The sequence below is a fragment of the Oryza brachyantha genome, chromosome 6, assembly GCF_000231095.2.
Source record: "Oryza brachyantha chromosome 6, ObraRS2, whole genome shotgun sequence".
Taxonomy (NCBI): Eukaryota; Viridiplantae; Streptophyta; class Magnoliopsida; order Poales; family Poaceae; genus Oryza; species Oryza brachyantha.
This window is the reverse complement of record NC_023168.2, coordinates 7194260-7266348: the sequence shown is the minus strand read 5'-3', so window position 1 is coordinate 7266348 and position 72089 is coordinate 7194260. Positions and strand designations below refer to the sequence as shown.

Here is a 72089-nt window from a genome sequence, read left to right as displayed (position 1 = left end):
GCACACCCCTCTTCTGGGATCAAACAGGAGAACGTCAAGTTTTTGGGACTGAAGTTCTAAGCCAGGCCGAAGAGAAGGTCAGAATAATCCGCGAGAGGTTGAAAACGGCCCAAACCAGACAGAAGAGTTATGCAGATAATCGTCGAAGGGACTTAGCCTTCGAAGCAGGAGACTATGTGTACCTCCGCGTCACACCTTTGCGAGGAGTGCACCGGTTTCAAACCAAAGGAAAATTGGCACCACGTTTCGTGGGACCATACCGGATAGTGGAACGCAGGGGAGAAGTTGCGTATCAGTTGGAACTCCCCACTAACATGGCCGGAATCCATGACGTGTTCCATGTGTCGCAGCTCAAGAAGTGTCTCCGTGTGCCTGAGGAACAGACCAACTCCGAGCACATCGATCTGCAGGAAGATCTAACTTATGTGGAGAAGCCAGCACGGATTCTAGAAACTAGTGAAAGGAAGACTCGGAACCGTGTGATCAGATTCTGCAGAGTTCAGTGGAGTCACCACTCAGAAGAAGAAGCAACATGGGAAAGAGAAGATGAGCTGAAAGCCGCCCATCCGCACCTCTTCGCCAGTGCCTCTGAATCTCGGGGTCGAGATTCCGTTTAAGGGGGGTAGGTTTGTCACACCCGGAGTTTCGTCCTAAGCCTAAATCGTAAAAAGAAATCCGTAAATAATAATTGGCTTAATTAACTCAGGAAAAATCCCTCTAAAAGGAATTAATTCACTTAAATCGAGGCTCGCAAATCGACTAACAGGATTTAAATTCAAATTGCAGAAGTATAAAATTTGGCCAAACAAATTAATTTAAAACTCGGCAAAAGTGGGGTTTTCCTTTTTCCCTCCTTTTTCCTTTCTTTTTCCCTTCCTTCTCAAATTGGGCCGAAGTCCAATTTTCCTCCCTCTCTCTTTTTCCTTTTCTTTTTCTTTTTCTTTTTCCTTCCTGGGCCGGCCCAGCCGAGCCGGCCCGTCTTCCCGCTCGGCCGGCCCAGCCGCGCCGGCCGTTTCCCTCCGCGCGCGCTCCCGCCCGGGCCGCGGCTCCGGCCCAGCTCGCCCGTCGCCCGTCGCCCGCGCCGCGAAGTCCATCGCCGCTCCCTCCCCTCTCGCGCCACTGACAGGTGGGGCCCACCTGTCAGTGACTGCTCCGCCGCTCGCCCGCGCCGCGCCGCGTCCGAGCCGGACTCTGCGCCGCCGCGCCGCAACCGCCGCCGCCGCAACGGCCGCCGCCGAGACCGCGTCGTCGCCGACTCGGTCTCCAACCTCCGCCCGCCCTAGCCGGTCGCCGCCACCCTATAAATCCCCCTCCGCCGCGCGCCGTCGCTCGTTTTCCATCGTCGCTCGAGTCGCCGCCGCGCTGCCGCCGTTCGCCGCCGCCGCGCAATCTCGCCGCCAGTCACCGTTCGTCGCCGCCTAGCCGCGTCACCACCTCCGTCCCTCTGTCGCCGACTTGTTGCCGCCCTCGCCGTCACCAGGGAGCCTCCTCGGCGCCGCGCGTTCCCTCGTCGCCCGGCCGCCGCCGCGTCTCGCCCGTCGCCGCCGCCGATCGATCTCCACCGCCACCGCCGATCTCCCGCACCCGCCCGCGTCGCCACCTTCGCCTCGCTCTCGCTGACCCGTCCGCGCTCTCGCCGCCGCCGGTGAGCCTCCGCACCCTCCTCCCCTCTTTCTCCCCCTTTCCGGCCGACCGCCGCCGAGTCGCGCGCCGTCGCCGGACGAGGCCGAAGCCCGCCGCTCCCGTCGGCCACCGTGGTCGTCGTCGCCTCCGCGCCGCCGACGTCTGGCCACCGTCTCTTGCGCCCGCGCGTGCCGCGCTGCCGCCGCTCGCCAGTCGCCGTCGCCGCTGTTCTGCCGGGTTGCGCCCGTGCGTCGCCGCCCCGGCCGTTGTCGCCGTCGCGCCGTCGCCGCTCGCCGGTCATCGCCGTCGCGCCGTCGCCGTCGCGTCGCCGTCGCCGTGCGCCGCCGCCGCCGCGTCGCCCGCCGCTCCCGCCGGTCGCCGCCGTCCGCCTGACCGCGCGTTCGGTCCCCATCTCTCTGTTCCCTCTCGCTGACGAGTGGGTCCCACTCGTCAGTCGCTCCCTGCGCCCGACTTCTCTCTCCCCTCCCGGGCCCAGCTGTCAGCGCCTCTCTCCCCCTCTCTCTCACCGACAGGTGGTCCCCACCTGTCAGCCGTCAGTACCCTCTCTCCTTGCTGACGTCAGCAGCCCCATTAATTGCGCAATAATTGATTTAGGACTTTTCTGTTTAGTTAAAAAACCCAGAAAACTTCTAAAATTCATAAGTAATTCATCTAGTCTCCGTTTAGGTCCATTCAAATTTCATTAAATTCATAAAATTATCAAGAATCCATTAAAAATAGTTTCTTTTGTTGTTTCAGTAGAGTTTGTGCCTGTTTTATTTATTTTTGTGCTTTGTCGCTTAGATTCGGACCCCGCCGAAGAGCCGGTTTACTTCGAGATCGTCGCCGAAGTTCCCCAAGGGCCAGAGCAAGGCAAGTGACACTCATCCTTGAACATATTGAACCTATTATTGCAAATTCCCCGCTTATTTATTTCAAATATGCATTGTTTTAATTAAAGTACTTACTTTATGCTATTTTCGGGTAAACCTTATTAGTATGCCGTTGTTTATCCAACTTTGTTCATTGCTGGACCAGGGGTAACTTGATTAGAGTCAGGCCTAGGTTAATGCTTAGCCATGCTTAGAACAAGTAGCTCATGGGATCACATTTAATTATGCTTAGTTCTGAATAGCTGAGATAATGATTCACTACCCGGTTCGGGTTAATGTCAACTAAAATATTGATAATGGTGGGCTATGGGTGCATGGTTTTGAGAGTCGCACCCATGGCGATTAAGGACCGGTTCACGGGAAACCCTGGAAGTCGTTAAGTGCTAACCACATGCCGAAATGGGTAAGGTGGGATTTGGAGCATGACTTTGAACTATTTGACGTACCCAGGCAAGGGTAGGCGTGATGGAGTATGGACGGGCAATCGTGGTGTAACGAAAGCTTCTCCTGCTTCCGGATCTACCGAGGCACAAGAGGGGACTGCCCGACTTGGTGAAAAGGAGGGGGTGAAACCTGAAGTGTGGTACGATTAAATAGGGAGGGTTGTGTAACGGGTCCTATCACGGTCTCCTTTCCGGTATGCCGTGGTGGTATGTCGGCGCACGTTCAAGTGTAGTGGAGTCGTGTCTTGTGGGTACAGTAGTACACCTCTGATCAGAGTATAAACTATTCGAATAGCCGTGCCCACGGTTACGGGCGAACTCCCAGCTTCACTGTGATTAGTGAACCCTAATAACTTGAGAAGAATCTGTTATCACTTGGGACTACTGCAACGTGGTGTAACGTTGAGTAGTGTTTGGGCCTGTTGCAACGTGGTGTAACGTTGGACAGTGTTGTGGTACTTTACAACTGTTTATTTATTTATGCTTTACTGTATTTAAATTACCTTTATTCTTTCAATCTCTGTTATTTATTTAAATTGCTGCTTTGTCGCAACTAACCCGAGCCTGTCCTTGTTAATCCCTATGCATCATTTACTTTTTCCCCCTTGTCCGTGTTACTTGTTGAGTACGGTGGTTTGTACTCAGCGTTGCTTAACTTTCCCAACCCAGAGCTAGAAGCAGAGTCCGATGGAGGTGCCTCTCAGGAGTGAGCTGTTCCGCCGTCGAAGTGTTGCCTGTGGACTGGAGCCGTACCCGCTGGAGCTAGTCTACCCCTTTGTTTTTCTTTCCGCTGCATTTCCGCTAGAATAAGTGTAATTTTCAGTTGTTTCTAGGAACGACGGTTATGTAATCAACATTGTCTTGTTGTGTACCCTAGCTGGTCCTGGACAGGGGTTTAATATACAATTAAGTTCAGAAATTCAGGTGAGGAATTTCTGGGCGTGACAATCAACACCTTTGATGGGCTGAAATGTATGTACCCGTCAGAGGTGGGAATCACTTCTGACGGCTTTCCACCCGTCAGAGGTGACTCTACTCACTAGTTACCACTGATCACTGACCATGGCCAAGGTGAGGGTTTAGGCCCATTACAGGTGACCATGTCCAGTGTAGTGAATGTTCTTTAAGTTATTAAAATTTTACACTAAAATTTTTGATACATCAAGATTTCTTTTAAGGATAATAAAAAAACATGCTACCGTATAGCAGTGCAATGCCTTGTTGACGTGCCATGGTTGTGTCTAATTAACCAGAGTCCCGCCACCACCTATATTGCGCATAGAGGAAGATAGAATAAGGAAAGAAGGTGAGAATGAAGGAGTGGGTCCCATCACTCTATATGTCTAAACATTCCATCGATTTGATAAGTCCAAGACTATGCCATGTCATCAGTACAAAACCACTCAAAACTACTTTGAAGGATACTTTCTAAATGATTGAATAGTTTTTTTTTTTAGCAAATGGCTGAATAGTTAAGATGGTTTCTAAAAGCTTTAGAGTGGAGGTGGAAAAATAGAGTTCACTACAAAGGAATACCCCTTTAGCAACACATGTATGTGTTGTTAGAAGCTCAAATAAATACTGCTAGAGTTTACAACAAAGCATTTAGAGGGTGATTCTGTGGGTGTTTTATGGACGATATATTTACAAACGGAAAATAATTTGTGAATAAAAATTAAAAAACCATGGCCGGAAAATAAACCTTGGTTGAAAAACCCAAAATCAACTCCAAATATAAAGTTGAAAATTTAAATTTTAATTTATAAGCACAATTATAAGCGAAAAGATAGGGATCTTAGTATGGGTTGCTTTTGTTGGCGCTGGATGAGTAGCAATAGATTATTATGTGTTGGTACAAGAAATAGTGTTGCAAGGTTGAACGCATAAGTTAGGTTGGACTAGCACTGTACTATAGGTTAATTGCTATCATCACTAAGAATACAAGGAAGCGTATCTTGGAAGAGGCCGGCTCTGGATAATTTGAAGATTAATATTGATGGAGCCTACAGATGCAATACCAATAAGGAAGGATGTGGTTATGTGATCAGGGAATGATCTGGAATAGTCATTTAGGGAGGAGCAGGAGCGGCTTTTCATGCTGAAGTAGTGAAGTTCTTGCCTGTGCAGTACCAATCAGGCATAGTTAGAAAATACATTTTGTTTATGTTTCCATTCATGCCTGCACCCAACAGAAATCCATACTTTGAGATACTCCCTGCGTTTCGTAATATAAGATATTTGATTTTTTTTCTTGCAAAGTTTGATCATTCGTCTTATTTAAAAAATTATGAAAATATTATTTATTTTGCTAGTGACTTATTTTATTATCAAAATAACTTTAAGCATGACTTGTTATTTTTTATATTTGTACTAGATTTTTAAATAAAATGAATGGTCAAACGTTTCAGTTAAAAAAATCAAACATCTTACATTATGAAACAGAGGTAGCAGAGGTAGTAAAAAAAAAGACTTACATATGGATTTACCTGAAGTCGGAGCACCCTTTGAGTTTTGACAAAACATCCTAATTAATCTGAATGCAAAACACATACACATATAAACTACACCATTTTATGAACTTAGTACGCAGTAAAAGTACGCAGTAAAAGACTTGAGAAAATGACGCACAATGTAATGAGCCTATGCTTAATAGAAACATATGTACAAATTAACTACTACGTAGAAGATAAATTCAGCTTTAATTTACCAATGTTTTTCATATCAAAATAATCGAACATGCTCCCAATCAATAAATTTGACTATCCAATAATGTCTCGACAGACCTGTTCAGATGCGGCTAGAGTGGACCTGCGCAAGTGCCGTCACAGGTGAAGCTGCTACAGAAACGGACCTGGGCGGGCCAGCCAGCTGCAGCCGCAGCCAGCAGCAATCGAGGGGCGAGGATTTTTTTAAAAAATAACATTATTTCAATGAAAAATTATAAAATTTATATGTTATGTAAGAAAAATTATGAAAATTGAAACCTGTGGATCTTTGCATGATTAATAGGGTCTATATTCAAAGCATTAAGAACAATAGACTCCTATCGAATTGAGCTACACTAGGTCTAAGGACGTGTTCGTTTGGTTGTTATTTAATCGACACGAAAAACATAGTAATAAATTAGTATATGATTAATTAATTATTACTTATAAAAATTAAGAGATAGCTTAATATGATATTTTAAAGCAATTTTTCTATAGAAAATTTTCACAAAAATTTCACCATTTATCAACTCGTATGAAAAACAAAAAAATTTAGGTAAATTAGAGGGTGCCGAACGCAGCCAGTCGTGTTGAAATCACCAAGTTCCACGGCATTACTCCATACTAAACTTATTGAACACGAGTTGTTTCATCACCTTGCATGGTGGGAGGTCGTCTACGTCAAACTTAGCCTTATCAATAAGCATGTATTCATTGAGCTTTATTTTTATGATTTTTGATATTTAAAAGTTATTTTTGTGTTTTTGCATTAAATGGTACTATTTATTTTTTTAAAAAAAACTGATGGGCCAGGCCTCTGCGTGTGAGAATTCGCTGGTGCAACGTCTTCCTGCTAAGAAACCGTTCGTGAAAATGGGGAGATCGTGGAACCTTTGAGAACGACATAATTCTTAAGCAAAGTCTAACCTTTGGACTGAACCTTACATATATATATATATATATATATATATATATATATATATATATATATATATATATATATATAATATTAATTACAGTAAAACTTCCACCCACCTACCAGCCAACGTGCAAAGGCTAGCGCTGTGCATATAATGTATGTAGGAAATGGACTTCCATCTTTATTTGCTGTAACTGTAGTCAGATTTATTATGTTTATTTCTCCACGTAGAGTAAACCTGTTCTAGAATATACATTTGCTGATAATGTAAAATCATCTACCGTTTTCTTCTCTTTTTTTTTGAAAAATTCTACCCTCCGTTCCATATACATTGTAGTTTAGCTTTTTCCTAAATCAAATTTCATTAAACTTTGATCAAGTTATAGAGCTTAATTTCACTTATGATAAAACTAAAACACACTCCCTCCTAATTTTTCAATTAACATGCTTGACTTTTCAATCTACATTTGACCCTTCTATTTGTGCAAATATGCAAAATTATAAATCATGCCTAGAGTTATTTTAGTGATAAATCAAATCATAAAAAAATAATTAATAATTATATTTTTAAATAAAATAGATGGTTAAACGTAGATTCGAAAGCCAATAATGACAATTAAAAGAAGTATTATATTATGAAGGGAAATTTTACGGTGATTGAGAAACTAGCTCGAGGTAATTTTTCCGGTATCTACATATTTTGGTATCTTAGGTACCATTCCAAAGATGACAAAAAAGAGAGGGTAAATGTTTTCTAAACTAGATAGGTGGTATGCAAGAAATGAAGATATATGCTCTCAAGGGCTCAAAATAGTTCAACATATATATTTCTCTCTCAAGTTCACATGTACTACATGAAAGCTAAGCGACAGCAAAGTGGTGAACATGCTCTACTGGCACAAACATTTGATATTTGACCCTGGGTTGGATTAAGAGTTTGACACAGCCATATTGTTTATGGTTTCGAATTAATGGAAGGTCGACAAGATGCATGCCAACGAGCTGGAGCCAAATTAAGTATCTGGCACTTATATTAAGCTTCTCGACGACGACCGTGCTGAGTAAGCAAGCTGGTCAAGTCTATGATGCAGTGATAGAATAATGAGATTTACTCCCATCCTACTTTTGTACCGCGAGGTACAATTACCAAGATAATGGGAAGGTATTCTAAACTCTCGAGGGAATATCCCCTCGCCTATTGCATGTTATCTAAATAGTCATAAAAAAATTTAAAAAAATTATGAAGATAGATTAATATAATATATATCACTACACAAATATGCAAGTTCAAATATAACTTCTATAATTCATAACAAAAAAACAAATTGAACTCTAAATAGTATACGTATACTCACAGTCATATTTATTATTTTTATTATGTATTGTAGAAGTCATATTTGAACTTGCATGTATGTGTAGTGATATATTTTATATTAATCTATCTTCATATTTTTTTTTAATTTTTTCAATAACTATTTAGATAGCATGCAATAAACGAGAGGACATCTCCTCGAGGGTTTAAAATCCACTCCCTCAAGGGTTTAAAATCCACTCCCTTGAGGGTTTAAAATCCACTGTTAGGACTAACACATCAAGCGTTCGTCCTATAACCATGGATATGACTATTTGAATAGTACTTATTATGAATAGAGGTATGTGTCTTTACCCAAATGATATTATAGAAGCCAAACAACTATATCCATACCCGTCAGAACCCACACTCTACACGTTGAGTGTGCGGACGAGAGGTCCCTTTCCCACGTTTAGCGCCAATCACCTAAACCATGGGCCATCGATGACTTAGCCACACACACAAGTGACTAAGAAATAAATGAATAGAATTTGAATGGAACAAATTCAAATAAATGATGTTAGAATTTTTATACATTGGTATAACTTTGAATAGAAATATTTATAAACATTGGAATTTTGTGGCTATGACTTGATAACGGATAATTATGAAAGAAATTGGATCGGTGCATGGTGGACTCTTGGATCAATGACGGGGATGAGGTAATAGTTAATTGTGGATTAAGTTGAATTGATGACGGATATTTGAATAGGTAGTGATGGTAACAAAAGAGAAAGAGAGGAGGATAGGAGGGGGTTTAAGAGGCTCCAACTCGACGAAAACAACAAATAATGAGAACTTAAAACTTTTTTGCAAAAAAGTTATGCTAAAATCTCTAGTATAATTATATATATATATTAGCTACACCTGGTAGTAGGATAGATGCTTCATATATATATATATATATATATATATATATATATATATATATACATACATATATATACATATACATATATATATACATACATATATATACATATATATATATACATATACATATATATATATATATATATATATATATATACATATATATATATAGTGTGTACACACCCCTCGATTAGACCTGCCACTGGAAGGGTATTGGGTAACCCATATCCATACACGTATTAAAGAAAATTACACATACCCAAACTAAATGGGTATTACCCAATAGGTATGGGTAACCAACGGATAAGCTAAGTGACATGTGTGGGTCCCAGAAATTGATTAAAATTTGCATAAAGTTGCTTTTATACATAATAAATGATTCCACCAAATTTTAGTCAAATTTGATAAAATCTTATAGTGTGAATACGAGTTTAAAAATTTTAGGTACAAGTTTATACATACTAAATGTGTACGAATAAAGCGGGTAAAATGGATAAATACCCTCCCCATACCCAAAATCTTAATGGGTAGTTATTCTTTACCCAAATAACATGGGTATGTGTATGGAGGTGGATAACGAATAACCGGTGACCGGTCTAATTGTGGCATTATGCAAGTTTTGTCAAGAGCTAAATTAGGAACAAATGAAACGCCTAGTTTGACAATTAACCAAGTAAACGGTACTCCTTTCTCTCGAGAAGCGTGCGAGAAAAACGTGCTCCCCTCAGTCCCCTGCATATATGTACTCCCCTGCGTATAACTACTTTATATGGATATGATAGTGACAAGAGGGCAATGAACGTGCATGGCCCTGTGTCACAAATATTTGAGTAGCATTTGACCTTTGGGTTGGATCAATACAGCCATATTCTTTATGGTTTTGAATGGAAGATCGATCAAGATGAGCTCCTCGACGACGATGAGGGCTGACCTGATCGATCGAGTGACTGAGTCAAGCACGCGGCGCAGTGATAAACTACTCTACATATGGATCTTGGCTTGCATCTGGAGCTAGCTCTCACTGGGATCTTGGACGACAATGGCGCAAGGGGACAGTGGTGCTGCTGATGAGCAGCAGCCATGGGAGTACACGCTGCGGAAGTACCTGCTGCTGCTGGCCTCGCTGGTGGCGACGGTGGCGTACGGCGCGGGGTTCAGCCCGCCGGGGGGCGCCTGGCAGGACAGTGTCGCCGGCGAGCACACCGCCGGCGACCCCATACTCCGGAGCCTCCACTACGGCCGGTACCTCGTCTTCTTCTACTGCAACGCCACCGCGTTCGCGTCGTCGCTGCTCGTCATCGTGCTCATCCTCCTCTTCGCCGTGCTGCACGAGAAGAAGGACATGTGGATCACGGTCATGCCGCTGCGTATGGTCATGGTGCTCGACCTGCTCAGCCTCATGGGCGCCTACGCCGCCGGGACGTGCCGGGACGCGGTCACGGCCAGGTACACCTTGGCGCTCGTGGCCACCGTCTTCGTCTACCTCGTGGTGCAGATGGTGCTGGCCTCGCTGCCCGTCGGCGAGCACGACTACGACCACGAGATCAAGGAGCGGCCCCGCAAGGTCCTCCTGCTGCTGGCCACGTTCGCCACGAGCCTCACGTACGTGGCCGGGCTGAGCACGCCCGGCGGCTTCTGGCCGGACAGCACCGGCGGCCACCGCGCCGGCGAGGCCGTCATGGGGGAGCGCCACCCGGCCCGCCTGACGGCGTTCCTCCTCTTCAACACCACCGCCTTCGTCGCGTCGCTGCTCATCATCGTGCTGCTCCTCGACAGGAAGCTCCGGGACTGGTCGCGGCAGTCGTGGGAGCTGTACGGCTGCGTCGTCGTCTCGCTGATCGGGCTCGTCGGGGCGTACGCCGCCGGCAGCTCCAGGGTGGAGCACACCACCGTGTACGTGGTCGCGCTCGCCGGCGCCGTCCTCGTGTACATTGCGTTCCAGGCGACCGTCGTGCCGCGTGCGATGCTTGCACTCAGGCAGACCAAACTCGCACGGATTTACTCTTCCATGTCAAAACGGCGACATCGTCCCAAGCAACAATACCCAGACCTAACGCAGGCCACTATTGACAGGTACGTACTCCGTACTCCCTCCAATTTTATTATATTACTGCTTCCGTTTCGTAATATAAGTTACTTGATATTTTTTGTTGCAACGTTTGGTCATTCGTCTTATTTAAAAATTTAGCACAAATAATAAGTCATGTTTAAAGTTCTTTTGATAATAAAGTAAGTCACAAACAAAATAAATGATATTTTTATAATTTTTTGAATAAGACGAATGATTTGACATTAAAAACAAAAAAGTCAAACATCTTACATTATAAAACGGAGGGAATACAAATTAGCAAAATTTTACCGTGCACTTCCCAGTACCAAATTTCTTAGCACAAAATTTTGACAGTTTAAGGTATTTTTCAACCCATATGGTAATGACATATCCGAGTTTGCTACTTTGCTACAACATAAGCTTTCACTATACTATACACTAGTATAACCTTTTATTGATTTATGTAAAAAAACTGAGTTAAAATTGTATAATATTGACTTTCATAACTCGAAACTAACTTGTTTTGGTGCACAAAGGCAATGATTTGATACTACGGTACGAACATCTTAATTTAGAATTGTGATGTTACCATTCTCAACTCGTGTTGCCTGGTAGCTACATGTATCTTAATATTACATAGGCAAAAGAAAGGTGATAATTTTTTTATTAAAAATACATTAATTTCACTCTTAACAATTTGTTGAAAGTAAATCATTAATTTGGCTTCATCTTACTGCAATTGTTAGGGAGGCCGAACTTGAGCGAGCTATGGAGAAGGCTCGCTCGCTTGTTCTACTGCTCGCTACTCTCGCGGCCACGGTCACCTACCAAGCGGCACTAGACCCACCCGGCGGCTATTGGCAGGACAACGGCCAAGGGCACAAGGCCGGTGACCCGATCCTCCTCACGACTAACCCTAGGCGGTACAAGACATTCTTCTACTGCAACTCGACCGCCTTCCTGGCGTCCCTGCTCGCCATCATCCTGGTGCAGAGCAGGTCCCTGCTCGAGCGCCACGCCCTGGAGGCGGCCATGATCCTCGACCTGTTCGGGCTCATGGGCGCCTACGCGGCGGGCAGCTGCAGGGACGCGAGCACCTCCATCTACGTCCTGGCCATCGCCGGCGCCGTGCTGGTGTACGTGGTGATCCACGTCGTCTTCTTCACGCTCGACCACACGGTGGCGGGGCACAGCGAGGACGTGCTGCTCGAGAAGAGGCGCAAGAGGTTGCTCCTTTTCGCGATCTTGTCCGCGACCATCACCTACCAGGCCGGGCTAACCCCGCCGAGCGGCTTCTGGCAGGCCGGCGACCTCGCCGGCATGCCGGTGCTCTTCAGCAACAACCCGCACCGCTACAGAGCCTTCTTCTACTGCAACACCACGAGCTTCATGTCGTCCGTCGCCCTCATCATACTCTTGGTGAACCCAAACTTGTACCGGCCGGCCATTCGGAGCTACGCGCTCTCGGTTTGCATGGTGGCCGGCATGCTTGGTCTCATGGGTGCCTACGCCGCCGGAAGCTCGCAGCATCTGCGGACGTCTGTCTACGTCTTCGTCCTGGTGGTAACTTTCGTGGTCTTGCTTCTCGTGGTGTTCGTCGTGCGCCAGAAGAGAAACCCCGACGAGGAGGATGTAAGCCAGAGATCACAGGGCAACCTGCAGCAACAGCAGAACCTGCCAAGAACTGACGAAATGCAAGTGCTTGACGACGGTGCTGCTGCTGCTGCTACCCTTCGTGACGCCGAGCGCGAGCAGCACACCAAGCGCAAGTACCTGATGCTGCTCGGGATCCTGGCGGCGAGCATCACCTACCAGGCCGGCCTGCATCCGCCGGGCGGCGTGTGGCAGAGCGACGGCGACGGCGGCGACCATGGCTACGCGGCAGGTGACCCCGTCATGCGCTACAACCGCATACGGCGGTACCGCGCCTTCTTCTACAGCAACTCCACTTCCTTCATGGCGTCCGTCGTCGTCGTCGTGCTGCTGCTGGTGCCGCTGCCGGACCGGGCGCCGGTGCTGCGGCAGGTCGTCGGCGGCGGCGGGTGGCTGCTGCAGGCGATGAACGCGACGGTCGTGCTCGACATGGTCGGCCTCCTGGTGGCCTACGGGGCAGGATCCAGCAGGGAGTGGGAGACGTCCGGGTACGTCATCGCCATGGCCATCGTCGTTCTCGGCTACTTCGCGATCCACGCGACGCTGTCGACCTTCAGCCAGGGTGACAGGCGAAGTAGCGCCGCTAGCCAACGGGTTGTTCCTCGGAGTGGTGAGTCCCCAGAAGCAGGCAATGGCTGGAGAGAGGCACAGGGAAGTTCTGTGTGATTCTATGTTGTCCATTCTGGAGTGCTGTGCATGCAGTGTGTGCACTGCGATCTGTGTTTCAGCCTGGCAATTCTGCAGGCTAGCAGCTGGGGTGTAAAGAAGACAGGCAAAAGGCTTGTGCTATCCTTGGTTTTCCCAAGTTGTTGTATGTACTTTATTTAAGATTTGTAGTTTTCTTGCTGAAATTGAATCATCCTAATTAATCCCAGTCACCTATCCCATAATATCCCATAATGTGGAAGAACACTGGCAGAGAAAAATCCAGGCTTTGCTGCTGACTTTAATTTTTTTAGAGCAATTTTACAGTACTGAGAAGGTACCACTTTTTTCTATATAAATTTTGGTACCTCTGAGTACCTTAGGTACTAGAAGGTATTAAATTTGGAGCTTTTTTATCATTCTTGAAAAAGTATCTCAAGGTACCACACTTTTTAATGTAAAAGGTATGATATTTTAAGGTACATTTTACCTTGAGGTACCAAAAATTTGTACTAAAATTCTTGATATCTTGAGATACTTTTCAAGAATGGTAAAAAGTCCTTAAATTTAAGCTTTTTTACCATCCTTGAAAAAGTACCTCAAGGTACCACACTTTTTAGTGTAAAAAGTGTAGTACCTTGAGATACATTATACCTTAAAATACTAAAAATTTATACTAAAATTTTTGGTACGTTGAGTTACTTTTCAAGGATGGTAAAAAAGCTCATTAAATTTTGAAGTTTTACTCACATCCTTTTTTTTACCTTGAGATACTGGTACCTCGTGGTACCAAATCGTTTCTGATCGTTGGATCCAACAGTGCACATCCTACTTAGCTAGATCTAATGGTGAGAAATGATTTGGTACCTCGAGATACCGGTACCTCGAGGTACAAAAGAAAGGATGGGAGTAAAACTCTAAATTTTGAGATTTGCTTCGGTCTAACAAAAAGTATCAAATCATTTCCCACCATTTGATCTAGCTGAGTAGAATGTGCACTGTTTGATCCAACGATCATAAGCGATTTGGTACCGCGAGGTACCAGTACCTCAAGTTACTTTTTCTTTGACTGAAATAAATCTCTTAAATTTTACATTAAAATTTTAATATCTCTTGGTACTTATCGAAGAACTATAAAAGGTCAAGTCCAATCAATTGTGGTGGGTCCGCACACAAAATAGTGAAATACTGTTCACAATATTACAACGTAAATGCCCAATGTCTACTTGCTCATTCTCTTTCTTCGGTTGTTTTCTGTAGTACCTGATTTGTATATAAATCTTGTAAAAAAAAAAGAATAGTTTTACTGTACTGAGAAGATACCAGGAGGTACCTGTACCTCTACTAAAATTTTTCTCTTAGTATCTGCTCAAGTACTATAAAATTGTTTAAGAAAAAAAAGACCGTGCATGGAGATCTGCTTGCTCTAGCCTATTTATCAGGCACACAAATGTGTTTCCCCTAATTTCCTTTTGCATTTTTTTCACGCGTTGCATCTTTGCTCTTCTCCATCCTTCTATCTCGGTTTACATCGATTCGAGGTATGATTTTGGGGGTGTTGGGGATATATTCCTATGTTATTCTAGGGATTAAACTTGCAGGATTAATTTTGTAACCTCGTTGAGTTAGCCGTGGCTCTATAATAATATTTTGGAACTTGATTCCCGGTTGCTAACTTCATATCTGAAGTTGTTGATCATCTGATGCCTTCGATCAGCGCAGTATCATTTACGCAACAAATGGCATCGCTCACACCATAATCAGCTTGTGCAGCTACTCGGATTGTGCATTTGTGCTGTGGAGCATCCGGGGGTTCGTATCTAGCTTGAATTGGCTGGACAGATAGGTACTTTTGCTGCCTTTAATCTGGATATATACTTTGTGTGTCGCTATTGATTTGCAGAAGTTGCTGAAAATACGAGAAGATTTTAGCATCTGATCCTGTAAACTGGAGTGACCCTGAAATGCAAAAGTAGTATGTCATCTGCTCTGCTCATTTGGGTCAGGGGACCCAAACTGTAAGCAAATAAAGCTCTTCTGTTTTGTCTCCATCCCTCAAGCATACCTCTGTAAGCAATCTGAACTGTGGAGAAATCACAAATAACAGCAGAAGTGAAAGCACAGAATGCCCACAGCTTTGTACATGCTGCTTCTTGCATGACAGATGCATAACAAGTCATCAGAAGTGATATGCAACATGCATAGTGCAGACCTATGGAAGGAGGGGTTCGCCATTGCTGACACATTGCTTCAGAAATGAATTTACCTTAAGACCCTGAGGAGTTAATTACCTAAAGACACATTGATCAATTCTTGGGCATTGCTACAGAAACAGGAGGAAATTAAGACGAGAAAGAATCCAATGCGGGATTGGTTTTGGTTAGATGGTCTGTACTCCTCAGCATCTGAACTGATTTTCAGTTTTTAGTTTAGACCAGCAATTTTCTCCGTTAACCGATGGTCTGTTTGCCTGGTTGTAGGATGGCACCATTGTAATAGGCACATTAATTAAGAGCAGTTTAGGCACAGTGGCTGGACTAACCAAGGAGGCAAGGAAGCAGGAGTATTGTGATCAGCTAATAAACTCGACATACATATGCTAGCAGACACACATTTTCAAATTAATAAGTACCTATTTCAACATTCGACAGTTTTTGCGATGAAAAACTTTCAAATACAACTATAGTGTTTTTGGAGTGTAATTATATTGTAGCTTGCATGTAACTAGTATTATACTAGCAAAACTCACGTGCTAATGCAGTGGTAGTACACTCTGTGCGAAGTTGAGGGCATGGGATTGAGTCCTCTTGCCCGTGCGCACGAATTGATTTTTTTCCATCCCCATTTCCACAAATGTTGGAGCAAATATGATGATAAAAAAAATAAATCAAAAGTTACCATCTCAAGAAAACTATTGACAGTAATACAGCAACTTTGATTAATAACTGAAATATTGCACATAATCACATGGATACTTATCTTGATTAGTCTCGATTTTTTTTCTTGAGGAAGCTGTTGTAGATATCCAATGAAGTTTAGCTGTCTCAGCAGACTTGTTCTTAACCTTCAGAGATCATTCATTTCTTTCTGGACAAGAGAACACATTGTGTGAATGTGTGAAAGGGCACGTAGCCTAGTGGTTACAGTCACTGAGTAACACCCAAGGTGCTGATTTCAAATCTCCATAGGAACATGAATTTCAGATTGATATTTGAGGAGCTTGGCCACATATATCTGAGTGGATACCCTACTTGGGCTAAGTTCTCAGAGTTTCTGAAATAAAAAAAAAATGGCCACATATATCTGAGTGTCTCAGAGTTTCTGAAATAAAAAAATAGCCACATATATCTGAGTGGATATAGAGGCCGGGTAAAAATACCCTTCTCTTAAAAAAAAAGAGTTGTAGTATCCGGATGCCTTTTAGTAAGATGAAAACAACTCAGACCAAGAAACGCACTCATCTTTCTTGTATAGAACCGAACCACATAAAAGTAAGTAGCTGAGTAGAATGTAATACCTCTTGCTAACTTCTCAATGCAAAAAAATCACATGGTAAGTTCGGGCCCTCGACATGCCATGTCTGGTGCTGATACATGTAAAGAAGCAAGATCCTTCATGTAAAACAAAGCAATGGTCAGCTCAAATTTGTAACTCTCACAAAAGCTCAGAGTCTGGTAGTGACACCATCTGTGTGACAAAATCATGGGCATATTTGGGACTATCTTTGGCGAAAGAAAATACTTTGGGGCTATGCTTCAATCATACAGCTTTAAAAGGAATTGACAGAAATATATTTGCTGCTGGCTTATCAGGGCATCAAGCGGTCCAACCTTAAAAAGGTAAAGTTGAAAGGAGTTGATGGACAAGCTCAGGATCTTCCAGCTCAAAAAATACATATTACATGGAGGTGAACAGATTGAGAAAGCAAGAAAGGCATGTTGTCTAGGTCCCACTGCAGGATTGTAACTCTATTCAGCCTCCTGTGACTTGCGAGATTTTTTTACGGTTCTTGAGAACATGATAAAATATACTCCCTCCGTTACATGTTGTAAAGCCTTTTAATTTTGCCTAAATTTATCTATTGATCAATATATATGTTTTATATAATTATATGCATCCATATAAATCTAACAAAGACTAGAGAGTCTTACATTATGAAACAGATGGACTATCATATTTATAAATTTTGATCTCTCTCTTCCCTTAGTAAGTTAGTATAGATACAAGGAGATAACACAAATTAACACTAAAAGCCGAGGTACTTCTTGGTATCACCTTTACCTATAAGAGCATTAATATTTACAACTAGTTTCTATCCTGACCTCTAGCACATCTTTTGTTAGTGGGAAGAGGACTTGGCGAGGTGCCTCTCTTTTGGATGCATAGTTGCATGTACAGGTTGACCTAAAATTTATATATCTACTATGCTCTTCAGTATTCAACTGCTACATGTTTGGATATCACAGTAATATATTTGCTAGAATTTTCTGTGCAACTCCTTGTTTTACTAGCTTTGTAAACCGGGTTTGGCATCTGAGTTTTGTACTAATATCTGAACAAACGATTTTCATTCTATATCATGCAACATAAAACCAAGTTTTGTTAACACGCATAGTAGATGTTTAGGTGCTGGTGGGACCGTGGGAGGGACAAGTCCAAATAATTTCATTTTATACAAAAAGAACAACTGTTTAAATATCTCTGAATAGTGCAGATATTGTTCATATGCTGGATATGTACTCTCTAATATGAGTGCCAAGTGTTTATATTTGATGTTTTGTGGGGATGGTATATCTCTGGTATATAAATCTTATCAGACACTATTGAGATATTTTTCATAATTCCTTCTATGGTATTTAATGAAATGAGAGGATTTCCCATTGATGAATTAGAAAAACTTCCCATCATACTTACACATTGTTCTGAAAATGAGATGTGTGCCGAGGGATAGATCCGCTCCCGTGATTCGCATGATGACTGATCTCCATCAAGCATCAACCACGCACCCTGCAATATTTTGAGTGTTGACACTTCCTATCAGATTGTGAAAGCCTCTGTCATGCTAAGGGAACCTAATCCTATGCCTATGTACCTTCAGATTCTGAAAGAAAATGATAGAATGGACAAGCATTACAGCTTCAAGTATACGAGTAGAAATATTTGCTGAAATATGAGCAAATTACGTCGTAGTCAATTGAAACCTGATTGTCTGAACTGAACATTGGTTACTTCATGCCTTCCACTACCAAGATAGAAACCATGTATATTACCACAGCTTTCGAAGTCCGCATTTGCCTAGCTTTTCCAAGGAGTGGAATTGTGGATTTAAGGAGTTGGCATGTTGCACCATATGCACAGAACTAAATACAGCATTGATGCCTCATGTCTTTTCTGTTGCAATACAAGCTGAAAAAGGGCAATGGAATAAGCTTTAGGTGTGTCTTCAGAAAAAAGCTTTAGATAGGGTTACTTGATGGAGCAGTGCAAATATGCCATGATTAGCAGACACGCAGATCCATGGGGAGAAGTGTGCCAATCAAGGCGCAGTGCTGCTATGTGCACCTGACCATCTATATAACCTGAGTAGCTGCAGCAAGCAGAGATTGTCATCTCCTCAAGGGCATTCTTTCTGTTATTTCAACCACCAATAGATATGTCAAACAAGAACGAAGTAGGTGCCCACAACCAAAATGGATCAAGCAAAAAGAAAACTTCAGGTTCATCAGAGTACCAGCTGAAGAATTACCTTCTGCTGCTGGCCACCCTGGTTGCCACGGTGACATACGCCGCAGGGCTCAACATGCCAGGAGGGTTCTAGCAGGACACAGAGAAAGGCCATTTCGCAAGTGACCCAATCCTACCAGGCAACCACTATCAGCAATACATCACGTTCTACTACTGCAACGCAACCGCGTTCGCTGCGTCCCTCGTGGTCTGCCTCCTCCTCCTCGTCCTGGAGGAGGAGTGCCCACGCTGCGCGACTGCGCTGCGAGTAGTCATGGTGTTCGACTTGCTTGGTCTCATGGGGGCCTATGCTGCCGGAAGCTGCAGAGATGCGTTCACTGCCATCTACTCCCTGGTGATCATGTCCATGGTGTTTGGCCATATATTGCCTTTTGTAAAATACATGTGCTAGGGGTATCCGTAGACTACATGTATACATACAGTCGTAGGGGTATTGAATAGGAAGGAGATTATATCTGTATGGTATCAACCGGAATTTGGTTACGGCTGGATTGCATGCCGCCTATACCGGATCCAAGTTGTAACCGAATTAGGATAGATCTTAGTCTCAACAGATTAGGACTCTATCTGTAAGCCCTATCCCCCACTATATAAGAGGATAGGGGCACCCCTCAGGGGACAAGGGCGAGACAGACGGCATATTCAGATCGGCTATCTTCTAGTTGATGTGCCCACGATCCAATACAATCACCAAGTAGGAGTAGGGTATTATCTCGCTAGTCGAAAGCCCGAACCTGGGTAACCCTGTGTCTTCATCCTAACCATCGATCTTTACGCCTCGCTAACCACTCCATATATATTGCCGACATTCAAATCGTCGACAGTTGGCGCGCCAGGTAGGGGAAGCTATTCCGAGGTCCTCGACGAGATCGATGGACCCAAACTCGAAGATCATGAAGACAAAGTTTGTCCCGGAGCAAACCTTCAAGTTTGGCGGCATCAACTTCCTCGCCGATCAGGGTGGTGCGCTCTCCTGCACGTGTTCAGATTCATCTGGGCCTAAGGAGGAGGTGTGCCGCTTTGAACCAGACAACTCGGCCACACCCAACTTCATCCTCGCTGAGTGGTGATCCCATCACCACACCGAATGGATGCACCGCCACCGTGTTGGACGCATCAACTTCGTCGTAGCCAAGTGGTAATCTATTTACCATGTCGGCCACGTCTCTTTTCAACATCAGGATCGTCACCACCAAATCGTGATCGCACCCGTATGTCGACCGTCATCATCGCCATCAACGAGAGAACTTATGGAAATATCAAACAGCTAAGTCCCTTTCATACTTAGTACATTTTCTGTAAAAGTTTATTCTTTCTCCATCCTTCGACTGTCCACGCCGAGTGGTTTTCACCCTCAGCAAGCCAGTCGGGGGCTACACTATACCATGTCATACTTCATCCTCGCCGAGTGGTGATCCCATCACCACACCAAATGGATGCACCGCCACCGTGTTGGACGCATCAACTTCGTCGCAGCCAAGTGGTAATCTATTTACCATGTCGGCCACGTCTCTTTTCAACATCAGGATCGTCACCACCAAATCGTGATCGCACCCGTATGTCGACCGTCATCATCGCCATCAACGAGAGAACTTATGGAAATATCAAACAGCTAAGTCCCTTTCATACTTAGTACATTTTCTGTAAAAGTTTATTCTTTCTCCATCCTTCGACTGTCCACGCCGAGTGGTTTTCACCCTCAGCAAGCCAGTCGGGGGCTACACTATACCATGTCATACGATTTTTCTAATAAAGTATGTTGTTTAAAAGCTCTTTTTCTCGAACACGAGATCAATACCTGAATAAAGCTAAACAAACTTCACGGCTACGCCCTACTTACCGTACCAAACCGAGCAATACGCTACGCTCCGCACTGGCTAAATCTACTCAGGGGCTATCGGGATGGGTACACAGCACAAGTTTACACAGCTCATTTCAGATTGCGAGATCTAAATCAGAATAAAGACTTAAAGCAATAGCAAAACAATTTACATTATAGACAAACAAATGTCTTGCAAAAGACAGGTTACTGCTAATGGCCATATTTCCTATTTGCAGGTAAAAGGTCCGAACTATGGAGTCGGCACCGGCTTCAGCCTCCTCCACTAGTGCCAACACCTTCTCCGAGTTGCAATCGGCTATAAAATCTTCGACGGTGGCTAAAAAGACTACCTAGGGGCAAAGGGACTTCATTATGGCGAAGGCTTGACGAGCTGCAATCATCGCCATGTCCCTCACCTCCTCGGCCACACGCTCGGGTACCTCTTTAAAGCCTCTCAAGGATTTTATTGGGTGGCATGGAGCTGAAGCTGGTCGCCATAGTCTCGAACGACCCAAAGATCGCCAAGGCTGCAGAAGCAAATCGGTCCCGAGTAGCTTTGACTACATTAAGTCGAGCCTCGAGATCGGCTACTGTGGCACGGCTGCTCTATCGCACCAAATCTCCAAAATTGTCGAACTAAAACAATTCAACGGCTCCAAATCTCCAAAATTGACAAAGTGTTACTATGTCCCTCCGTGGGCCTAGCGGACCGATGCGTAAAACTCGGTGCTAGCATAGTTGATATCATTTCGACGAGAACGTTGCGAGTTTATGGTTCGCCCAAACGGTGACATAAAATTCGCGATTTCTCACATTTCGGGAATCGATGGTACGCCCATGTTATGGGTCCAAGGCCATACTCGGGAAGGCGTCGGTCGATATCGCTCATGGCACTTAATTGCGCTTTTTAGCCTGTGCCTAAACTTTGAGTAAACCCGAATATACTCGGTACTAACTACTCGGCTGTAATGGTTAAGCCAGTTGGCATAACCTACCCCCCACGGGCAGAACGTAGCCGAAGGCTGTATGTCTGGGGAGACACAGCACAAAAACCATCTCCAAACCACTTGGGTTCAAATCGCTCGAAGAGAGCAACCAGAGCTGGGTACCACTCGGGTCCGAAAGCACTCAGAATAGTGTTGCTCGAGTCGGAAAACTCAAAACTTCGAGAAACATCTCTTCGGTAACAGTTCATAGAAGACTATATGTTTAATTGTTATGCATTTAAACATAGAGTCGGGGGCTAAGCATTTTTTATACAGTCTTCAAAAGACTCTATGTTTAATTGTTACGCATTTAAGCATAGAGTCGGGGGCTACACCTGATAGGTGCATCTTCGATGCACCTATTCCTTACTTCCATTCGGAGTCATCCACAGCCTCTACAATCATCACAAAGTACTCAGGATCACTCGGGGAGCACTCAGGGAGCGTCCGGGAAGCACTCGGATAACGTCAAGCATATTGTGTGAAGATACGTCTGATGATCAATAATCTACACGGACTATTTGCGCGGCTATGTACGACTCCGGAGGCTGCTGTGGAATACCTGTACTAGAGGTATCCATAAACTACATGTATACATACAATCGTAGGGGTACCGAATAGGAAGGAGATTATATCTGTATGGTATCAACCAGAGTTTGGTTACGGCTGGATTGCATGCCGCCTATACCGGATCCGAGTTGTAACCGAATTAGGATAGATCTTAGTCTCATTAGATTAGGACTCTATCTGTAAGCCCTATCCCCCACTATATAAGGGGATAGGGGCACCCCTCAGGGGACAAGGGCGAGACAGACAGCATATTCAGATCGGCTATCTTCTAGTTGATCTGCCCATGATCCAATACAATCACCAAGTAGGAGTAGGGTATTATCTCGCTAGTCGAGAGCCCAAACCTAGGTAACCCTGTGTCTTCATCCTAACCATCGATCTTTACGTATCGCTAGCCACCCCATATATATTGCCGACATCTAAATCGTCGACACCTTCTTTCATCACTTATGCAGTGTCCAAGTTGAAGAAGAGAGACAAAGATCCTACGAAGCAAAACAAGGATCCTGAGAAGGATATTGTCAGTGAAGACAGGTCTCTTGACGAAAGGAAGCATGAAGAACTACATGAGGTCTTGTTGCTGCTAGCAACCTTTGCCGTGGTCATCACCTACATGGCCGGGCTGAACCCACTAGGTGGCTTCTGGGGCAGCACCCAGGATGGCCACCGGGTTAGTAACCCGGTCCTGCAGGATGTCAACTCCAGACGCTACAAAGCATTCTTCGTCTGCAACACCACTGCGTTCGTCGCGTCCCTGCTCATCATCATGCTGCTTCTAGACAAGAAGGTCAACAGCATAAAAATGTCATTCCAATTTCGTGAACTCTATGGGTGCATTGTTGTGGCTCTCTTCGGCCTCGTTGGAGCCTACGCTGCTGGGAGCTGCAGGGAGGCTGATGACACCGTGTATGTCATCTGTCTGATTGCTGCAATTCTTGCATACATCTTCCTCCAGGTGGCTTGTACAAAAGCCTTAGATAGTCATAGTCACAAGAATTGTCTTGGCCCTGGGCCAAAACGAAGTACATCGGCCAAAACGAAGTACATCATCTGTAAAGTCACCGATCCATAATGAACAAGACCTCGATGGAAGCAGGTATGTAATTAAAACTCCTCCACTTCCTTCTCCTTCCAAAACTGCAATCTCACTCTGAACATGTTTCCAATCACCAGGAACAAAAGACACAACGTTGCAATGGAAAAAGCCTGCTCCCTTGTCATGCTGCTTGCTACTCTTGCTGCAAGCATCACATACCAAGCAGGGCTAGATCCACCAGGTGGTCTCTGGCCAGACGACCAGGAAGGGCACAAGGGAGGTTACCCAATACTTCTCACAACACACCCAACACGGTACAGGGTGTTTTTCTATAGCAACTCAGTTGCCTTCGTGACATCCTTAGTGGCCATCATAATGGTCCAGAGTAGTTATGTACTGAGGAACCACACGCTGGAGGCAGCCATGCTACTGGATCTGTTCGCCCTCATTTGTGTATATGCTGCAGGGAGTTGCAGGGAGGTAAGCACATCCATCTATGTTGTTGCTCTGGCAGGTGGTGTCCTCGTCTATGTGGTGATCCACATAATCTTCTTCATACTAGATAGCATGGACAACAGCACCATGATCCTCATGAGGAAGATAACCGCGAGGTTTTGCTGCTCCTTGCAATATTGGTTGCGACACTCACTTATCAAGCTGGGCTGACACCCCCTGGCGGCTTCAGGACAGAGGATGACAGCCATGGGCACCAACCAGGCAATCCAGTCCTGCTTGAAAACTACCCGTCGCGTTACGAGGCATTCTTCTATTGCAACGCAACCAGCTTCATGGCATCCATATCTCTCATTATTCTCCTTGTGAACCCAAACCTATACAGGCCTGGCACAAAGTGTTATGCACTGTCTCGGTTGAGTCCAATCTTCTATGATTATTCTTAGCAATCTGGGCTAGGTATTTTATAAATCTTGGTTGTTTGTCCGCCGTCTATAGCCGATGATTTTTGCCAATCTACATACTTATCATATTTACATCAATAAAGTAGTCGATTGCTTTACTGCATTATTTCTATATCAATCGGCTTGATTTAGTTAGATCGACAGTTATTTATGTTCCATCGGCCTATGAGAATTACATGTAAACTGGTGTTAGCCGATTGTAACATATGATTCATTGTTTATTCCAAGTAGTTCGTCGGTTTATTTATTAGCATTATTGATTTTCATGTTTCCTATAATCATATCGTGCTTGACTGCATATTGTCTTGGTTAAGTCCAATCTCTGTATGTCTAGTTCGATCTAATTATAGGGGCTCGTCCGATCGACTAAGATTAATAGGTAACTTGACGGATCGCATTGGTCTAATATTTACTTTAAGTCTATTTCTAGTGAGTTTCTAGCTGATCCAAGCTTTTATGGCCGATCGTTCGTCCTATCGGCTAAACGCTGTTGCATCAGTATCTGATCGGCTGGATATTTAGTCACCTATCGGCTCGATAGCCGATCGGCTTGCTTTACTGTTCATCTTGTCAGTTGCAGGATCAAACTGACTGGCACGCCAACGCATCATTTTAAGAATTTAGGTCCTGCACTAGAGCTGTTTAAGATTGACTCCCAGACCTTCATGTGTGACACGTCTGATCACGTTTTTGACGTCAACACTATTACAATGCACCAGCTTCATGGCATCCATCTCTCTCATTATTCTCCTTGTGAACCCAAACCTATACAGGCCTGGCATAAAGTGCTATGCACTCTATGTGTACATGGTGGCAGGAATGTTTGCTCTCATGGGTGCCTACGCTGCCGGAAGCTCTCGCCATCTTCGCCCCTCCATCTATGTGTTAACATTGGTTGGTGCAGTGTTTGCTTTGGTAGCTTTGCAGGTAGCCATGGTTTGGAATAAGCGGTCCAAGACGAATGATCAATCTATTAGGTTAGATTGACCAATAGTTCTGAAAAATTTTAGTAAGAACTATTAAACCATGACAAACGTATAGTTCAGGTTGACTGCAAACTAAGGAAGGAAAAATCACATTAAGACTATGGCAGGAAAAATCCATCTCTTTATTAGCTCTAAATATCTATAATCTATTACTATTATAAAACCTAAGAGCAAGTTTAATATTATAGTCAATTACGCTCCAAATCATTTATAATCAATCTAATAGTCAATTCATACAATAGTTACATACAAAATATTAATATATGATCTCATATATCAACTGTATGTTGGAGCCCGTGTTGTAACTAACTATAAATTAAATTAGTAAATTTAGTCCCACTGCTCTCTTGCCTATCTTATCTCTTTAAAATATGTTTATAATTAGCTTATAGTCTGCTATTATACCTGTTCTAAGGGCACCTCCAATCTCTTTAAAATATGTTTATAATTAACTTATAGTCTGCTATTATACATATTCTAAGGGCACCTCCAATACAGGGTGCTCAGTGAGATGTTTAACGATATAACTCATTGGAGGTGCCCTAATAGTGCTTCTGTCATACGTGCTATCCGAATCCGTTCGTCCGTTCTGTCCCAAGCCATTTGTTGAAGGAAGTTGGACTTATTAATTGTACACAAAAGCAGATTGGATCCCTTGGTTCCCGGTTCAAGGCGTTGTCAAGATAACAGAAGAGAATATTATTCTTCTCACCTTCTAATTGCTTTTGTTCTGAAAATTTTTGTATTTTTTACACGTTCATTCTCACTTTTAAGATTTTTTTAGTATTTAGTTACACTTTCTTAATTTTTTTCTACACCATCTCAAATTTATTTGTTCTGTTTTTTCTCTACGCACAATAGCTTTTCCTAGACATTTCTTAAAATTATTTTTGTACTTTTCTACACAATCTCAAATCTTTTCTATTGCTACGATCTTAAATCTCTCTTTTTATGTTTTTCTACATTCTCAAATTTATTTTTAATTGCTAAAATTTATGTTATTTATCTTTGCATTTCTAGGTTTATAAAACATATTATGAATTTATAGGTTTTTTTGTTAATACATTTTCAAATTTGAAACATACTAGGAATTCTTTTTCAAGTTTTTGATGGCCATATGCCATGTCACCTAAAACGTTCCCGCACTATTTTAAAAATGCCATCCCTAGGGGGTTAGGTACAGTTTTGTATAACTTCATAAAAATATATTTATGTGTACATAGTAATATTATAAAAATATAACTTTATGCTATTTAAATGGATAGGGCACTTGTCTATCATACTAGAGATTCTCGGTTCGATCCCAGTAGATTGGGTTTTTTTTTTTTTTTTTGCCTTTTACCAGGTAATTTACCTTCATTATTTTTAATAAAGTGCAAGTAGAAATATAATTAACAACAAAAAAACAAAGGAAGTGTGCCTATATATTTCTTCGTTGTCGAAGTACCACATATCTTATTTAACTAGCAAATTATCCATACGTTACAACAGAATTTTATATTTTAAAAATATTATTAATATGTGACCCAAAAAACATATTACAAATAAAAAAGAGAAGGCATTATAAACTTTAAAACCGATATATGGCTCAATAAAAATAAAAGCCCACTATGACCTTTCTAGAAAAAGCCCATTTGAAAAATTCTAACCCCCTCTCATTCTCTCTCCCCTCATGTGGCGGCGACGGCGACACGGGGGCGTGGCGTCCAGGAGGGGTACCCAGCGGCGAGATAGGGGCCGCGTGGCAAGCTAGCAGCGGTCGGCGAGGCTCACGGCGACGCACCTCCTTCCACCACCACCCATCCATCGGCGCTACGCTTCCTCCGCCGGCACCGGCATCGCACCCCGGTCCACCTCCTTCATCGGCGTCGGCGTCGCGCCCCCATCCGCCGCCTCCGCCTCCTCCGACGTCGACATCGGCACCGGGCCGGGCGAGGAGCTCGGCGGACATCGGACGACGGTTGCTCTGCTCCTCCAGATCTGGGGTGGCGCGGGTCGATGCGGCAAATCGACGCGGTGGCCGGCAATGCTTGGGGCGGCGGGTCGACGCGGTGGTCGGTGAGGCTCGGGGCAGCACGCCTCTGTCCGCCGACGCCGTCCTCCCTCAGCCAGCATTGTGCCTACCTCCACCGACGACACACCCTTCTGCCTCCCTCTACCGGCGACACCCCGTCCCCTAACTGGGCCCATCATCAGGTACGTGGTGGTGGGCACACTCACTTCCACCACCACTAGCATTTTTTAATGTAGTATAGATTATTCTATGACATTGAGCATAATTTAGACAATTAAAATTAACTTGTCCCGGTGACGCACCAGCATTTTTCTAAGTATACATATCTATACTATTATAAAAAGCGCTAACGATTCTGCCATGTTTTTCATCCGTCGTGGGCCCCACACAACATTATTGTGGCCCCACGCGGCAGCCTCCGTATTTTACGTGTCCCGCGTAGAACCAGACTAAGTCGAGTCCTTGGTCCAACGGATAAGATGATCTCTTTTAAGGCCGGATGTCTCCAGTTCGATCCCGCCAGCTCCTGCGTTTATATTTTGACTTATAAATATAAGCACAAGTGAAAAGAGAAGGACTTAGATTTGTTTCATTTTTTTTTCTTGAACTTGATCGTCATTGCCTCATTGGGTGGCTGATCCCCTTGGTTGGCCGTTCAAGGTCAATCAAACAGTACAACAAATGTCGTTTTATATTTAGTTGTATGAATCATCGATTGATCTAGCTAACACAGTAACATGTATCGACTGAGTTAGGGGATGACTTTATCGAAGTCTTTCTTAGTAGGTTAAACTCTCGATCAAGCTAAATCAGGCTAGGGTGTTACAGTGTAACACCGCTAGTTTTTGTTGAGAGCCATCAGTATTCGACTTTTTATTGTCTATTTTAGATGAATCAACGATGATAGAAGGGCTATGGTAGGTGTTTCTGTATTGATTATTGTTCAAAAGAAAATAATGTTCAACTTAAAAAAACATAGGTGAATCCTTAAAATATGCAAAAATCAGAATATATAGGGAACAACAGAAACATATATGTGTAGGTGAAACCATGGAATTATGAGACAAAGCAAAGTAAAAGTTATGCACATTATTTGCTTATAATTTCTTGCACAAATGTCATATATTAGCTGTTGGAAAATTCTCCAAACTCCTCCACGTACAAATGCAACAAAGGCCAGAATCACCAGTAGTCTGAATGGATTATATATGTTATTTTTTTTTGTGAAATTACGCCCCAAGTGCCCAACACACCTCCTACTTTCTTGCCAATTAAAGGTCAAACAAATGCAGCTTGTGCCTAATTATATGAAGAATGATTGATCTACCTAATTATCTCTCCACAGAGTTAAATAAGATGACTTGACCAAGCAATAAGTCTCCTTAACCTAAATATGTTGCCAGGTCATTCTCAACAGTCCCTGTCTTCCAATGGCAGTTGCTGTTGATAGGCCAGAAATGGTCGGAAGGAAATTGTCCAATATTACCACATGTCCAATCACTCCCATTTCATTGGCCTTTCAAGGTCAATCAAACAGTACAACAAATGTCGTTTTATATTTATATGTACGAATCATCGATTGATCTAGCTAACATGTATCGATTGAGTTAGGGGATGACTTTAACGAAGTCTTTCTTAGTAGGTTAAGCTCTCGATCAAGCTAAATTACTAAACAAGATGACCTATAATGGTCTTTCTTATGCTCTTAATTACAGGCTCTTATGTGGTGTGGTGGCAGAGTACTAAGAGCAAGGTCAATATATATGTTCCATACGTATATTTATGAGAAATTTTGTGGATCTTATGAAAGCTTATCAAGTAACCAATATTTTTAAAAGCTAAAATTTCAATTATCAACTTTAAATTTATATTTTATTTTGAGATTTTTTTCATCGTGGTTTATCTATCAGCACCTCTATGAGCACCTCCAAAGCCTGGTCGGTATATCCTGGAGAGATTGACGAAGTCACCACAGGTGTCTCGCCCGTTGCCTACCACTAAAAGCACAGAGCCGTTAAAATGGGTATGGGTAGCCACTGCCTATGACCAGTTTATCCATTTACCTGAATCAACAATGATAACGGGTTAGAATAGGTTTTTCTGTATTGGTGATTGTTGAAAAGAAAATAATGTTCAACTTAAAAAATAAAAAAAACATTGGTGAATCCGCATAAATATGCAAAAAAGTATATACAATATATATGTGTGTGTGCGCGTGCTAGTTGGCACCGTGCGCCTTGCCGTGGGTTTTGTAATTTTATCGTCAAACAAATGAAAGTTTTAAATAGTTAGATGCAACTCTATGTATATACAAAATATATAATAATGTGATTTCGATTATACCCTATGTTATTACAATGCAATTCATGTTTTATTTTTCAAAGTGACATTGTGTAGTGTTATAATATATTTTATGCGTAATATGGGTATATTTGCAGTTGGATAGTTTGCACTTGGGTATCTCTCTGCTTCACTCAAGCTTGCTCTGAAAACAGGTTTAGGTAACGATACTAATAATTATATGCTATCTAATTATCCATAATGAAACAAAGCTCACATATTAAACAATAATCTTAGTTTTTCAGAAAAAGTTAGCATTATTTTTTAGGACTTAAAAAGGAAAAAAAGATGGTGTTATATGCAAAATAGGTAATAGTATTATGTGTGATTATGAGGGGCAAAGGGATGTGAATGGATGACTAATAAATGATTAAATTAGATGGATTAAATAGCTTCTTGATCTAACGGTTGTTATCTTTGTACTAATATGATTTGATGGTTTAAAATTGTTGACGAAGTGCCTTCTTGCATGTCTTGCTTTATAGAAATAAATGTCTCTTACTGGGTAACAACTATATAGTAAGATAGGATATGTATGTATGTATATATAGGAAACAACAATAACATATGTAGGTGAACCCATGAAAACACAAGACAAAGCAAAGAAAAAGTTCTGCACATTATTTGTTCATTATTCCTTGCACAAGTGTCATATATGTTGGAAAATTCTACAAAATCCTCCGTGTACAAATGCAACAGATTAAGGCCAAGATCACCAGTAGTCTGAATGAATTATGTTTTTTTTTTTTTGCAAAATTAAAGACTGAATGCATTCCACCTGTGTCTGATCAAGTTGTCTGCACACGCCCAAGCGCCCAACATGTAGACTTCTTGCTTTTCTTGCCAGTTAAAGGTCAAATTATTGCAGTTTTATGCCTGTTTGTATCAAGAATTATTTAATTAAGACGACTTGACGAAGCTACAAGCCTCTTGATTAAACTTAAACATGTTGTCCGTACGTCGAGGACCAGCTGATTAAGTCATTCTCATCAGTCTCTGTCCTCCAATGACAGTGGTATATACGTACTACGTGTTGATAGGGCAGAGCCGCAGAAAGTCGACAAAGGAAGTGCAGTTACCTCGTCCAATAATCACTCCCTGCAGGCACTTCAAGCTCAGTCAACCAAAGAAACAAAAATGTCGTTTTTCGTCTTGTTATAGTACGAATCATCGATTGATCGATCTGGCTAGCATGCCTCTGTTAGTAACTTTGGGGTTACAAAAGTAATCAGTCATTACACAGTGTATATGATATATTGCCATGAGTCTGGGCCAATATGAACCTAGACAGTACGTATGGCTGTAACAGTCTCGATCGACTTACCTAATGACTTTAAAAATTTTTCTCCAAGCAAAAATATTTATTATTTAGAATAAGATTTGGTCAAATCTTTAAAATTCTGTTGATAAATAGATTAGTGAATGGTTAGTTTTAATCCAAAACAAATAATATACATAGATTGGCCTCGAAAAGTAATATCATTTAACTTATCGTATCTTATAAATTTATTCTAATGTAAGGTTATCAGAATTTTAAAAGTTTAATTAAGGCCATGTTTAATTTAGGTTAGGATTATTATCATTTGGCTTATTAAAGTAGGTTCAAATAAATATATAAAATATTGTAACATATTATTATAATTTAGAGTTCAGATTACTAGAATTTGATAAGCTCGTCCAAATATGTTTTTTTAATTATTGGGTGGCTAAAAACCCATTATCTTTGGATACTTTTAAATATTTATCCATATTTGACATTTCTTTCTGCTTTGACTTATAAAATCCAACTTACTGCAATTTAGCTTAATAATCTAGATTATCATAATGAAACAAATGTGGCCTCATATTGTTCCTATAAATATTTTGGACTGGAGGACAGGTTAAACTCTCCGATCATAAGAGGACCTGAAAAGGACTTCCCTAGTCTTTTAATTATTACATGCTCTTATGTTTAGCAATGGCAATTGGACCTACCGATCCAAAGCCCTAGCGGGTTTTGTATCCGGTGGGTGCCGGTATAGGTGGAGATTTACATCCATGGATTTGTGAGTCGGTCATGTGAAGTTATGAATTGGATACGGGTTTTAGATTTAATTCGTGCATGGGTGCTCATTGGGGCCCTAAAAATCTAGCGATAGGGAGTATGTTTATTGTCCAGAATTGTAAACCAAGAGCCCGACTCTATTGCTGATGCATAATTGACTACTTGCATCGATATTATCGGATTACTGAACGTTAGAATTTGACAAGTTTAGTTTTACTTGCTTGATATTGTACCTTTTTCATTTCCTTGTAGCTATATTAACCACTCGACTATGTTTATTTGCTTGTTGTCTGCAATTGAATATTGGAAAACCTTAGAATGTTCATGTAAATGTGTAGATTAGAATGTTTTTTTTGTGACCCAGTGGGTATAGCTACAGGTTTAGTTTGGTATCCATAAAGATTTATAGGTATGAATTTAGCTTACCGTTACGGATTTTGTGACTGACGGGTAGGTTTCTATAAAACCTGACCCATTGGCATCCATACTTATATTCTGTGGTGGCGGAGTACTAATTCGCGCCACCATAAGACGCATTTACTTGCTTTGTGTGCGCGCGTGTTGAGAAGCTTCAAGAATGGCGGCATCCGACGAAGGAAAGCCGGCGGTGGAGGCAGCAGCGGCGCAGGCGCCGGCGGCTAGCCATCCATGGGAGTACCAGCTGCGGGAGTACCTCCTGCTGCTGAGCTCGGTGGTGGCCATCTCGACGTACGCCGCCGGGCTGGCCCCGCCGGGGGGCCTGCGGGAGGAGGACGGCGCGGGGCGCAAGGCCGGCGACCCGGTGCTCGAGGACACCGGGAGCGCTCGGTACCTCGCGTTCTACTACTGCAACGCGACGGCCTTCGCCGCGTCGCTCGTGGTGAACCTGCTGCTGCTCGTGCTGGAGGAGGCGAGCACCGTCGGGCTCGCCATTCTCCGGACGGTGATGGTGCTCGACGTCCTCGCGCTCATGGGGGCCTACGCCGCCGGCAGCTGCCGGGACCTGCCCAGCACCGTCTACGTCTCCACGCTGGCGGTCGCCCTCTCCGCCTACCTCGGCATCAGGATCATTGTCGTGTACTCCCAAACCGGACCACCAAACCCTCCGGCGACTTCGCCCGCTGGCGCCGGAGAGCAAGACGACGACCACGGCCAGCTGCGCAAGGTGCTGATGCTGCTGGCGACGTTCGCGACGGAGATCACGTACACGGCGGGGCTGAGCCCGCCGGGCGGGTTCGGGGACGACGGGGGCCCGGCGCTGCAGTCGTCGGCGCGGCTGATGGCCTTCTTCTGCTGCAACACCGGAGCGTTCGTGGCGTCGCTGTGCATCATCGTGCCGCTCCTGAGCAGCAGGCTGCAGCGGGTGTCCCTCGAGCTGTACCCGCCCGTCCTCGTCGCGCTGCTGGGCCTCATGGGCGCCTACACCGCCGGCAGCACCAGGGATCTGAAGACGATCGCCTACGTCCTCGCCCTCGTCGCCGCGGTTCTCGCGTACATCCTCCTCGCCATGGTCATTGCTCTCAACAACGACTACAAGAAGAAGAAGAACGACCAACCTGGTGGGGAGAGAGATTCAGAGGCTGCAAGTGCAAGGTAAAAGCGTGAGATTTGGAGAATGCATGGATTTAAACTATTTTGAAGAAAAAAAATCAACCAAATTACAGTAAATTCAAGTGGATCCAACATTATGTCCAAAACGAGATGATCTTGGGGGATGTGTGAAGGATGGTGCGCTCAATATCATATCACATATTACTCGCTTTGTTACTGTTTTTAAAATTATACATGGTATTAATTAAAAAAAATGTATAAATGATTGAAGAAATGTTAAATTAGTTGAGAAGTGTATGTGTAGAAATAGCTTTATTTTAGACCAAATGATCAGCAGTAGAAATAGTTTTATTTTAGAACGGTGGGTGCAGTGATAACGGGCTGCGAATGCAGAGTAGGAACAATTTGGGACAAGATGTCCCACGCCTGCAATTGTTCAACTAATACTGGGATGGAGACATCTTTTTCCACCCAACATCTTTTTCTTCTTCTTATGTTTATAAGTCAAATTTTTAATTTTTAATTTGAAGTAGATTTTAGGATTTTTTTCATCGGAGTTATTTTTCATCATTGATTGACTTTTAGATCGTTAAAAACACATGTATAAAATTTCTATTCATAAGTTATTTTTTATTGTAAAATATGTCGTTCGAGTTTATCCTAAATAAGCCAAAAAATCGCCGCCTTGATTGCTTGAATATTAGGCAAACTGCTTAATGGAGTAAACGAACTACTGCCTTCACTCCAAAACATAGCCACCTTTAGTGTTAGATACGGTTTTGAGATATTAATTTGATCAATAATATTTAAAAAAATATGTTATTTTAAGTAAAAGAGTTATATATTATGATTTATTTTTAATGATAAATCAAGTAACATCATTCTGATATGATTGATTTTTTATTAGTAATAATTAAAGTTTAAAATGGTTGAATTATTACTATTCTAACCTTCGGCTATAATTTGGAGTGGACGTAGCAGAAAGAAAAATAATGGATAATGAGCATATATACTTCATCGCCCAAGAATTTGGCTAAGGCATTAAAACAAGATTTTTCCTAGATTCCGAGAATCATTCATAGAAACTTCATTTTCTTGTCTATTTTGCAACCTTGACCCCCTCTTCTACTTTATTTTTGCAACCTTAGGTCAGTCTCGATGCATAGTTTTATGATATAGTTACTAAGACCGTAAACTTGGTAACCGAGCCAGATAAGTTTTATGGGGATAAAACTTCTCTCATCTTATGAAACTCCCTCATTTAATGAACTTGCCAAGTCAGCAATTTTGCTAATGTGACATCCTATTTAATATGCACAACACCCTCATTAGAGACTGGCCTAACTCTCCTTCCCAAAATTTTGGGTGTTTCTGTGCCCACCTGGAATTGACTGGGTCTGCCCAATGATTGTTGAATATAGCATCAGCCACTGATGGTGGTTTTAGGGTTTAACAAACGAGGGAAGGATGGAGACGCATGTGAAATTGCATTGCAACCAGATAGGAAATTCTATTTGTCGAGATTAATAATTAGTAGTGCATTTTATTTTACTTAAATTGGCATCAACAATGTCTTCTCAATATTATTTTCACATTTGTTTTTTGGGTACACCTATTGACCAATCGTTTGAAAAAAACTTAGCCCATCAATCCAATTTGTTATATGTTGAATTAAAATTAAACAATAGCAAAGTAAATCAAATAAAGTAGCATGCGAACGAGCACAAATCTGGAACCAAATCTAACGGACAAAATATTTGATCGATAGATTAAAAGTTTTTAAGCGATTGGCAAATAGCAGACCTGACTGATGCCATGAATTAACAGGAATGCAAATTCGGCGCAACCAGATGGTGAGAAGGGCAGCAAAGACAAGAAAGAAGCACTGAGGGATAAAGATTTTGTCCTGCTGCTGGCCACCCTCGCCGCCAGCATCACGTACCAAGCTGGGCTAGACCCACCAGGCGGCGTCTGGCAAGACGACCACGACGGCGGCGGCCACAGAGCCGGCGACCCGATACTCTCGTCCACGCACGCTAGCCGCTACAGGGCCTTCTTCTACTGCAACTCCACCGCGTTCGCGGCGTCCCTGGTCGTCGTCTTGATGATCCTCAGCGACAGGCTGGTGAGGAGCAAGGCGCTGGTGAGGAGCAAGGCGCTGGTCGTCGCCATGGTCCTCGACCTGTTCGGCCTCATCGGCGCGTACGCCGCCGGGAGCTGCCGGGACGCGAACACGTCCGTCCACGTCGCCGCCGTCGCCGGGGCCGTGCTCGTCTACGTGGTCATCCATGTCGTGTTCTGGCCTGACCGTTTGTACAGGGAGGAGGAGGAGGCTGAGCTGGAGAGGCGGCGAGAGCGGCTCCTCCTCCTCGCGATCCTGGTGGCCACCATCGCCTACCAGGCCGGGCTGATCCCGCCGGGCGGCTTCTGGGACAAAGACGGCGGTGGCCATCTCGCGGGCTCGCCCGTGCTCCTCGACACCTACCCGAGGAGGTACCAGGCGTTCTTCTACTGCAACGCGACGGCCTTCATGGCGTCCGTCGCGCTCGTCATCCTGCTCGTCAACCCTAGGCTGTACAGGCTGGGGATACGGTGCTACGCGCTGTACGTGTGCATGGTGGTCGGCATGTTCGGCCTCATGGCGGCCTACGCCGCCGGGAGCGCCCGGGAGGTGCGGACGTCCGTCTACGTCTTCGTGCTCGTCGGCGTGGTGGTCGCCTTTCTGCTCGTCCAGCTCCTTGCGTATATCGACATCCGGGAAGCGTGGAAGAAGCTCCGTGTGCGCCGCAGCTCCGGTAAGCTGGCGAAGATCTCCGATTCGGATTCAGTTGGCAATACAGCAAACGGGTCATCTGTTCCAGAGCAGAACAGCGCCGGCAATGGCGGCGACGGCGGCAACACCGTGACCGGAGACGACGAGCCGTCCCAGAGGAAAGAAGAGTACCTGATGACGCTCGCGATTCTGGCCGCGAGCGTCACGTACCAGGCCGGGCTGAACCCGCCGGGCAGCGTCTGGAAGGCCGGCAAGGCCGGCGCCGGGAACCCCGTGATGCACGACCGCAGCCACGGCCGGTACAGCGCCTTCTTCTACTGCAACTCCACCTCCTTCGTGGCGTCCGTCGTCGTCATCGTCCTGCTGCTGCAGCACCAGCGGCGGCGGCAGCGCGGCGGCGGCGGCAGCCTCCTCCTCCTCTACGCCATGAACACGGTGATCGTCGTCGACCTGCTCGGCCTCCTCGGGGCGTACGCGGCCGGCAGCTGCAGGGACTGGGAGACGTCCGGGTACGTCATCGCGCTCGCCGTCGTCGTGCTTGCCTGCATCGTGACCCACTTCGCCATGCTGTTGTATCGCCATGCGAAAAGGTAGGGATCAAATTTTATGACCACATGCATGCAGGACATCGATGAACATGGTCAAACGGTGAGGCCGTGAGATAGTGCATATGTTAGTACTAGTGCTCTTTTCCGTCTTTTCCATATTATAAGACATGTTTGTATGATGATCTACACCGCAATTCGGTTGATCTGTGAATCCAGTGTACATGTATACCTTGTTTGCTGTCTTTCAGGAATTCTCCTATGATTATATATAGAAGTTGATTTGTAGTTCATAGTTTGCCAATAAGTATGTTGAGCTACTTTATGTAAGTTGCATGATGAAATGGATTTGGTAAACTAAGAGCTTGTTTAGTTCACGAAAATTTTTGGTTCGGTGTCATATCGAATGTTCAACCGGATGTTAAAAGACTATTTCGGTGACTAATTAAAAAACTAATTACATCAAGAAACCAACAACGAATTTTTTAAGCATAATTAATCCATCATTAGCACATGCAAGTTACTGTAGCAGTTATGGCTAATCATATACTAATTAGTCTCAAAAGGTATGTCTCACAAATTCCTTCCAAACTATATAATTAGTTATTTTTAACTAGACTTAATGCTCTATACATATGACCAAATATTTGACGTGACGGACAAACACAAATATTTTTGGAAACTAAACAAGGCCTAAGTAAAAAACGGTCTAAGAAAAATCTTGCCAATAAATTTAGAGTATACTTACATGATCTCTATCTAATCTTGTGTGATCTCAATGAAGTTTTTAGCGGTAATCTTAGTTATATTTGGGGATAGGATCAAGGTGGGAGAGGTGGTTTAGTTCAGATATATAATTTTTGGACCAAATTGTCTTTTGCACGTATCAAGGGCACAGTGTAAGCAGAGAGGTAATATGGTCCAAATTTTTTTAAAAAAATACACCGAAAGGATATGGAGTGGTATATTTTGAATAGTTCTAAAATTATAATGACATCCTTAGAATTAGTCGAATAGTAATGACATATTTCAAAACTAGCAAATTTATAATGACATGGATCTAATTAACCCTGTAACTAAAGGACCACGACTCGACCAAATAGCAATCACACGATTAGTCATGGTTAGTCGTAGATCAGTCGTAAATTCAGTAGTAGATTAGTCATGATTTGTCGTGCTAATTGGCTTATAGTGCTTAGTACTTAATTCTATTTCTTGCTAGCTACTCCATATTGCGTAGTATATACTATAAATAGTGGTTAGTATAGTATAATAGTAGTAAATACTATATAGTGCATTCATGTCTTCACATGGACAAGTCATGGACTCACCGACCAAGTCGCCAAGTCAGTCCAAGGCACCTCGACTTGATTTTATGACTTGACAACCATATGTGCTTTGGATGACGTCAGAGGGATGTGCCACAGGAGATCGGCGTGAAGCGATTTCCACAAGACCACTTTGCCGATACCAATCCTAGGGTGCATCACTAGTACTTGTGGTCAGACTAAGATGAATCATAGCGACTCATAATATTGGCTTTACTACGCCACGCTTTTGAAACGAGTCATGAGGTTGACTAGCAAGCAGAGAAGCAGCAGCCGCAACTTAGCTTACCCAATCCACATGCAACGGTTTGGAATCAAGAAGAAAACCCTAAGCTTCAACTTCACTTGCTTCAACGACCACATCTTCTTTTCAGACAGCTAAGTATATATAACAGGAAGAGTGAATATGAAAATATACTCAGCAAGTCATGGGAGAATATAGATGCTATGAAAGTATTTAAAAGGAGAGGCTCTAGGTTTAGTTCACAAACATGTGTTTTGTAAAACAATTTTAAATTTCTAGGTGATCTTTCTTTTGTTAGAGAGAGGTTGATGGATCAATCCATCATGTAAGTTGATTTGCAACAACTCACCACTTATCGAAAAGAGACTCGTGTCTAAAATCATTCCACAAGTCGCATCGCACGACTTGTCACAATTTGATTCAGAGCATACCGTCCCAAATGACACCTCTCTTTTGTATTTTCACCTTTTCTGTCACTCAAACCATTTCACATTCATAACCTGGTGTCTCATGACATCTCGGATCACATAGACTCATTTCCGACCACCCAGGTCTTCCACTAGCGACAAAAGGCTGGTTCTGAGAACATCACTCAATTCCACCAAGGTTTTCCTAAAACAATTTTAAATATAATTACACTAGAGAAATCACTTCCCAATGCCCATAACCGTGGGCATGGTTGCTCGAACAGTTCAATCAAACCTCTTCAGAGGGTGCACGCTTCACCCACACGGCACGAGCTTACTCTCCACTAGCTAGGCGGGGATGTTCGCAACAAGGTTGTTCCGATTTTTTTCCAGGATAGTCAGTCATCCAAATGGTCCCATACCAAGTACTGAGTAGGTCCAAATTACTATGCTCCTAAGTTCATGCATGCTTCGCAACAAAATAGTTTAAATTTAATTATGGGATCAACATGGTCAAGGGTGACTCACCTCCAGTCTTGGTCTTCAAGATCTTCAATAAAAAAACCGCTTACAGAATAATTTCCATCAAGGTCAACTACGTGCAAAATGAGAAAAGCAAAAAAAAATCGTAGAAAAATGAGAAAAGCAAAAAAATCCTAAAAATAAAGTAATATTGTTAATAAATAATAGTTTCATTGCGTAGATCTCAGTTTTAGAAAAAAAATGGAAACTTGTATGGAATTTTTATGAGCTGCGAATACAAAGATATGATTTTTTTTAGGTTTAATATAATTTCTATAATTTTTGGAAAAGGAAATCGATTTTAGGAAGGGAATTAAAGATTTTATGGAATATTGGAAATGAATAAAAGAATTTATGGAAAAGAAAATGAATTTATATGAGCCTGACAGTGTGGTCCAAAGAGGAGGGTGATCAGACTTTAATTGTTGGTAAGGCAGAATATTTCTGGAATGAGGGAGACGATATGGACTTTTCAGTTTTGGGGGCTGTAGGGTTATTGGGCACATGGGCCAAGGGACTCGCGGGCTGGGAAGGGACGTAATTTATACTTGGCTCAGCATTAGGCGAGACCGGGGTCGGTTTGGGCTGGGCCAAACAGAGTGGCCCATCATGCAGCCTGGCCCAGGGCGGGAGTGGCTGAGGCGGCGTGTGGGGGTTTGATCAGGATGGTGTGGTGGCCACGTGGCCCGCCATGGTGGTGCAGACCAGACCAAGGGCGTTGACCCTGGCGGCGGCCGTAGAGTAGAACACTAGGGGCGCGTTCGTTTGAAAAGTTGCTAAGATAACTTAGCTCGTGCGAAAAACATAATAATAAATACATAATTTATTAATTATTAAAAAAATATAAATAAATTAATATAATTTTTTACAACAATTTTTTTATATAAATTTTTTATAAAAAATATATTTATTTAGCAGTTGGGGAAGCGTGTGCGCAGAAAACAAGAAATAAGTTATCTGGGCCGAACGCAGCCTAGAACCATCAGCGGACTATGGTGAGTCCGGGCAGGGAGAGATGGGGGAACGGACGTGGGGAGAATGGTGGTTTCGACAACCAGCTTGGATGGGTAAGAAGGATCGCGTCGGAGCATGCCAACGGCGGGGTGGCGGGCTTGGGTTTGGCCGGAGGCACACATACAGTCACCGACCACGACCCTTGGGGCGGCAGAAGGGCAATGTGGTTCCGTGGAGGAGGATCGGGTGCAGCATGAGCAACTTAGAATGGGGAGGGATAACAGGAGCAGTGGAGCTCACGGGAAATCGAAGGGAGAGCAAGACAATGCTGTCAATCTATCGACGATGGCGTGTTTCGTTATGTTAATGTTAACGGTGTAACCAAAAGATTCATACGATGGAAATATTTTCATTTTGTAATAAAATTATTTATTAAAAATATTTGAAAAGTAAAAAAATTTCAAGATCGAGCACACGGTATCTAGATGGAGGGCAAGGCCAACCCAACAGGATGCGGATGTGGATGCAGGTCAACGGCCCGTGAGGCTCACGACGTACAAGATATAAATATTTTTTAAGTACTTTCTCCATATTTTTTATATGACGCTGTTGACTTTTAGGTCCACGTTTAATTATTCATCTTATTTCAAAAAATTATATAATTATTAATTATTTTGTTATAATATGATTTATTATTATAGGAACTTTAAGTATGTATTATAATTTCGTATATTTAAATATAAATTTTGAATAAGACGAATGGTCAAACATAATTCTATAAGTCAATGGTGTCATACATAAAAATATGAAAGAAGTAGTAAAGAGATATAAGTCAATCGATATATGCATACACACCACTCAATTAAACTACAATACAATTTTCACAAAGTACAAAAGATGCAGTATCCAATCAACCAGTACAAACCTAGCTACGAGCAATCAACAATCATCGGCTACAAACTTAAGATCAATCATGGCAATAAAATTCAGAGACCATCACGTGTTTACTACTATTACACCGCTGCGCCATTGCCGCCGGCGCCGTGCTGATCGGAGCTTCCTCCTCCCAGGTACTTCCAGACCTTGAGCCTGTGCGCCCTGGCCGCCACGGCGTCGAACGACAGCAGCACGTGCAGCGTGATGTAGACGACGACGGCGGCGACGAGCGCGACCACGTACACGGACGTCTCCCACTCCCGGCAGCTGCCGGTGGCGTAGGCGCCGAGCAGGCCGAGGAGGTCGAGCACCACGGCCGACTGCATCGCCCACAGCGGCGCGCTGTGCCGCCGCACCGTGCGCTGCAGGAGCAGCACGATCACGACGACGGACGCCATGAACGACGTCGCGTTGCAGTGGAAGAAGGCGTGGTAGCGCCGCACGTCGGTGTCGTGCAGGATCGGGTTGCCCGCGGCGTACCTGAAGCCGCCGCCGCCGCCGGCCATGGCGCCGCCGTCCTCGCTCCACGTGCCGCCGGGCGGCGAGAGGCCCGCCTGGTACGTCACGCTCGCGGCGAGGACGCCGAGGAGCATCAGGTACTTGCGCTTCATGTACTGCTCGGTGTGTCGCCCGGCGTCCTGCGACTGCGCTCCGCCGGCCGGCTTGATCCGGGGCGGCGGCGACAGCGGCTCGAACAGCTTCGTCAGCCATGGCGGCAGTCGATCTCTCAGCGCCGCCGGCATGACGTGCCTCGCGAGGAGGAAAAGGAGGATCTGGAGGAGGAGGAATCCGACCACGGCGGCGACGAGCGCGATGACGTAGACGGACGTGCGCAGCTTCCGGCAGCTGCCGGCGGCGTAGGCGAGCATGAGGCCGAGAAGCCCGACCACGACGCAGGCGTGGAGCGCGTTGCACCGGATGCCCTGCTTGTACAGCCGCCGGTTGACGAGCATGAGGATGACGGCGACGGACGCCATGAACCCCGTCGAGTTGCAGTAGAAGAACACCATGTACCGTCTCCGGTAGTGGTCGAGGAGGACCGGATCACCAGCTCCGTCGCCCTCCGACCAGAACCCACCCGGCGGGGTCAGTCCGGTCTTGTACGTAACGGTGGCGGCGAGGATGGCGAGCTGCAGTAAGAACTTGCGCTTCTTCTCGAGGTCGTCGTCCTCTTCCCCGGATTGTCCATCCGAGAGGTGCAGCTTCTCTAGAACCTTCTGGACCATCCCGTCCACCCAGCGCATCAACCTCGTCTCCCTGCGCTGCCCCATGGTCGTGAACGCCACGACGTTGCCGAGGGAGTAGATGAAGACGGCGACGGCCAAGGCGGAGACGTAGATCGTCGTGGCCGTGTCCCGGCAGCTCCCGGCGGCGTAGGCGCCCATGAGCCCGAGCAGGTCGAGCGTCATGGCCGCCTGCAGCGCGCGGCGCTTGACGACGGCCCCCGAGCTCAGCTGCTTGCTCTGGACGATGACGATGACGACGAGCGACGCCACGAACGCCGCCGTGTTGCAGTGGAAGAACGCCTTGTACCTCCTGCGGTGCCTCTCGAGGAGGATCAGCTCCCCGGCGTGCTCGCCGTCCGGCCAGAAGCCGCCCGGCGGGTTCAGCCCCGCGTCGTAGGTCACCGTCGCCGCCAGCGTGGCGAGGAGGAGCAGCAGCGACCGCGACTCCTCCACCGTGTCGTCCGCGTCGCCCTCGTCTTCATCGCCTCCGGCGACACCCTCATCCGGACATGGCGCGTTCGGCTTTGCCGTGCATGGCTTCATCTCCCTAATCAAGTGATCATCTTGCGTGATGGCAGTGTCAGTGCGTGGGTGTTCTTGGTGCAGGTTGCGTCGGCCTCGGCACTGCAGGATCCTGCAGAGGCCGACGAGCCATTTCTTGATGGTGCCCATGGCGAACATCCCGACGGCCACCTGGAGCGCGAGGTAGAGGAGCACCGCGGCGGCGAGGGAGAGAACGTAGACGGTGGTCTCGCGCCTCCGGCAGCTGCCGGCGGCGTAGGCGCCCATGAGGCCGAGCAGCTCCACCAGCACGCACACCTGCAGCGCGTACGACCGGACGACGCGGTCGCTCAGCGTCCGGCTCATCAGCAGCATGACGATGGCGAGCGACGCCACGAACGACGTGGCGTTGCAGTAGAAGAAGGCGAGGTAGCGGCGCCGGGGCCGGCCGTCGCGCAGGATCGGGACGCCGGCGGTGTGGCCGCCCTCTGTCTTGTCCCAGAACCCTCCCGGCGGCTCCAGCCCGGCGGCGTACGTCAGCGGCGTCGCGAAGGTGGCCAGCAGCAGCAGGAACTTGCGCCGCTCCTGCCGGTCCTCCTCGGCGCGCGACGCCGCTCCAAGCTGCTCGCCGTCGTCGCCCTTCCTGAGCAGCTCCTCGAGCCTGCCGGCGAGTCTCTTGGCCGACACGCGCAGCCACTCCACCGGCGGCAGCGCCGACGTGGCCACGACGACGTGCGCCGCGACGTACGCGAACACCATGCCGAACAGCGCCGACACGTACGCCACGGCGAGCACGTCCCTGCTGACCCCGGCCGCGTAGGCGCCCATGAGCGCGGACAGGTCGAGCGCCATGGCCGACCGGAGCACGGTGACCCCGACGCGGTTGCCGCTGACGCGGCGGTCGAGCAGCATCATGATGACGACGAGCGACGCGACGAAGGCCGTGGCGTTGCAGTAGAAGAAGGCAAGGTAGCGGCTCCCGTACGTCACTGGGAGCACCGGGTCGCCGGTGACGTGCCCGTCCCCGTCGTCGGGCCACACGCCGCCCGGCGGGTTGAGGCCGGCGTCGTAGGTGACGCTGGCCACCAGCGTCGCCAGCAGTAGCAGGTACTTGCGCCATTTCCACAGGAACGTGTAGTCCTCCGACTCCATGGGAGCTAGATAGCTCAGTGATGACGATGCGTAGACTGCGTAGTTGCAGCCTTGCAGGCAGGCCCTCTGCTCGATACATATACTGCCATGGCGTCGTGCGCCATTGTTGTTGTCAGAGAAGTCATCGTGAGATCGAGCGATGATTATATCCAAGATTCCAAGTGCATGGAGCCGTCATCTTTTCGAGGAGAACCATGTGCTACAATTGACGGGCCTGATGTAATTAGCAATTTAAGATGAGCCAGACGTTGCTTAGGCCGTGTTCGTTTTGAGAAGTGAGGGGTGTTAGTTATCCAATGCAGAAAACATAGTAATATATTAGTATATAATTAATTAATTATAAATTATAAAAAAATCGTGGTTTATGTGGTTACTTTTTTTTTGAGTGGAGGTTTATGTGGTTAGTTGTCTTCCTTTCATGTACATATACATGTTTTAGTTAGGAAATGGATTTTAATCTCCCTTGGGTACGTCCCTTTGATTTTACATGTCATTTAATTAGTTATAGAAAAAATTAAAAAAACTTGATAAGATAGATTAATATCTGATATGTCGCTCCATATTTAAATATGCATGTCAAAATTCGGTCTTTGTAAGTTGTAACAAAATGGACATATTAAACTTTGACCACTGTACATATATTTAGATCTACATGTTTGTTTAGGGATATATCACAAGTTAATTTATCTTATGAAATATTTAACTTTTCTCAAAACCGTTTAGGTGATATGCACCAAAATAAGAGATATTCTCTTAGGGGTTTATAACAGTTCCCCTTTAGTTATATGCTTGATGGCCTAGCTAGTTCGTAAGCTTTATTCATATCTGTTGTTGGTATGTACAAGCCTTTTGCCCTTTTCTGAAGTCTTGTCTGAAGATGTGAAAACACTGCTCTGGGGCTACTTTAGGAGAGGTCGAACTATACATATGTACAGTTTAATTGCGATAGATGGAGTTAGTCCCGCATGACGTATTTGATGTGGTATACAAAATGCAAAAATATAGTGACAAATGCTTAACTGATGCACTAAAATTAAGGGGTGACATAGGGGATTGGGATCCTATTTCTCGACGTAATATGCGGGAAACTATTCTAAGCTTAAGTGGAAGTCCCCTCGTCTATTACATATCAACTAAATAGTCATCAAAAAAGTATGAAACAATTTATAAAGATAGATTAATATGTGATATATCACTACACAAATATACAAGTTAAAATATGACTTCTACAGTACATAGCAAAAATAACAAATATACGATGGTGAGTACGTGTCTACTGTTTATAGTTTAATTTGTTATTTTTGTTATGGATTGTAAAAGTTATATTTTAACTTACATGTTTGTGTAGTGATATATCACATATTAATCTATCTTCATAATTGTTTTTATATTTTTTGATGACTATTTGGGTATCATGCAATAGACGAGAAGCCAACGAGAGGACGGCTCCTCGAGAGTTTAGAATCCATGCTCTGTAATATGCTCATGTTTTAAGATGTCATCTAAACAGATGTAAAAACAAAAATTAAAATAATAAGATAGATTAATATGTAATATATCATTCCATAACTATGTATGTCCAAATTCAACCTTTTATAAGTTTTAAAAAACAATTTAAACTCTGGTGGCTAGAGCCATACTTGTTTCTTGTTGGAATTTGTAGAAGTCAAATTTAATGTTGCATGTTTGTGTAGTGATATATTATATATTAATCCATCTTAGTAAAAATAATTTCATCTATATCAGACATATGTGAAACAAGGGGATATCCCATTTATGGTCTTAAAAAAAAGTTTGCCTACTCTGACTTATGCCGAGTTTGTTGTGGTTAGATTTGGGGTAAGTTATCCGGCATAAAAAATATAGTAATAGATTAGTACATGATTAATTAATTATTAATTACTAAAAACATCAAAAAAGATTAATATAATATTTTAAAGCAACTTTCCTATTAAAAAATTTGCAAAAACAACACAACGTTTAACAGTTCGGAAAGCGTACACATGAAAAACTAGAGAATCTAGGTAAGTAATAAGGATAGCCGAACACGGCCTTACTTCACTCTGACATGACTCATTGACATCCTAATATATGTGTTTGGGAATGCTGACAGTCTGACCCCGACCGAAAATAAGGCCTTGTTCAGTTTGCAAAAAAAATTTCGGAAACATCACATCAGGTATACGGATACACATTTGAAGTATTGAAAATAGTCTAATTATAAAATAAATTACAAATTTCACCAAGAAACTGCGAGACAAATCTTTTGAGCCTAATTAATCCATCATTAGTACATGTAGGTTAATGTAGCACTTATGACTAATTACTTAGTAATTAGGCTCCAAAAATTCGTCTCACGATTTCTCCCATAACTGCGTAATTAGTTTTAATGTTCATGTATATTTAATGCTCTATTTAGTATCTAAAAATTCAATGTGATGTTTTAGGAAAACTTTTTGGGAACTAAACAGGGCATAAGAGAAAAATAGGTCAGAGGAGCTGGTTTCATGACGTAGAACCTATATGGCAATTGTTATTATGTTTAGGCAAAAGGCCGAATTACACCCATGAACTACTAGGTGAGTACGAATTACCCCTTCTAAACCCAAAAATCAGATATTTTTCATCCTCAACTGGTAGTACTGAACGAAGAACCTCCCGAACAACTTTAAGGACAGTTTTAACTTAGATTAATATGTGCGGTCATTTTTCGGATAGCCACGTCTATGGCCACATGTACTAATCTAAGCTAAAACTGGCCTCAAAGCCGTTTAAGAGGGTTCTCCATTCGGTATTACCATTTGAGGCTACAAAAATGTTTGGTTTTTCGGTTTAGGGGTAATTCATACTCACCCAATAGTTTAGGTGTGTGATTTGGACTTTTCTGTACCATCAAAATTGTGGACATTCCTTGAATTTTTAAATAATACCATTGAAATGAAAATTTACAAAAATAAGTGTTTGAAATAAAAAAAATGCAAAGGTATTTTCGAACTAGACTTAGTCAGCAGGGACCTATGCACATATGTATGTTCGATAGGTGGCTATCGACATGGACCAGTTCGACAGGGCGCATATTGGTGTAGCTTGGTTCATATGGCTCCGTCATTCGTTCTGTGCTTAACAGTGGCCCCGTTGACCATGTAAAGTTCGACATGGTCATATTCTCACCATGTTTCTTGATGGACATATATTTTTGAATTTTTCATTTTAAACAGTATTATTTTTGAAAGAAACTTCACATTACTTAATGCAGCATGTCATGGGCATCGCCACATGAGGCCATCTGCCATAGGGTTTACAGACATAAAGTTAGGCCGCATTCGGTTGGTGGGCATAAGTTAATTATTAATTATTAAAAAAACGTAGCAATAGATTAGTATATGATTAATTAATTATTAATTATTAAAAAAATAAATTAAAGTAACATGATTTTTAAAACAACTTTCCTATAGAAATTTTTTGCAAAAAATACACCGTTTAGTAATTTGGGAAGCATGCTCGCGAAAAACGAGGGAGGTAAGTTAACTTACCATGGCCAGCCGAACGCGACCTTAGTCAGCCGAAAAACAAAGATATGCACATGTCAAGCTGCAAGAAGGAACTTGAGAAGTAATGTACTATTTTCCAAATGCAATGTAGTATTTGGCACACTTCACAAATTTTGCATTCGCAATACGTACCATATGTATAGTAGCAATAGATCGATCCATAAGATGCTAACTTGTAAGTTTTGCCGTAACATATGATTAAAAAAATAGATTATTAGCAATGGGTGATGCTTATGGTCACTATTCTCGTATTACTGTATTTCTATCATGATATTACTGTAATTGTGTAGTAACAATGCATATATTTTCTAGCAACATAGCATGGTACTACACTTTATTAAAATATTAGTACAATGTGTTATTACACTTAAGCAATTATATTCTTAATTTAGTATGTGTCTTCGATTTGTATGGTAGTATAATTCGACATCCATACGGAACTATACTTTAATAGATTGCGAGGACGCATGAACGTTAGTACATAGAAGTTGCAACGTTACTATGTTGCTATTTGTCATAGTATTAGTGTATACTTGCATAATTTCTATAGATGTTTTTAAGATTTCAAAATTTAAACAACTTTATCTTTCACCTAATATATTATTTTTTTAAAACTTTTGTACCCTATTGTTAGAAAAAAGTATTTTAAAGAAGTAGATCTTTCATGGCTATGTTTCGTCGACGTCGTTACTACATATAAATGTGTTGTTATTGTTAGAACCGGAGCTATATGGAGCCTAGAGGTTTCTAGGCATCCGGTTAAGAAAAAATTTTAATGAGAATTTATCTATTTTCATCATATATGCATCATCTCAATCTAAATTCAGGTACCCATAGTAGGCTAAATCCGGTTTAAAGCAGTAAAAACAAGTGAGTAACACATCTCTATATTTTGTTCTAGTTTCGTCCGTGGTTATTGTACGATAACTACATAGTTCTTATAAGAAGAGGGGTGCAGATTGAGGGAAACCTAGAAAAAAGGTTTACCTGCGGGGAATCAGCCTTTGGTTGAGGTGAGAGGTGGTTTTGGAGCATTGGGAAGGAAGGGTATAGAATAGTTTTCCTATAAAGGTATAGAATAGTCTTGTTCTGTGTGTATATATATATATATATATATTGATTTTCTCCCGCCCCATCTTTTCACTTCTACTTCTGTTTATGCTCGTAAGCAAAAATTTTAATTTTCAACCTTAAATTTGAAGTTCATTTTAGGGTATTTTTTTTATCATAGCTTATTTTTTTTAGTTTTTATATTTTATAGTTTTTGCTTTTATAACGATAAGAGACATATAAAAGTTTATTCATAAATATGTCGTTTGACTTTTTGCTTAATAAACTAAAAGATACCTCTTTTTCTCTCGGTGTTCTCCATTCCCTGAGCCCAGATGAGTACTTATCTGTCGACCGGCCAACGATGAGAACGGAGCTGGCGAAAAGGAAAGATATGATCGTCGCCCGGGAGCACAAATCGCACATTGTTATGGGCCCTGCTGTGTTTTTTCTGCCCCGCTTCTTGGACAAGCCTCGCCAACCCCAAACTGATAAAGCTGATTGGGCACATGCGCACACAGCCACATAGGGAGTTTATGCTTCTCAATCGGATGCTTCATTCTTGCGTGCGGCGCGTTACACAAGTGCTTATGATTTGACTCCTTTTGGTCAGGATTGTTCGCTTGCGATGCTGTGCTCTTAATTTGGTTACGAAAGATAGTATAAATAATGGAATTAGGTAGCATAAAGTTCAGAAGTTTATTTTAAAATGTTAAGATGATAAACGTATATGTACATATAAAAGCCGAGAAAAAATCTTACTTAAAAAAGAACATATGCTCAAGGATCACGTTTTTATTTCCCATTAGCTTGGCGTAGACAGCAAATGGCAGGGCGGCTTAGTGTTGAGCAGGATCCCTGTTGTGGCGTGGGCGTCGATGTCTCATCACATTGGTGTAATTAGAACACAAAGTCTATAGAAGAGGCAGTTTTAGCTGCAAAATCTTTTTATTTCGTAAAGAGCTAATATTGTACCAATTGTATAATAGTACACATAAACATATATTTACATGACCAATTTTTCATACACACAATATCTTAAAGTTTGTGTTATAGCTGCTACAAATCCATAATCTGTTTTTTTTATCATGCTAGCGTCACTTATTATACTCGCTCTTAGAGCAAGTTTAATACTAGAGTCAATTAGTAGCTACAAATTCATATTAGAGCTAACACAGACAATAAGTTACCTATAATTAATATTGGCTTTAATATTTTTCTCCTAAATTTTCTCTCACTTATATATTTAATACATGTACTTTGGAGCATGCACGCTGCCCCACTCATCTTCTCATGTACACACTATTTATTATTATTTTCTCTGTCGTCCGTATATACTTACAGTTGGCTTGCAGCCTTCTATTACGAGTTGGGCAGCGTAGCGTGGGGGGCGTGGGGGTGCGGGAGGCACGGAGCGGACTGTGCAGGGGGCGTGTCCGGCACGGCTAGCAACTAGCACGGCGCAGGGCGACGAAAGCGACGAGAGCAACTTCAATCTGATGTGATCTCCCTCAACTTTCAACCGTTTTGCTGATTACATCTGTTTTTGGCAAGTGGAATATCCCTAACTGTTGGAGATAAAACAATTTTTCCTTTGCCATATTAGTTACAAACTTGCTAAAAGGCTAGATTTGGGAAATGGAATTTGGACAACTGTTGGAGTTGCTCTAAGGTCGATGTATTTTGCCTCCTCGAGAAAACTTGACAATGGTTTTCTTCAACATGGCAGTAAAGTGAAGTGGCTGTCTGATCGGCTAAAAATTTAGAGATTAGTAGGCCCCCCTATCAGGAACACCTGCACTTCTCCTCTATCTCCAAACGCCTCTCTTCGATGCAGCTCCATTCTCCAGCAATGTCGTCAGAGACAAAGGAGAGGCCGAGGCAGCACTTTGAAGGGAAAGCATGCAGGGTTTCCAAAACCGTTATAGGAGACAAAGCCACTGCAGAACCCATGCTCCAATTTTTTGGATTTGAAATCCACGGTTTCCACGGTTTCCTTGTGGTTTTGGGTGGTTACTGTGCAGTTTGGGGGTAAAATCATGCCATAGTTTTATTCCTTAGGAAAGGACCGCCTACAAATACACAAAACTGCGTGTGAAGGAGTTGGGGGGCTTGGTTATTTTGGAGGCAGTTCCCTTGCCGGGGCATTTTAAACCCAAGCATGAGGTTGTCTACGAAGTCACAGAAGAGACTAAGAAATTTGAATGATCTTTACTAAAATGACGATACCTTTCTCATATGGACTTAGAATTGGACAAAATTTAAATCCATGGACATCTACTAAAAAAGATCTGTTTCTCTCTAGTTGAGTTTGGCGAAATTAGAATCATGAAATATCCTTTACAACATTGCGTTTTTCTAGCTAGAAGCTTCGAAAACCTATCGGATAAAACTTTGAAAAATTCTACATGTCACATAGTTCGTCTATTTGAGCACAAATTTTCCGCGGTTGGTCCTAGTGTGCTCCTAGGTGAATAGAAACTATCAAAAATAAAATAAAATTAAAAAGTGCTTTCTCTCTTCTCCACTAGAGAGAGAAAGCCTCCAATCTTCCCCATTGTTGTTTTGTAGGCAACAACGACAACGGGGTCGCGTCAGGCCCTCCTCATCTATCGTCCTGGCAATTTTGCAGGCAACCTCTGCTAGGGGATAAAACGCTTAGTAGCTAGGCAGGAGGGGGCCGCTTGCAAAATTCACACTCTACGTCCAACGGTCATTCCTCTTCCTCCTCTTGTCGTTTGCCACGTTGGGCACCACACCTTGCTAGTGGGTGTTTTATATTCTACGCTCACTAGCTATGCGTTGGGAGGTTACATTTGCTATCTTTTAAAATAAAAATCTATTTTTGAAAAAAATAATAAAATTCTTGAAAAAAATCCCTGGAGTTGGCCATCAGACACACGGGGCCCAAGAAGGGAGGACGCTGCTAAGATGTAGCACAGTGCACAGGCATGCCAGTTGGTCTAGGGTTGCGGCGGGCCACGGTCGCAGGTGGCGCAACCCGAAGCCCAGACATGCGGCCCCGCAAACCGCTGGCATGTTGGCGAGCTGGCAGGCCGGCTGGCCTAGTCATCAGAGGCGTGCGGGAGGAGGCGGCCCGATCGGCTCGGCCCGAGGCCGGCCCATGCGGGAGGAAAACCGCCGGCGAACACTGGATCTTTTTTGGAGGGAGTCGTCTATCTCTGTTGTTATCCGTGTGGCTCAAATCGGAGACGTAGAGATCTGATCCAAGGGCTATAAGTGCACCTAAGCAGACAATTTTATTAAGGGTGATCAAAATCTTTGTGACTAGCAAGGTTTGAATTGGAATTTATGATGGTTTTTCTTCCACGATAAATTCGCTCCCCCTATCTCTAATGGATATGGACTTTCAGCTTTCTCAGGTGGCCGGACAACTTTTGGCTTTTACACATGGCTGATGTGCAATAGGGAATTAAGCAAATATGACACTTTTAATTGTTATTTTACTTTAAAGATCACATCAAACAACTTTTTATTAGGTACACATAAAAAATTTTAATCACATCGGCTCAGTATACCAACAAACTTACTCATCCATATGTATGCCATATCTTTTTATCACATGAGATACTAGATATGACTTTAAAAAGAGAGTTGTGTATACTGTAAACATGGGGGAAATTATCAAGTTCAAAGTGGAAAGTTTGTTTTAAAGGTGATATCAAATGTAAAACTTTGGTAATAAAAGTAGTCGTATATTATTTGATTTTCTTTTTGAAAATATCTCTCTATCTGTGGGTCATATATTACTATTGCTATATTTTTAAACATAACTACGTACAATTGATAAAGATATTAAATTAATCTTAAAAAAATAAAATCTCATAAAGTTCCAATTTTACGATATGCTGTTATGATCTAATACTACTTAAAAGAACAATACTTCTCCCTCCATTCCACAATACAAGATTTCTAAATTCATATGGTTGATAATAAAAGTTAAAACTACACAAAGCTATTAAGGGGTAGTACAAAAGCATACCTAGCAGATACTATGTCCTATTATGAATCTAGAAATAAAATTAAAGTATAGAGGGAAAAATATTGCTCCAGCCGTTATACTCTATCTCATCTTTCAAAAATAGATCATCATCTATATTAAAAAGATATACTATATATTTAGATATTATCTCTTATATCTCAACATCCAATCTTAAAAGTAGATAGCAATAACAATATGAGGATGGTGGTTGTAAAATATTAATAAAATATATATGTATGACAGAATATGGACGTTCAATTGGAGTGATTATTAGTATTAAGAGAGAATGTATTTTAAATAATCATCTAAATAGCCATATAAATAATTAAATTTACGTGGACCGATGAAAATGTTCTGTATCCGAATCCTACGAACATTAGAGCACGTACAATAGAGGGCTATAAGCCAACTATAAATATATTTTAAAGAGATAAGAGGGGAAAGAGATGAGAGATGTGCTATTAATTTGTAGCCAGCTGTACACGGACTCTAAAGACAAAATATGTGTATGATATGTGGGACCATGTATTGATGTTTTGTAGCTAACTATTGTATGTATTGGCTATTAGATTAGCTATAGATGAATTGAAGTTATGGCCATGGTATTGAACTTGCTCTTAGCGGAAGAAACCCTTCGTATGGGAACAGTGAGAGTATTTTATGTTAAAGAAGCCGAAAGGATCGAGGGAAAGGGTCAGAGTGACAACGGCTCAGACGAGTACTATTCCCCCGTCACTCGTCAAGGCGGCGATGGGCGGACCAGCGGCAGAAGGCCGCGCCCGGCGACGAGCCGATGCCGATAGCGCCCGACACCGCCCCGAACCAAAGCCCGCGAGGCCCCCCTCTGCCCGTCGGCTGTTCGACGGAATGCCGGGCCGACCCGCTGCCCCGCGCGCGTGAAGTGTTCGACCGAATGCCTAAGCCGGGGGCCGGGGCCGGGGGGTCGTTCTCCGGCGCTGGCCGCAGCGGTCCTGGAGGCTGGAGCTCGGCGAGTCTGCCCGCGCGCCGTGTTAGTAGGAGTGACTCAAGTGCTCCGTGGAGGTCTTGACCATTCCCTGGCGCGTGCAGACTAGACTACTACCACCACCGGCGTTTCTTGGAGACCTGTGCAGTATTACCATTTACCAGCGTTTCTTGGAGACTTCCTTCTTCACTTTGGTTTGAACCTAGCGTGGAAACCGTGTGCCATTCAACGCATCTGCACTTCCGGACGGCTTATCGCGGTCCATGGATTCCATTTCGCTTCTGCAGTTACCTTGCTATTGCTTCGCAGCCTCCCGGGTAAGAGTACTTTAATTCACTAAAGGCGTTGTTCAGTTCCTAAATTTTTTTTTTAAAACCATCGCATCGAATTTTTGGACACCTAAATAAAATATTAAACATAGATGAACCAAAAAACTAATTGCACAGTTATAGAAGAAATTTTTTTGACGAATTTTTGAGCCTAATTAGTCCATAATTAGCCATAAGTGCTACAGTAACCAATATGTACTAATGACGGATTAATTAGGCTCAAAAGATTCGTCTCGCGGTTTCCAGGCTTGCCTTGAAATTCGTTTTTTCATTCGTGTCCGAAAACCCCTTTCGACGTCCGGATATTTGACGTGACACTTCTTCTAAAAATTTTCTCAATCTAGACACCACCTAACTTAACTTTGCTTATCTTTTAATACTATCTCCTGAAAAAAACAAATCTTGCTTAACTTTGTGTTTCAAAACCAATTATTGCCATGAGCTAAAAGTGTCATCTTTGCTATGTCGGGAATCCCCACTACTAGTATTGATATCCCGTTTTAACTACAGAGTTGCCATATTCCTCATAAAATATTCTGGATGCTGATTATGCCTGATTCAATTAGGTGCATGGCTGTTTCAGTTGCAATCGGTTTCTTCGTGAGTTATTGATCACGAGCTGAATCGTGGTTATTGCAAGATGGCCCCTACCTTGCTCTGCTCCGGTCGTCTCTGCTACGTTGACTTCACCAGGTCTTCTCTCCCTCTTTATTCACTCCTCCTTTGTAGCTTTTCTCTTCAACAGCTGGCCTATCTTCAGTCTCACAATTGCTTACCAGTTTGTCTTGAGCAGCTGAGCCATCCATGTCCGATTGCAACACATGGAATCTCATCTAGGATATGATCGTATTGCCTCTGGGGGTGGCCTCTCCATGTGATTATATGAGCACAGAGTTGCATTTCCATGGTATGGTCTTCCGTTCTTTTCCTGCTTGCTTAGTTCTTTGGTTGATACGTCTGGATGCAACTCGCCATTTCCCAAAATATACAGCTTCTGGTTAACGTTACCAGTGAGCCACTTACCCATTAGAATAGTTGGCACTTGCCAACTTCTAATTTTACATAGGGAAAATTCATGGCAAGTCACCACATTGGTTGTCTCGGATTTGCCATCTTCCCTGTTGTGGTTGATAGAATACCATCTATTAGACTCGATAGCTCTAGGATTTGCTACTTTGGCTTGACTGACCTTTCTCCTCAAAAAATGTCTTCACTCCTCATCCACATCCATGGACGGTCACGCATGGAGATTACAGTAGATGGTCGAGCTCAATTTTGGCATGGAGGTCTCGTTGTGTCTGCCCTTTGTATGCTTGATTATTTCTTGCTTGTTGAAACACTCACTGGTTCTTCAATTCATGCTTGATTCCACAATTGCATGTTGCTTTTCATGTTGAAGAAAAATTGCTATGCTTAATGCTCTGTTGTTAAAGTGTTGCTCTCTGCTTGAATTCCTAGCACTTCCTATCATTCATATTGATTGCTGTATTCTACTCTTGTCCCTTGTCATCTTCTTTGGAACATCTGACCAACTAGAGGTTTTCCTGGAGTGGTGGTCATGGTAAGGTGGAGTAATTTAGAGCTCGTAGAACTAGAAGGCCATTACAGTGTAGAAGGGATAAATGGGAAGAGAAAGACTCAGTTCACACAAAAAAGGAGTTAAATCTAAATGGAAAATATATTAATGAAATATCAAAGTGATGCTATTAAATCTTTTAACCAATTTTTACATTTAAAAAAAACAGATTTAGAACTGCACTGCTAGGTTTTGAACGAATTATTTGTATAAGTGATGTTTGCTTTTTATTAAAGATTTATGCTTATAATACGCTCTTGTTTTCATTTACAGGACCCCATGATGCACTCATAGCTGGATGGGGGAAAGTTAGTACAATTCTATACAATTAGAGCTAAATCATATGGTGGTTGTCATTGTGGTTTCACAAGCAAGGTAGCTTCCAACGTATCTTCTATGTGCTTTCTTTTTGGTGGGAGGAAGCATTGACTTTACCAAGTCTCTTGTCTTCCTAGCAGTTTTGTTTGCCATTGTTGTTCTGAATCGTCCTTGAATTATCTTTGAATATTCCAGGTATAATCTATCATCACGGAAACTCTTACCTACGGCTCGTCAGACTTGAAATCACAGACATTGGGTGACCAAATGGAAGATGGCACGCAGCCCAAGCTCACCACTTCTACGACCAATAACACAGGTGCACCGGTAGCAGTCACTTGTCAAAGCGAAGAAAACAACACCATGGAAGCTGGCAGTGATAGGCAGGATACCATGAATGGTTTGTCCAGCAGGTATTTATTATTGAATAGCCATGAACCTTCCAGCATCACGATTGATTTTGAGCTCTTGTGGAGACTGCGAAAGTATCTTGTAATGCTTGCGATCTTAGCAGTCAGTGTGACATACAATGCTGGATTAACCCCACCAGGTGGATTTCGTACAAAAAACACAGATACTCTGACACATGATGCTGGTGAACCTCTCCTTCGTGTTTACTTCTTCCAACGATATGAGATTTTCTTTTACTTCAATGCAACAGCCTTTGCTGCATCTCTTGTCTTAATCATATTGCTTCTAAGCAAGAGTGTGACGAGGCAGAATTTGTGGCTCCGTTCAATGCAATTCACTATGATATTAGACCTATTCAGCTTGATGGGAGCCTATGCTGCTGGAAGCTGCAGGGCAGTAAAGTCTTCCATTTATATATGGGTCCTAGTAGTTGCTGTTTTCATATATGTCGGGATTCACATCTTGATATGCATAAGGATATTTCCAAAATGGTTGAAAGAGAGGGCTAAAACGTTGCTACAGAAAATTCTACAAAAGTGGGGTGTACATGAGGAGCAAAGGAGCAGTGATGAAAAAAGGAACATTGAGGAGGCTCGCAAGTTCATTTTGATGCTTTCAACTTTTTCTGCAACTATCACCTACCAAGCAGGATTAAATCCACCAGGTGGTTTCTGGACACAAGACAACACTCATCCAGCTACCTCTATTCTTCGGAGTAACTATCTTGCCCGGTATAATTTTTTCATGAGTTGCAATGCAACTTCATTTGTGGCATCTTTGGTCACAATCATATTGCTTCTGAGCCCAGAATTGAGCAAGCATGGAATAAGGTCTAAAGCTGTTATTGTGTGTGTGATAGCTGACCTACTGGGCCTGATAGGTGCCTATGCTGCAGGAAGCTGTAGAGATGTAGCAGTATCTTTCTATGTTATGTCTGTCTCCATCATAGTCTTGATCTGCTTTGTAGTTTTAGCTGGAATATTGGTTTACAAACCTGTGGCAGACTGGCTACAAAAGATCAAACCAGACACTCTGCTATGCATTCATAAAATTGGCCGGGTTTTTTCATTGGAGTTTGGGAGCAATAAATCAATTGATAGAGAGCAAGAAAACTCCCAAGCAAAACATGAGCAAAAAGCAGTGCTTGTACTAGATGCACAAGAAGAAGTTGCTATAGAACAGTCAAGTTACCACCCGCAAAGTGCAAATACTGGAGAGGGCGAGTCAAATGCGAAGCATGAGCCTTCAGGAGAACGGCAATCTGCAAATTCCGAGAAGGCTGTGCCTGATTCTGACCATCCATTGGCCCGTTATCAGCAATCTATAGGTAGCAATGATGTTGTGTACAACCTGCAGGATCAATCTATAAACAACCTTCATCAATCTGCAAAGGAACCTGTGTCAACCACACAGCACCCATCTGCGGACAGTCAACATGCTACCAACTGTAAAGATGGTATGCATCAATCTGCAGACAGTAATCAAGATGCAAATTCAATGGAACAATCTTCAACAATAGATGATTTCAAGACTGCTAAGGATGGTATTTCTAATCCTGAGCATCAATCTGCAGACAAACACCATGTTGCAGATCTGAAGGAACAATCCTCAATAACTGATGACTTAAAGACTACAGATACTAAAGGCAGTATGCCTAACCCTGACAATCGATCTGCAGACAGTCAGCATGTTATGACTAAAATGGAACAATATTCATCAACTGATGAACCAGGGAGTATAGTTACACCAGAATCTAAAGTATCTTCTGATGTGCTTGTGGGAACCAGTGAGATTGAAACTGCTGAAGATAATAAAATTGCTAGACATGTTGAGAATGGTTGTATTGACAAGAATGAAGGATCTCCCAATGAAGATGGCAACAATGATCAAACTGCTAAGCATCTGGAGAAGTGCCGCACATATCTACTACTCCTTGCAATTCTTGCAGTATCTCTGACATACCAATCAGGTCTGAACCCACCAGGCGGCTTCTGGACTGAAAAGGAGGATGATCATTCTTCTGGTGATCCCATCCTTGAGGACAGTCACCATCATCGTTATATTGCATTCTTCTATCTAAATGCCATCGCCTTTGTTGCATCCGTTGTCCTGATCATTATGCTCCTGAACAGAAGAATGGCCAACAAGGCTATAAAACGGTGTGCACTGCAGATAGCAATGATAGTGATCCTCCTGTCCTTGACAGGGGCTTATGTCATGGGAAGCTGTAGGGAGACAAAGAATTCAATTTATATCTCAGTGTTGGTACTTCTTGTGCTTGCTTACGTTGGTGTTCATGTTTTGGTAGCAATTCATATAATCCCAGAAGGTTGGAAGAAGCGGGTGGCAGAAAAGCTAAAGCACCTCTCGTGCAAGAATTTTTGGTTACCTGTCCATGGTAGCACCCAGACAGATCATGGCAATGAGAAGGATTGGGAGCGAAGGCGCAATCTACTATTGATTCTTTCTATTCTTGCTGCAACTGTCACATACCAAGCTGGCATGAACCCTCCAGGAGGTGTATGGTCTGATGACAAGGATATCAATCGCAACCTTTCAGGCAACCCAATCCTCCAGGATAACAATTTAAAACGCTATGATGTGTTCTACTACTCAAATTCAGTCTCGTTTGTGTCATCTGTAGTCATCACAATACTACTCGTGAACAAGGAATCCTGTGAGCATGGCATAAAGTTCTACGCATTGCGAGCGTGTTTAGCAGTTGGATTGGTTGGCCTCTTAATCGCTTATGCCGCTGGAAGCTGCAGGAAAGCAAAACAATCAATTTATCTCGTCATCATTGCGGTTGCAGTTCTGATCTCCCTTATGATTCAAGTCTTTATAATATCTTCAGCACGTGGAGGGAAATTCTGCAAGTATATGGAAAGTTTGCTGGCATGTTTTTCTCAGGCTGAGGAGACTAGTCAAGATACTCCTTCTGGGCTGCAAGGGAGTCCAGATCGTTGTGAGAAAAGTGAAAGAAAAAGACACAAGTATCTGATGTTGCTCGCAATATTGGCGGCCTCCATCACGTACCAAGCTGGCCTGAACCCACCTGGTGGCTTCTGGTCGGATGAAAGTTCAGATGTCCACAAGGCTGGCACCCCAGTACTTCATGATATTCATCCCGACCGCTACAAAGCATTCTTCTGCTTCAATGCATTCTCCTTCATGTCATCCATTGTTGTGATCATGCTTCTGCTGAGTAAATCTGTCAGGGAGAAGAATGTACCACTTGAGGTGCTGCACTTGATCATGATACTGGATTTGCTGGCGCTCATGACAGCCTTTGCTGCAGGGAGCTGCAGGAAATTCAGGACCTCGGTCTATGTCTATGGGCTAGTAGTCTGTGTTACAATATACCTTCTGTTTGTGACTATTTTAGCAAGTGGCATTGCGAAATGTCTGAGATCGAGGAAGGTAAGCAACTTTTCCTATCAGAAGCATTCTGAACATCCTTCAAGAGCAAATACACCGCCACCTGAACAAGAGGTTTGAAGGTTTACTATTCACAGAGGTATCATTGAGTTGAAAAATCTGCTTTTCTTTTGCCTGCATGTAGTGGGTGGTTTCAGTTGATTGCATCTTGTTCTTGCATGCTCATGTAAACTTTAAAGTTCTGGTGATGTTGTATGCTGGTTGGCATATTTGATCAAAGTTGAAATTTCGGATGAAGCCTGAAGCTGCACATGTATTAGTTTCCAGTTTTTCATGCATTGACCAGAGTTGACAATGCTGACTGGTATTGTCGATAGCTACAAGCAGGCCATTTATATTGTTTCCATTATTTTTGATGTTGCGTATGCCCTCCATGGTTATATAGCGTACTCCTTTTAATTAATGTCGTTGACTTTTGGATCTACGTTTAACCTTTCATTTTATTCAAAATATTGCGTAAATATGCAAAATTATAGATTGTGCTCAAAGTTAGTTAGTAATAAATCACATAAAAAATAATTAATAATTATATATTTTTTAATAAGATAAATTGTCAAACATGGATTCAAAAATCAATGATGTTAATTAAGAAAACGGAGGGAGCAAGTAGTTACCGGTAGAGATGTGAACGATCGGAAATGGTTGGTAACATGCAAACCATTTTTGCAACCGTATTATTTCTCGGAAATGGAATTGGAAACGGTAAGAAATATTGTATTTCGAAAATGGAATTATTCGATCGAAAACATGTCGGTAATGGTCAGAAGACTCTAAACTGGTAATTTATTTCGGAAAATTAGAATTCCATAGTATTTAAGCGATACGTAGATACATAAACCATGATAAAACGAGATACGTAAATAGAAAATTATGCAGCATAGAGTAATACATAAGAGACACTAGACAATACTAGTCATTACCCTTATCACCTCGTGGGAGGAGGAATTATAGTTGAGTATTTGGGTTCTGGGGTTAGGCATGGGGTTTGTATGAAACAACGGTATTTTTCCATGTTCGTAAATGGCAATTACCGAAATAATACCATTTACCAACAAAACGATCGGTAAATAGCAAAACTATTTTTGTATTATTTACCATTTTTTTATCATTTCCACTGAACCATTTTCATTTCCTTCTGCAGTAATTTTCGGAAACGGTAACCATTTTCGTTACCGGGCATGCTTACGTGTCAGGAAAATTCTCCATTGTAGAGTTTTATGTTGCCATAATACCATGAAATTTCAGGTGTTGCTTTCTCGAGCTTATCTAGTACTTTGTGGCATGATTAGGAGTATCTTATTATGTTTGGTTATCGTACTGCTAAACTGTACGAATACGTCGTGCTTTTTTTAATTTATTTTTTTGGGCCGGTTAAGATTGGGGAATTTAATTTTGCCACCTTTAGATTTGACAATTAGTCAAATATTCTTCTTAGTAGGATTGCAGTTATTATTTTGTCATTGGAGAGAGAAGTTTTTCTATTTTTTTACCACTTTGTGTACTATAGGTTGCTACATGTGCATGCCAATATAGAATAGACGTGCAAAATTATCAATCTACCCTAATTAAAATACTATATAATCTCGGTTTAATGGAGATAAAATTAGAAAATAAATTAAAATATAGAAAGTAATTGATACGACAAAGCATTCATAATTACATACAAAACAATCATTCTAGGCCATGGTTGTGTGCAAACCTCATGGTTGTTGGCCAATAGTCTTATTTCTTCTTGCATCTAGGTCGCGTTCGTTGTAAGTAAGTTAACTTACCTGGCACGAAAAACATAGTAATAGATTAATACATAATTAATTAATTATTAATTATTAAAAAATATAAAATAGATTAATATGATTTTTAAAACAACTTTCCAATATAATTTTTTTACAAAAAATACACCGTTTAGCAATTTGGAAAGCGTGCACGTGAAAAACGAGGGATAAGTTAACTTAACTTGGGCAAACGAACACGGCCTTAATCTGTCTAGGCCATGGTTAAGCTAGCCCAGGATTTTCTTTCGGGGTGTGCAGGGTGACGATGACAAAAACTAGAGAGAATTCATTATATGCCACTGAAATTTCATCCGGTTCCTTCTATGGCATGTAAAAAATCAAACTTTTCTCTGGATCATTCACTTAATTTTTTCTGCCTTATGTGCCACTGCTGTTAACTTTTTCATCCAACTCCGTTAACTCATAGCATTTTGCTTACGTTCCTTTAATGCCACTACATGCCAAATGACCCGAAACATAGAATTGAAAATTGGTATTTTTGAATAAAATTTGAAATTAAGACATCTACATAGTAATGCATGTTCATAGATCATGTCTCAGAAGTGATTTTGAGACCATGAACAAGCTCTGAAGAACCCACAAGCTTGCAAAGCTGCGTCCTAAAGAATTATGAGCAAAGCTGCTTGTTTTGGCCCCAATCTCCTTAATGACACAGATCTGTTCTTCAACCATGGCCACGTTCGTTCATCCCCTAAGTTAACTTATCCCTCGTTCTCCGCGTACACGCTTTCCGAACTGCTAAATAGTATATTTTTTGTAAAAAAAATTTATAGAAAAGTTGTTTTAAAAAATCATATTAATCTATTTTATATTTTTTTAATAATTAATAATTAATTAATCATATATAAATCTATTATTACGTTTTTCATACCAGAGTAAGGTAACTTACCCCTACACAAACGAACGCGGCCCATGTTAGATATCATGTCCTTGCCTTGGTCACCAAATCCCTTTTTTTAATCTTTGGCTCACTGATCAGTTGAGAACAATTGCTTGCTTGGATATTGGAACACAGTGGATTTGTATTAATCTCTACAAAATTGAATTCTCTTGCAAAAATCTAGATGGTTATTGTTGATCTGAAACATCTTAGGGGCTTCTTCTAACCCTTCCTAAAGAAAAGAAAACATTACACGCATGCGGAAGAAATGCTTGTTTCATGTTTACCCATTCCACACAACAATTTGATGAATCCATAACAGCCAATACATATATATATATAGCCAAGCTGGCTTGGCTTTAAATATATGAACCATACTAGCGGTGTTAATGCTTATAACATACCCATCCGTATTGTGAGATTGGATGAAAAAAAGTTGTGTTGATCAAGCTTTTAACATATAGCGTCATTGGTGTTTGAGCAACTATGTTGAGTTCAAACCGTTAGCAACACAATATTAAGCCATATTATTGTTTCCTGTAAAAGAAAGACTAAGATCTTCTGCGCTTTATATTGGGTAAATATGTGAGATCAATTATATAATGTAAAATTTGTATAACTGTTGAGTTAATATATATAGTATGAACTTTGAAAATTATCGTCACACATGTTTTGTATCAAATTTACATTTAGACGCCTACTATGCTCTAAATAATAGACAGTCCTAATGCTATTTACCAACTCATGCTGCTATTTATCAACTACATTATACGAGCGTTGTATTCCCATCTTTATCCACGTACATGTATAAAATATAACTAACTTTATAAGCACATATTTACATGATGAGACAATGTTAGCACATATTTGCATGATGAGGCATTGTTTTGATGTCTAGCTCCTCACGCTCTCATGATGGGTAACAGACCTACTCAAATCGGTTGAAGCACACAAACGTAAGACTTAGAACAATTTGACTTACAACTATTTACGCAGCTATACTAACCTATAACTAGATGCTGATAGAGTCGACGTGATTGTTTGGGGTGGTTCATCACATGCCGATAGAGTCGATAAGATTGTTTGGAGTGGTTCTTGTGAAGTCGCTCCTAGAGTCTTGGTGTAGTGTTGCTTGTATCTTTTTGGAGTATGCATATACCCATTTGTCCCTCCGACCTCTGTTCAAATGCACTTCAAGATCAACATTGCCAAAAAATACAAGTAGTTAGACATCTAACCGACCACTATACCTGCCGACAACATTGTACTTATATATATAATTCAAGTGGTACGTCGCAATAAAACAATATATTTGAAGAAAATATTTAGATACTTTGACATTAAATGCTTGAGAATGAATCATTTAAGACATAGGTAATATGGCGAAATTATACATGAAGTTTGAATATGGCTACATGTGACCAAATTGGTTCGAAAAATGTTAATCTTCACATAATAATATATTGAAAGTTGCTACTATCAATTAGCATACACATCACACATACATATAACATATCATTGGCCCCCAGTCATTTGTGTACGGTAGCTAATGTAGTGAACCTCACAACTCGACTGCATGGTACTCACTCCGTCCTAAAATATACCTGAAGCAAATTATCAAAAATTCAAATAAGGGGCCAAATGGGAGTTCATATGGAAGAGCAAGGCTGTATCAAAAGTTCAATTCTTTGCCTGACTAATTGTGTTGGAGACGTCAGGGACTCGCTCCTCTAAGTGGTGGAGTTTGGCGCGGCAGACTGGACCAATGCCATTTGGTACCTTGCGGAGAACGAGCCAACAGTACCGGAATCACGATCGTCAACATAAACAACGAATAAATGGTTAGATCATCAAATTTATCGAGATAGGAGGAACAAGAGGAATCGCTATATTTCAGATCAACCAGTCCAATGCATAAGTAACACGGTTTTAGCATATCAGTACGTGGCTCTTTGGATTGATAAATGCAGCTGAACTAGTGGTTCAACAAGTTCACAACCTACATCCGTCCACGCAAACCGATTACACCAATCCGGGCTAAACTAGTAAAATACTCCTGTTGATAGTAGTGTGCAACCAAGGCTGGTGAACTATAGATCCTTTGACAACCTTATACTACCTATGTATTTTAAAAGAAGATATAGCTGATTTTTGTCACACGAACGAATTTGTGCAAATATGTAAAAAAAATAAGGTTATAGTTAACATATATCGATAATAAATTCAATCATAATAAAAAAGATAATAATAACATTAGTTTTTAAATAAGATGAATGTTCAAATGCGTGCCTAAAAAATCAACGATGTTATTCATTTAAAATATAGAGGTAATATATTTTTAATTAAAATTCATTAAAATTTTAGCTTACCTTTTTTTAGTCCCAATCCTTAAATTTTGATGCCCAAAATAGGAAACCATTACCACACGTACACGGTGCCGAGGCGGCCGGCGGCGAGGTCGGTCTTGGCCAGGGGAAGGAATTGCGAAAGCTCGTCGTCCACTGTCCACATCGGCCACGCACTCGGGGCCACCGGGCATAGGAACAACGGACCTACCCTTAAAAGGAATCAGTATTTTCGAGCTGCAGTCTACTAGCCCTATGCCTTTTCCCCGTTATAAGAGCAAATTCAAAGTATACTGCTAACCTAACAATTAATTTATACAATAATTATCTATAAAACATTAATATATGGTCCCACATATCATACACATATTATGTCTTAAAACCCGTGCTACAGCTAGCTACAAATTATTAGTGGCCCACCACTCTTCTCTTTTTTTCTTACCTGTTTAAAATATATTTACATCTGACTACTAGTGTACCTTCTCTAATTCGGGGCTTTTTTATAACAGAGGAGTAAAAAAAAAGAAAAAGGGACTAAAAAAAATCCAGCCAAAAGCTTGGACCCTCGTGCTCGTGCGGGACCCACCCGAATATCGCCACGCCCCACGCCCATCCCACTCCCACCCTACCTACCCACTCGGGCGGACGCCTCGGACTCTGCTCATTGTTTACTCCTCCCATCATCACATCGCTCCACAAGGCGACATGGCGGCGGCGGCGATCGGTGACGAGGCGTCGTCGGTCCTGGCCCGCCAGCTCCCCCCCTCCTGTCCTGCCGGACCGCTGTTGTTCGACGAAACGCCGGACCGAGCCGACGGCGTGTTTGCTAATTACTATTCCCTCTGCCCGCGCCCGTAAGGTGTTCGGACAAATGCGCAAGACGGCCACCACTCCGAACTTCCCGGAGTTGGACACGCCTGCGTGCGTGCGCGCTCTCAGCGGCCGTTTCTCGTGCGCGCGTCGGGGCCAGGAGGGGAGGGGGTGACTTTTCTTGGAGGTGTTCTTGGAGAGGAGTAGAAATGTCAAAGGTGAATTTCGGAGGCTCCGGGGGTAGGAAAGAATCGTCAACCTTGGCGCGGAGCCAAGTCGATGGCGTTCTCCTCGACTTCTCGGATGGTGTCAACTCTCAAACCTTTGCCCGTGTGCAAACCGTGTGCCCGTCGGGTTTGGCTTTGTCCAGCCGGTCTGCCTGGATGTGAGATGATCGATTCGTCTGCTTCGCGCTCATCGAAGTCTACGGATTCCATTTTGTTTATCTACACTGCATCGCCTGACAGGTACTGAAGCGATTGCCTTTGTTTACCTGTGTGCTCCAAACCAAATACTAGCGCAGCAGTGGAATGTGAAATTTTTTTTTTTTACAAATTTTCAATCCATCTGTGATGTGATGCTGAAAGTTGAATTGGGTAATCGGTATGCCTTCTGTTGATGTTCTTTTTTCTATTTGGTGTTCCAAGTTTCCAACTTGATTGTGGTTTTATTATGCCTTTTTCTATATGAAAACATTTGATCAGGTGCTTGTTACAGCTTGCACTCGATTTCTTAATTAGGCATGACCACAAGTTGATAGCGTTAACACATGGCGTGGTTGTTCGTTGCTGTGGGGGCAAAACAAGATGGCCCCCTCCCTCAGTCCTTCGCTGTGCTGATGTCCTTTGGGCCGTTGACTCCAAAGTCTTCTCTCGTTGTCCTATTCTTCTCTTGTGGTGTTCTTGTTCACGCCATTCTTGAGGCTTGAGCACCCGAGGTTCCGAGTCTTGCAGGTGTGCTCTCTTGTCTGAGGAGCCGAGTGATCCGTCTGCTCTGGATACAAGCTCGAAGATGTGGCCTCGTATAGGAAATGATGATGCGGCAGGTGTGGATGGCTTCGCCATTTGATTACATGAGCATTCGGATGCCTTTCCATGCCAGGTATGGTCTTACTTCCTCTTCCGAAGTACATACTTATTTTGCTGATAGAACTAGATTTAACATACCTTCGCAGTGTCTGGTTTCTAGTGAACTTTACCAGTTTCTCCGCAGAATTTGCTAAGAACAGTACTAAAATACTGGTAATAGCCAAATCAAATCATGGTATAGAGGTGACATTGCTAATTCTATTACTCTGTTGAAGTATAAACAATGGGGGTTTTATCGTTCATTAAGAGAATGTTTACTCTATATCCTTGTTTTAGCATTAATTCAGTGTGATTCTCATATTTGACTTGATTGTGGGTCCAACTTAATAAAGCTAGCACATGATAATTCATAGGCTAACTGTGGCCTGTGCGGCCAAGCAAGCAAGGTTATTTTCTGTAAGATTGAGTGGTTTTTGGTACTGTATTTGTTTTGGATGTTGACTTCAGTACCTAGAAGTCTTTCTTTCTTGTTCTTGTTCTGCGACCCCAAGTTCAGAATCGTACCTGAATAAGCTTTGAATCTTATAGATATCTTCGCTCATTCAATGTCCAAGGAGCTATTTCCTGTTGCTGGCAACAAAGGATAAAGTGCAACTGAGACCTGCAATCTCAGTTCTGGAGCAACCAGATGGCACATGCCAGGAGCCAACATGAGTGTGCCATTGCTCTGACCAACACCACAATTACTCCAGGACCAGGCAGTAATGAGATTGAAGATTGCAGCTACCATGCAGAGGGCAATGGGATGGTTAGCATTGTCGCAGGCAGTAGCTGGCAATATGCCATGGACGAATTTAAACTCTTGTGGGGGTTGCGGAAATATTTGGTACTGCTTGGAATTCTAGCTGTTAGCGTGACATACAATGCTGGATTAACACCACCGGGGGGATTCTGGACATTAAACGAATATGGCCATATTGCTGGTGACCCTGTCCTTCGTGTTACCTTCTATCAACGGCATGAGTTATTCTTTTACTTCAATGCAACAGCGTTAGCTGCATCTCTTCTCTTACTTGTCTTGCTTCTGAGTAAGAGAGTGACCAGGCATAAGTTGTGGCTCCGTTCAATGCAGTTTACTATGATTTTGGATCTATTCAGCCTGATGGGAGCCTATGCTGCTGGAAGCTGCAGGGCACTTAAATCATCCATTTATGTCTTGATTCTAGTCATTGCTGTTTTTGTTTATGTTGGGATTCATATCCTAGTTTCAATAAGGGTTATTCCAGAAGCCTTGAAAGAGAAGGTGCGGGCAAAATTAATTCAGATTCTACCCAAATGGTGTATCCATGACGAGGAAAGGAGCAGCCATCAAGAGAAAGAAGTTGAGGAGGCTCGCAAGTTCATTTTGATGCTTGTAACTTTTGTGGCTACTGTCACGTACCAAGCTGGGCTGAGTCCACCAGGTGGCTTCTGGTCTGACAATGACAATGACGCTCCTCGATACAAGCATCCTCCAGCTACTTCAGTTCTTCGCAGTAACTACCTTGGCCGCTATAACATATTTGTGGTTTTCAATTCAACTTCCTTTGTTGCATCTTTGGTCACAGTCATACTTCTTTTGAGCAAAGAATTGAGCACACATGGGATAAGGTCCAAAGCAGTGGTTCTTTGTGTGGTAGTTGACTTATTGTGCCTTGTTGGTGCTTATGCTGCTGGATGCTGTAGAGCTGTAGCCACATCAATCTATGTGACGCTTATTATCATTGTTGTTTTGATCTTCTTTGCATTATTAGCTGTGACCTTTACCTACAAACCTGTAGCAGACTGGCTAGTAAATATCAAATCAAAATATTGGGACTGCATGGATGCAGTGGGCCGTGCCCTCTCCTCAACTTATGGTAGCATCAGAGAGCAGGATAATTCTTCTAGTCGTCATCAAGCTTCAATCCGTGAAAGTGTTGCAATTACAGAAGACAAAGCCTCTGAAACAGAACACCAGTCTGATGATAATCAGGGACACAGATTGAGCCAAGGAGAGCAGGAGAATTCTGCAAGTCGTCATCAAGCTTCAGTTCATGAAACGTCACCGGCGGAATACGAAGCCTCTGAAAGAGAACACCAGTCTAATGACAATCAGGGACACATTTTGAGCAAAGGAGAGCAGGAGAATTCTTCAAGTTGTCATCAAGCTTCAGTTCATGAAACATCACTGGCAGAAGACAAAGCCTCTGAAACAGAACACCAGTCTGATGACAATCAGGGATACAGATTGAACAAAGGAGAGCAGGAGAGTTCTGCAAGTCGTCATCAAGATTCAGTTCATGAAACGTTACCGGCAGAAGACAAAGCCTCTGAAACAGAACATCAGTCTGATGACAATCAGGGACACAGATTGAGCAAAGGAGAGCAGGAAAATTCTGCAAGTCGTTGTCAAGATCCAGTTCATGAAACGTCACCAGCAGAAGACAAAGCCTCTAAAACAGAACACCAGTTTGATGGCAATCAGCAAATATCAGACACCATAAAGATGGAGTCTTCAGAGGAGCTTTTAGCAGCAGATAAACAGCAAGTTGTAACTAGGTCTGTTTTCAACTCACAGTATATATCAAATACCAAAGAGATAGAGTCCCCTGATGAACAACCACCACTGGATAAACAGAACACTGTAGATACTAAGGAGACTGTCTCCAACTCAATACATCCAGCAGGGGACAACCAACAATCAGAAAATACAGAAGATGTTGTGTGTAACCTGTACAATCAGTCTACAATCAGCCTATTTACAAACATGAACGAGTCTATGTCCAGCACGGACCATCTATCTGCAGTAAACTGCCAGCAAACAACATATACCAATGATGGTATATCTGCTGAGGACCAGCAAGAGGCAAGTAAGAAGGGGCAATGTTCAACTAATTACATCAAAAGTATGTTTTCGCCAATGGAGGGCTTTTCTAAACAAAATATGTCAGCCAATCGCTGTAATAGAGCCACCGGCAATATCACATCGAGTGAAGTGCCTTCTGTCCCTGCGCAAGCCTGTGAGCATGCTGACGGTTCAGAGCAGCACATGACAGTTGAGATTGGTAGAATTATCAGAGATCCTGAACCTGCTGCGAATGTCCATGTTTACAGTGGTCGAGGAGCACCTGGTCAAATTGTTGATGACAATCCAACTGAGAAGCACCTGAACAAGACCCGCACATATCTGCTTCTTCTTTCCATTCTTGCAGTGTCTCTAACTTATCAATCAGGTTTGAACCCACCAGGTGGCTTCTGGTCAAGAAGTGAAAACGAACATTCAGCCGGTGACCGCATCCTTGAGGACACATACCATCCCCGCTTTATTGCATTCTTCTATGTCAATGCAATTGCCTTTGTGGCATCCATTATCATGATTATTTTGCTCCTGAACAAGCTGATGAGTGAAAAGGTTACAAAACGACGTGCATTGCCAATAGCCATGATAGTGAACCTACTTTCCCTTACTGTAGCTTTTGTTTTAGGAAGCAGCAGGGAAGCCAAGAAGTCCACATATTCATCAGTTTTGGTAGGTCTCGTACTTGCTTATGTTGCTGTTCATGTTCTATTGGCAATACATGTAATCCCCAAAAAGTGGAGAACATGGGATCATGAGTCGAAGAGCAGTTCAGGCCCTGCATTGCCTAAAAACAGGACAGAGGATGATCTTAAGGAGTTTGGGAGGAGGCGTAATCTACTATTGATTCTTGCAATTCTAGCTGCAACTGTCACATACCAGGCTGGCATGAACCCTCCAGGAGGTGTATGGTCCGATGACAAGGATGTCAGTGGCAAGCCAGGAAATCCTGTCCTTCAGGACACACACTCAAAGCGCTATGATGTGTTCTATTACTCAAATTCAATCTCATTTGTGTCATCTTTAGTTATCACAATATTACTCGTGAATAAGGAATCCTGTGAGCATGGAATCAAGTCATATGCTTTGCGAGTGTGTTTGGTTGTAGGCTTGCTTGGCCTCCTGATTGCATATACTGCAGGCTGCTGCAGGAATCGGAAGCAATCCATCTATCTCATCGCCATTGCTGTGGCAGTTCTAGTATCCCTTGCGATTCAAGTTCTACTATCTTCAATTTATGGGGAACTATTATCTCAATTTATGGACTGCCTGCAGAGTTGTCTTTTCGGTGCCAAGAAAGTTCAACAAGACACTCCCGTCTTGCCGGAAGCTTCAGAACATGTTGAGAAAGAAGTCAAAATACTGAAGAAAAAGCACAAGTACCTGATGCTGCTTGCAATTTTAGCGGCCTCCATTACATACCAAGCTGGTCTGAACCCACCTGGTGGCTTCTGGTCTGGTAATGCAGGCCATGCGCCAGGCAACCCAATACTTCATGATGTTCATCGCCTGCGCTATGATTTATTCTTCTGCTTCAACTCTTTCTCCTTCATGGCATCAATTGTTGTGATCATGCTTCTGCTGATTAACTCTGTCAGGAAGAAGGATGTGCCCCTTGAGGTATTGCGTGTGATCATGATACTAGACCTGCTGGCTCTCATGACAGCTTTTGCTGTGGGTAGCTGTCGAAGGTTCTGGACTTCACTATATGTCTATGCGCTAGTAATAGGTGTTGTAATATGGCTCTTGCTTCTAATTGTTTTGTCAAGTAAGGTCGCAAAATTTCTGCTACGAAGGAGGTTTTCCAGTCACACCGACCCTAAACCAGCTTCAAGAACAAATACACTGGCACCTGGGCAGTAAGTTGAAGCTACAATTTATTTTCTGCATTGTCTGCAAATGAGTACTTTTGGTCAGCATTTTTCTTCTTGATGTTTCATCCATGAGATATCCTAATCTCTCTGGTTCATTTGATGTATACGATCATGTTTGTTTCCTCGGATATATTTAGATACTTAGTTATTTGTGACATGATCCCGTTCAAAAGTGATTTCTGTTACCAGCTAGATCCTGCTTGCGTGAAGTGTTTATGTAACGTCAGCAGTGTATTTAACTTCGCTAAATCCTGCTTCAAAAAGGTGATAGTGGCACAGAATGAGTTTGCACTGGTGACATTATCAGTTGAACGCCCCAGATTTTTCAAATATCTGTGTTAGCCATGCTTTTCCGAGGAGAGGTCCATGTATGCATAGCAGTTTACTTGGCTCTTTCATCCTCGCCAGTGTAAAAAAGGGCTAACTTTACATACTGATTGTAATATGCCTGAACTCTCTACATGTGAGTAATTCCATCGACAACACACAGCATAGATATTGAGAGGTAAAAAATGGTATCTCCTAATATCTCCTAATAACTAAGATACCAAGAGATACTAAATTTATATAGAAAAAAGTGTTATCTCCTAATATCTTTTTAAAGAAGTTAAAATTGCCCTACAAATAAATGTTCTGTTTTATTCTGCATGTTTTCATGACAATGCCAAATTGGAAGAGCTAGTGTAATTTGTGGCGTACATTTATCAGACAACCAATCATGTGAAAACTGCTCTTTTGATCGTGTTACATATGTGTGCTTACTGAATCTTCTGGTAGACTCTTCGTGACCGAAATCAAGCACATCCACTTCACCTGTGTAGGTTCACCCTGAGCTGACGATATTTACCGCAAAACAATTATTCCAATATACTACTCAGTCTCAAAAAAAAAAATTTCTGGGTTTCGTAGGTCGAGCGTTTGACCATCTGTCTTATTTAAAAAATTTATTAAAAAATGAAAAAAATTAGTCGCACGTGAAGTACTATTTATGTTTTATCATTTAGTAACAATAAAAATATTAATTATAATTTTTTTAAATAAAACGAATAGTCAAACATTCTATTAAAAAACATATATATTTGTTTATTTTGGGACGAAGGCGGTAAGC

General features: G+C 42.7%; 5 protein-coding genes and 1 pseudogene across 6 annotated transcripts; 5 read left to right on the top strand and 1 right to left on the bottom strand.

Annotated features, from left to right (window-relative positions):
• Positions 1-9846: 9846 nt before the first annotated feature.
• Positions 9847-13375, top strand: LOC102715313. Its single transcript, XM_006656838.3, has 3 exons — positions 9847-10880; positions 11604-12555; positions 12604-13375. Exons 1-3 carry the CDS (start codon positions 9847-9849, stop codon positions 13174-13176), a joined length of 2559 nt encoding a protein of 852 aa, XP_006656901.2. The 3' UTR covers positions 13177-13375.
• A 6397-nt stretch (positions 13376-19772) lies between these two features.
• Positions 19773-25218, top strand: LOC102715030 (annotated as a pseudogene).
• A 6974-nt stretch (positions 25219-32192) lies between these two features.
• Positions 32193-36832, top strand: LOC102714747. Its single transcript, XM_006656837.3, has 2 exons — positions 32193-33187; positions 34973-36832. The coding sequence occupies exons 1-2, from the start codon at positions 32193-32195 to the stop codon at positions 36510-36512; spliced, it is 2535 nt and encodes an 844-aa protein (XP_006656900.2). The 3' UTR covers positions 36513-36832.
• Positions 36833-40686: 3854 nt separating this feature from the next.
• LOC102714472 lies at positions 40687-43833 on the bottom strand. The gene has a single exon (XM_040525106.1). The coding sequence runs from the start codon at positions 43731-43733 to the stop codon at positions 40932-40934; it is 2802 nt and encodes a 933-aa protein (XP_040381040.1). The 5' UTR covers positions 43734-43833; the 3' UTR covers positions 40687-40931.
• Positions 43834-54271: 10438 nt separating this feature from the next.
• LOC102722220 lies at positions 54272-59755 on the top strand. 2 transcript variants are annotated; one of them, XM_006655948.3, is made up of 4 exons: positions 54272-54323; positions 54424-54537; positions 55480-55581; positions 55720-59755. In XM_006655948.3, the coding sequence occupies exon 4, from the start codon at positions 55792-55794 to the stop codon at positions 59431-59433; it is 3642 nt and encodes a 1213-aa protein (XP_006656011.1). In that variant the 5' UTR covers positions 54272-54323; positions 54424-54537; positions 55480-55581; positions 55720-55791; the 3' UTR covers positions 59434-59755. The 2 variants fall into 2 exon arrangements, with proteins under 2 accessions (XP_006656011.1, XP_006656010.1); XM_006655947.2 differs by lacking the exons at positions 54272-54323; positions 54424-54537 and adding an exon at positions 54855-54916.
• A 5299-nt stretch (positions 59756-65054) lies between these two features.
• On the top strand, positions 65055-71451 carry LOC102721934. Its single transcript, XM_015838771.2, has 3 exons — positions 65055-65668; positions 65919-66302; positions 66818-71451. Exon 3 carries the CDS (start codon positions 66918-66920, stop codon positions 70968-70970), a length of 4053 nt encoding a protein of 1350 aa, XP_015694257.1. The 5' UTR covers positions 65055-65668; positions 65919-66302; positions 66818-66917; the 3' UTR covers positions 70971-71451.
• Positions 71452-72089: the final 638 nt, after the last annotated feature.

Excerpts from the sequence above, each read along its gene's own strand:
- LOC102721934 (XM_015838771.2), top strand. The coding sequence starts at position 66,918 with ATGGCACATGCCAGGAGCCAACATGAGTGTGCCATTGCTCTGACCAAC.
- LOC102715313 (XM_006656838.3), top strand. The coding sequence starts at position 9,847 with ATGGCGCAAGGGGACAGTGGTGCTGCTGATGAGCAGCAGCCATGGGAG. Across the intron at positions 10,881-11,603 it reads ACGCAGGCCACTATTGACAG|GGAGGCCGAACTTGAGCGAG; the intron begins GTACGTACTCCG and ends TGCAATTGTTAG. Across the intron at positions 12,556-12,603 it reads CAAGAACTGACGAAATGCAA|CGCGAGCAGCACACCAAGCG; the intron begins GTGCTTGACGAC and ends CGTGACGCCGAG.
- LOC102722220 (XM_006655948.3), top strand. The coding sequence starts at position 55,792 with ATGGAAGATGGCACGCAGCCCAAGCTCACCACTTCTACGACCAATAAC.
- LOC102714747 (XM_006656837.3), top strand. The coding sequence starts at position 32,193 with ATGGCGGCATCCGACGAAGGAAAGCCGGCGGTGGAGGCAGCAGCGGCG. Across the intron at positions 33,188-34,972 it reads TCAGAGGCTGCAAGTGCAAG|GAATGCAAATTCGGCGCAAC; the intron begins GTAAAAGCGTGA and ends ATGAATTAACAG.
- LOC102714472 (XM_040525106.1), bottom strand. The coding sequence starts at position 43,733 with ATGGAGTCGGAGGACTACACGTTCCTGTGGAAATGGCGCAAGTACCTG.